This window comes from Brachyhypopomus gauderio, unplaced genomic scaffold (assembly GCF_052324685.1).
Source record: "Brachyhypopomus gauderio isolate BG-103 unplaced genomic scaffold, BGAUD_0.2 sc34, whole genome shotgun sequence".
Classification (NCBI taxonomy): domain Eukaryota; kingdom Metazoa; phylum Chordata; class Actinopteri; order Gymnotiformes; family Hypopomidae; genus Brachyhypopomus; species Brachyhypopomus gauderio.
The window spans coordinates 2,155,783-2,227,871 of NW_027506866.1; the positions used below are offsets into that span (position 1 = coordinate 2,155,783).

Genomic DNA, 72,089 nt, shown 5'->3' on the forward strand with positions numbered 1-72,089 from the left:
ACCGTAAAGTGGCTTGTCTTCCCTATCAAACAGGATACGTGCTTATGCCTTTACTGCACAGCATGGAGAGAAAAGAATAAAAGGGTATTTACTGATTCATTTGTAGTAATAATACTACTACAATCTAAAATGCATTTTTGGTTCATGTACCTATTTGTCATTCAACAACTTAATCGTAAAATATATATTACTTCCCCTGTGATTAACAACATAAGTGTTTGGTTTCCCCAAGGCTCTGCATTGGTGTCTTTATCTGGAACTATACATACCACTTATGGTTTTTAGGGCCATAGCCAAACATGTAGTGGCACGACACAAAATAGGTGGGGAAAAAAAGAATAGGCGGTATTTAGACTGCCGAATTGTGCTGTAAATACGTGAAAACAACACTGTGCTCACTTTAGTTTCTCAGCATCGTCTGTTGAACGGATGTTGGCACTTCTGCATATCAGTATCACTGGTCAGTTTAAGTGTCCTCCATGAATTGCATGGCCACAATTGACTTAACTGGGCATTTTCATCAGATATAATGCGTACACAGAGGTGAAATTGTGATGATGCCATGTTTTGTAACTTCTTTTTTTTGCCAGTGCATCCACTGTGCTCCCACAGACTTTTGGGTGCTGGGTAGTTTGATATATCCCTAGTATTTTTTATGTAAAAAGTTGTTTATATTTTTGTTTTATGGGAAGTGACATAGATTAGCCTGTTTTTGAGAAACTGTAATGGCAGTATTATTTTCTTAGCAACAAAGGATGTTTGCTTTGAGTTATCTATACATTTATTTCTGTTTTTAAATGCATGTTTTAATTTATGCCAGTTTGTGGTGTTTCAGGATGGCTTGGGTTAGGGCAGTGTGGCAAGAGAAGAAAAGGCAAGAAGAAGGAACAGTGCCAGACAGCTGGGTAGACACACAAAACATGTTACTGTACTGGCCAAATGCTGCAAATGCAACAAGGTATCGGAATGACCGTCGCAAACCATCTGATGGTTGGAGAAAGTTTCCCCTTCTAAAAGAGAAGATGAGATCTGGTAGGTACAGTTACATGTTAACAGGGCCTAAGTTTTACAAAAAATAACATTCTTTAGTCAGAGTTACAAGATTTGCCTCTACAGCCCACCTTAAATGATGTGGTAGTTACAAAAAAATCTGAAACAACGAGTGGTGTGAACTGTAAAAAAAAAAAAAAAACACACAGGCACATGGCTAACGAAAACAAGAGAGACTAGAAACAAAACATGGACAGGATTAGGGAACAGGGAGACACGAAGGGAAAACCTGGAATGGAGGCGGGACAGGAGGGCATTCATGACAGGGAAAAAATAATTTCAGCCCCTGTTTATGCCTGTTACATGCTTTGTCACAAGATACACCTGCCATATCAGTGTTATGCATTAACAGACTTGTTGCTTTGCTGTTTGTTCTTATTTGTGACTTATAGATGACTTCAACGAATGTGACAATTGTGACTTCACGAGTAGTGCAGAAGTTGAAGAAAGTCCTGAAGCAAAGCGAAGAAGAAAAACTAAGACGTTTGAGGATTGTTTGACAGGTAGGTTTTTTTTGCATCCATCTATGCATACATGTATCTCTCGCTGTCTTATCTGTCATCCTCTACAACGGTATCTATCAATTTCTAGTAGTTATCAATCAATCAATCAATCAAAGTTTATTTGTATAGCGCTTTTCACAACACATGTTGTCACAAAGCGCCTTACAGGATTTAAAAGGTTAACAATACTACGGGTCCAGAACCCTAATGAGCAAGCCAAGGGCGACAGTGGCGAGGAAAAACTCCCTAAGATAGTGGGGAATAGGAAGAAACCTCGGGAGAACCAAGACTCAAAAGGGAACCCATCCTCCATTGGGCGGCCCGTTAACACACAGATTACACAAAATACAGACAAATACACAAGTCACACACAAATCACACAATCAGACTAAGTAAAGGTAAAAATGAAAGTTCTGGGTTATGATATTGTCACTGTAAATGTCTGTTGATGAACGCCAGGCTTTCATTCCGTGTCGGAGCAGCGATGCTGGTATTGTAGGCTCCGACTGCAATGTTACTCTCCAGGTGAACCTCGGAGAAAAGATACGAGATGTAGTAAATATGTAACAGATTAATCAAAGGCCAAACTAAACAGATGAGTCTTTAATCGAGTTTTAAACATTGAGACTGTGTCTGAGTCCCGAATAGAGGCAGGAAGATTATTCCACAATTGTGGAGCTTTAAAAGAAAAGGCTCTTCCACCTGCTGTGATCTTTTTGATCCTAGGAACAGTTAATAACCCTGCGTCCTGCGAGCGAAGTGAACGCGCTGGGTTATATTGTTCAATAAGTTCACTAAGATAGTCTGGAGCTAAGCCATGCAGCGTTTTATATGTTAATAAAAGTATTTTATAGTCAATACGGAATCTAATTGGCAGCCAGTGTAATGACGATAGTACGGGACTAATGTGATCAAACTTTTTAGTTTTTGTTAAAACTCGTGCTGCTGCGTTCTGAACCAGCTGGAGTTTGTTTATCGATTTACCAGAACATCCAGCTAGGAGACTGTTGCAATAATCTAAACGAGAGGATATGAATGCATGGATTAGTTTTTCTGCATCACTAATATTTAATATGTTTCTAATTTTGGCAATGTTGCGCAAGTGAAAGAACGCTACCCTAGTTATATTATTAATATGTGTATCGAACGAGAGATCTGGGTCTATTGTGACGCCCAAGTTCTTTACCTCTGCGCTGGGGGTTATAGTAAAAGAATGTAGATTCAATGCTGCATTATGTATCTTGTCTCTCGCAGCCCTAGACCCAACTATTATCAATTCTGTTTTATCGGCATTTAGTGCTAGAAAGTTACATGCCATCCAATGTTTTATCTCTTCTACACATTTCTCAATCTTACTGTTTGCGCCTAAATCATCGGGTTTTGCCGATAAATATAGCTGAGTGTCGTCTGCGTAGGAATGGAAACTGATGTCATGCTTATGCATAATTTCGCCTAAGGGTAACATGTACAGTGTGAATAGAAGTGGTCCTAGGACTGTCCCTTGTGGGACACCATATTTAACCTGCACAGATTTAGAGGTTTTATTATTAACACTTACACATTGGAAGCGGTCAGTTAAATATGATCTAAACCAGGAGAGTGCGACTCCTTTAATACCTACTGTGTTTTCTAGTCTATCCAGCAAAATGTTGTGGTCTACAGTATCAAAAGCTGCACTAAGATCCAACAGTATAAGGAACGAGACGAGCCCATTATCGGCCGATATTAGTAGATCATTCACTACCCTGAGTAAAGCTGTTTCAGTGCTGTGGTTTGGTCTAAATCCTGATTGGAACTTTTCATGGATACTATTTGATTGGAGATAGTGGTTTAACTGATTGGAAACTGCTTTTTCTAAAATTTTAGAGATAAATGGGAGATTAGAAATGGGTCTATAGTTGGCTAAAATCTGCGGATCGAGATTCTGTTTTTTAATCAAGGGTCTAATTACGGCGCATTTTAATTGTTTGGGCATGTAACCTAGGTTAAGGGAGGAGTTAATCATATTAAGTAAGGGCCCTGCAGTGGCTGGGAGTAGGTCTTTAAATAGACGGGTTGGAACTGGGTCAAATATACATGATGTAGGCTTAGACGAATTAATCAATGTTGTGAGCTCTTTTTGCGATATAGGATTGAAGATATTTAGCTCAGTAATATTTTTGGATGCATTGTTACTAATAGCTGAACTACTGGGGTTGGATTGGAGGTTAGGCTGCGATGTATTATGACTCTGTAGTCGGATATTATCTATTTTATTATTGAAAAAGTTTAAAAATTCATCGCTAGTGTGTGTAAGTGCTGTGTTAGAACTAGTGTCGTTGATATTTCTTGTTAGTTTAGATACCGTCGCGAAGAGAAATCTAGGGTTATTCTTGTTGTTTTCTATTAGTGTCGAATAGTATGCGGCTCTAGCTTTTATTAGGGCATGTTTATATTTGACTATGGCGTCTTTCCATGTGATTCTAAACACTTCTAGTGAGGTGGATTTCCATTTTCGCTCCGCTGCTCGAGCTGCCTGTTTTAGAAGACGAGTGTGTTCGTCATACCATGGTGATAGCTTTTTCTCCCTAATTAATTTTGTTTTAATTGGAGCTACACTGTCTAAGGTATTGCTGAGTTATCTTCCTGATCTTTAACTTTGCCTTATTTATTTGACATCTTACATTTTTTTGCGTTGTGAGCAGTGGTATTTCCTTCATAAATTGCATATAATCTTTTCCGTAATTTGTCTATTGAATTAGATGATGCTTCTGACAGTGAGGTAGAATTTGATGATGTTTATCAAGGAAATGGTCAACATCCCAAGAGTAATAAAGGTTAGTTATTTTTAGGTGTCATAAGAGCATATAAATGAAAACAACAAAAAATGTGACAGTTACAATTACATACATATTGCCTTTGTTTTTGTTTGACAATACATCAATTGAGAAATAAGATTTTTTGTTAACAGAGCTAGAACTTCCTGCTCCTCCAAGGAAACTGGAACCTCTTCAAGAGAGAAAATCTACACTATACTCCAAAAAGGCAAACTCGTCGTCATCATCATCAAGTTCTGGCTCTCCATTTACACCCATTAGGAGGAAACAGACTTCAAGTGAACAGGGTTCTCCTTCTTCCTCACCTCACCTTAGATCAAGGGATTCTTCAGGTCTGTATCTTAAATTGAATTTTAGAAATATTTGGTCTTAAAGTGATTATCTGGGTTCATATACATAGAGTTGTATATGCAAGTGAGATGCACAAACACAACAACACATTAATTTGAGATTCAGTGTTTGATTCTAGCCTCAGTTTGCTAATATGTGTAACAGTTTTGTTACTGTCACTACACAGTAGTTCCCCTCAGAGCTGTGTGTTTGCATTTAGTGGGTAAATACTGAAATTAATGACCAGTAAGCAAAAGAGCATTGGGTTGCTGCTCAGAGTACAGCATATACTTCATTTTGGAGAATGAGTATTGCTCTTACTACAAGGAAAAAGAAAATTGACTTTTATTTACCTGCAATGGTATTTTGTGTTAGAGAAATAAGTTATCCATAAATGAGTCCTAAAATGAAAAAGTATTTGTCTGTTATTAAATTTCCTCTATGATTCTATTAGCTCCTCTGCAAATTCAGGAGCCCACCTCAGAAATGGAGACTAGATCATCTTGCCATGGAGGCCAGTCTCAGAAAAAAGAACAAAGAAGATCAAAATCACCTTTTGTTCAGCAGTCTACAGAAGCAACATGCTCTGTACAGCAGACTCCATCAACACAGAAAAAACACGTCCCATACCCAATGCCAGAAGCAAGTAAGTGGATAGCTGACTTTGCATTTTTGTAAAATGCAAAAAATGTTAAATTAAGTACTATTTTAAAAATAAAATGTAAAAATAATACTCCAGTAAAGTACAGATACAGCATTTTAGTACTTAAGTACAGTAGCAAAGTAGTTCTACTTTGTTACTATACATCTCTGCTGAGCACTGAATGGCAGCACAAGACTGTGCCTTGATAATATTTCTAATTTTGATCAATTTTTTTTCAATGCATTAGAATTTCAGAGAAAAGTCATGGAGCTGCTTGTTGATATCCGTGAGGAAGTCCGCAATTTGAAGACACAGTCTGGAGTTGCACAAAGGTGCGAAGACTCAAAGATTCCTGCACAGGCTTCAACACTTGAGGCCCTAAACCTCCTTGAGAAATCTCTTGAATCCCTTGAGGAAAAGCAGAAACTGGTAAGACCATACTTACTGTAGTGTAAATAAATAAATGTAAATAAATATTATAATCAGTGGCGGACTTAGCAATTTGGGGGCCCATCAACATTAATATGCGAGAAATAAGTTAGCTAATCAGGGGGCCCCTACAGTGGGCTGCAGTGGGAGGGGCCCAAGGCAATTGCCTAGCCACGCCTCTATGCAAAGACCGCCTCTGATTATAATGATTATTTCTATTGTTCATTGTTTGTCACTGTGTGTTAATGGGGATATACTATTTTTGATTTTTATTCCTCTAATTTCAGATTAATGGCTTGTCCAAGGTGGGAGGAGTACACTTGAAAGACAATGTGAAGAGGGTTATGGAGAAGTAAGCTTTTATTTCATTGTCAATTAAATGTCAGTTACAGTACATAACAAAACCTGTTGACTTTTGATGACATTCACCATTTTGATTGTTAAATGCTGCCTTTTTCTGTCCATAGGTTGATGACAAATGAGGTCATGGCCAATTTCAACATGAAGGGGGGGAAAGGCAAACATGCCTTTACCAAGCTTCGTCTCTTCACTGTTGTCACAGGTGAAAAGCATATATCCTTTTCTTAGTATAAACATGCGGATACTAGAAAAACCCGATTACATTCTTTGTTATCTTGAAAAAAGGAAGCTGCTGGCATTCACATAATTATGCCTAAATTTAGCCAGCTGGACTAAGAATTAGTTTTAATTAATACATTAGGGGGGGCGCTAGTGAGCAAGCGATGGAGTAGGTCGCGTCGTGCAGAGCTCTTCAAACTTTTAATCATTTAAGTGATATATCGACGTAATATAGTCCAGAAGTCTCTTAATTTACATCCAATTTGTATATCCAACGGAAGGGGAAGGCAAGTCATGGCCAGTAAAACCGCTAAAGGACGAGCTGCTACTATGTCTAAATCTGGGCCTGCTAAGGCTGATGCGCCATCATCCCCCCGGGATTCGGGTGATCCAGCCGACCCTGTTCAAACACCTGGGGAGACGGTAAGCCCCTCCCAAATCATGGCCTTCAAGGACGAACTTGTGGCGGCGCTACGAGAAGATTTTGCGAGTATCTTCAAAGATGAGATTCGAGCGGTGTTTGAAGGCGAAATGTCCGCTCTTAAACAAGAGATGCAAGCGGCAAAAACGGACATTTCTAATTTTAAGACCGCGGTAAGGAAGGAGGTAGCGGCGATGGAAAACACTATGGAACAGATGGAAAAGGGGCTTTCTGGGTGCTCGGATGATGTTGTGGCATTGCAGCATACAGTTCAACAACTTTCAACCCAGGTGGTGGCTTTGGAGAACAAATGTGAAGATTTGGAAGGTAGATCCAGGCGTAACAATATCCGGATAATAGGTGTGCCGGAGAGCACGGGCAGCTGCAGCGTTGCGGCAGTCTCCGTGCTCCTGAAGGATGCCTTCCAGCTAGAAAAGGCCCCTCTACTGGATAGAGCGCACCGCACTCTACAGCCACCACCGAAGCAAGGGGCAACTCCTAGAGCTATAGTTGCGCGTCTACATTATTTTCATGACTGCTCTAATATCCTGCGCCTGGCCAGAGAGAGGAAACGTGTGACAGTGAATAACTTGACCATCTCTGTGTACCCGGACTACACGACCAAGGTAGCTCGTGCACGAGCAGCCTTCAATGGCATCAGACAGCAGCTGCGTGGCATTGAGGGGCTTCGCTTTGGCATACTTCACCCGGCAAAGCTTCGAATCACCTACAACGGAGTGGAGAAGATTTTTACTTCGCCGGATGAAGCTCAGAAGTACATCGCACAAGACATTACAAAATAACCATACGCCGTCGGGTCGTACTTTCCTAACCTAAAGGAGAGACTGTCTTTGACTGTGTTTACTTGAGCGGACGGGACCCAGCAGGACATTGTTTTACTTCTCATGAGAGGTATGAGAATAGGTCTTGGGCAAAAAATGCATAAGTAAGGTCAAAGTATGGATCTTCCTGAGGTGAGTTCATTTGTAAAGAGTATAAGGTTGGAGTAAGTTTATTAATATACTGTGAAAACAAGGGATGTTATGTTTGACTTGATATTGTACGTCTAAAAGTTCATATGTTTTGGAGAGCTTAGTTTCGAGCTTAATAGTTTCCCAATATAAGCACATTGTGTGGATACAATTATAGTGGGGAGGGGGTTCAATCGGTTATTGTGGGTAAGAAGGAAGTGGGAATGAGGGATTTGAAAATGTCTCAATGTTTATTTGTATTTTTTTATATGATTTCTATTATAGTTTATCTAATATATTTTTTAGTCTCATACAATGATAGGGGGTTAATAAGGGATGTGTGTAATCTTGAATTATGGCTCAGAGTGTGAGAATAGGAGGGAAGATGGCAAGCCCAATTTCATTTGTAAGCTGGAACGTTAAAGGCATAAATCATCCTGTAAAGCGAAAGAGAATTCTTACACATTTACATCAGTTAAAGGTGGACATTGCTTTCCTTCAGGAAACTCACTTAGATACATCTAGACAAGCTCATTTATATAGTAGATGGGTGGGTGAAGTTTATCATTCAAGGTTTCAATTTAGATCAAGAGGGGTGGCAATTCTAATTAGTAAACATGTGCCTTTTGTTCCTTCCCAGATTGACAGAGATCCAAAGGGCCGATATGTCATTGTTACTGGCAAAATATATGACATGCCAGTTGTTCTGGTCAGCGTGTATGCCCCTAACTGGGATGATGCTGCATTTTTCACAAATTTATTCTCTCGATTACCAGATTTAAATGAACATCGTCTGATTATGGCTGGAGACATGAACTGTGTGTTGTCACCTAGATTGGACCGTAGTTCTGCTAGAGATATGGTAATTTCTAAATCGGCCCACACAGTTAAACTATTTCTCGATACCTATGGTGTTGCTGATGTTTGGCGTTTTCTTAATCCCATGGCTCGCAAGTATTCCTTTTATTCAGCTGTTCATAAAACATATTCACGTATTGATTATATTTTTATGGATAAGGGTCTACTCCCTCTAGTTCAGGAATGTGATTATCATCCAATTGTAATATCTGATCATGCTCCTCATAGATTGAAGCTTAATTTTCCAGCCATGAAACCAGTTTATAGACCATGGCGGCTTAACTCACTTTTACTTTCAGATAAACATTTTTTAGATTTTGTTTCCTCACAGATAGATTTTTTTCTAGAAATTAATCAAACACCTAATATGTCACCGTCAGTAGTTTGGGAAACACTTAAAGCATATTTAAGAGGTCAGATTATTTCCTATAATGCACAGTCACGAAAAATTAGGAATAACCGTATTAATGAACTGATTAGACAAATTGGCGATCTTGATGCTCAGTTGGCAACATTACACTCTGACGAGGGCTTTAAGGAACGTTTAGTACTTCAAAAGGAATTCAATTTGTTGACTACACAAAAAGTGGAGAATCTTTTGGTAAGAGCCCGCCATACATACTATGAACATGGTGAGAAATCAGGGAAACTTCTAGCCCACCAGCTGCGTAGGAAAGCAGCGAGACACACAATTTCAGAAGTCAGGGACGAATCCGGTGCAGTCTGTATCGATCATGCTGCAATTAACTCGCGATTTATGAGGTACTACTGTAACCTATACACGTCAGAGTCACAAAAGAACGAATGCCTAATTAAGTCATTTTTTCAAAATTTAGAGATTCCCCGTATAGATCCATTAAAAAAGGCTGAATTGGAGTCTCCATTTTCGATTAGAGAAATCGAGGAAGCCATTAGAAGTATGCAAGGGGGTAAATCGCCTGGCCCAGATGGGTATTCAGCCGATTTCTTTAAAAAATTCTCAAATCAATTGGCCCCTCTTTTAACTTCTGTATATAATGACTCTTTGTTGACTGGATTAATGCCTGAAACAATGCGACAAGCTACTATATCTCTTATTCAGAAAAAAGGTAAAAATAAACAGGAGTGTGGCTCTTATCGTCCTATTTCTCTACTTAATGTGGACAATAAAATATTTGCAAAAATGATTGCACGTCGTCTCGAACCTGTTCTCCCAACTATAATCTCACCAGATCAAACAGGTTTTGTAAAAAATCGATATTCCACCTTCAACATTAGACGATTGTATAACATAATATATAGTCCCTCTCCACCTGACAGACCAGAAGTGGTTATATCCTTAGATGCCGAGAAGGCATTTGATCGGGTGGAGTGGGACTTTCTATTCTACACGCTTGAAGCATTTGGTTTTGGGCCAAGTATTATATCATGGATAAAGATTCTTTACAAACTGCCAATGGCAGCAGTCCAGACTAATAACAACATATCACCATATTTTACACTTACACGAGGGACAAGACAGGGATCACCACTGTCTCCCCTTCTTTTTGCGATAGTAATGGAACCGTTAGCCATAGCACTACGTAGTAATAAGGACATTAAAGGTATCAATAGGGCAGATGGGGAGCATAAAGTCTCACTGTACGCAGACGACATGTTGCTTTATTTGTCTGATGCGTTTACGTCTCTTCCTTATGTTCTTAATCTCCTTTCTGAATTTGGCAAGATTTCTGGGTATAAAGTGAATACACAAAAAAGCGAGTTGATGCCCATAAATCTGGTAGCAAGAGAGTCCTCGCTCGTCCACACGTTGCCATTTAAAATCTGCATGGAAAAAATCAAATACCTTGGTGTTTGGGTCACTCACAGGTTTAAAGATCTTTTCTCTGCAAATTTTCCTCCTCTATTGTCCTCTATACAGGCAGATCTTGATCGCTGGGATTTAATACCCATGTCTTTGGCAGGCAGAATAAATACAATAAAAATGAGTGTATTGCCTAAATTTCTCTATGTGTTTCAGTGTATACCAGTATTCTTAACAAAAACATTTTTTATTTCCTTAGATAAAAGGTTCTCTTCTTTTATTTGGAATAAAAAGAAACCACGCATACGTAATTCTATATTACAGAGACCTTGTGAGCAGGGAGGAATGGGACTGCCGAATTTTCAATTTTACTATTGGGCAGCGAATATCAAAATGATTTCCTACTGGATGGAACAGAATGAAACATCTCTTGCATCTGATTGGCTGAATGTGGAAAGAGGTTCCTGTGAAAACACTTCATTATGTGCGTTGTTATATTCTGGCAGGCCATATTCAGAGCCTATGAAAAAGTATACCTCAAACCCAGTTGTAATTCATTCATTAAAAATTTGGAATCAATTTAGACAGTCTTTCAAAGTTAGTAAGTTCTCAATACTCGCCCCCATAGTAAAAAATCATGTTTTTCTGCCATCCCTGCTGGATAATGCATATAGTGTTTGGTTTAGGCATGGGATACGTTCATTCAAAGATATGTTCATAAATGATTCATTTGCATCTTTTGATCAGATTGTGGAGACATTCAATATTCCCAGGACGCATTTCTACAGATATTTACAGGTTCGTAGCTTTGTATCATCTAATATAAGTCAGTTCCCTTCACAACCTCCAGATACATGCCTAGATTTAGTTATCGATTGCATTCTATCCAAAAAATGCAAGATAGGGGACATATATTTTTTATTAATGACAGAGAATATGACAAATCTCGAACCTCTCAAGGATCAGTGGGAAAAAGATCTGAATACAGAAATCACAGAAACAATTTGGTCAAGGATGATGAAGGGTATACATTCATCCTCGATATGTACGAGACATAAAGTTATGCAGTTTAAAATATTTCATCGACTGCACTGGACCAAAGTTAAGTTGTCCCGTATTTATCCCGACACTGATACAACATGTGATCGTTGCAAGCAGAACCAAGCCACCCTAATACATATGTTTTGGGACTGCCCTAAAATTCAAGATTTTTGGCAATCAATATTTGATACGCTTTCCAACACTATTGACAAACAATTGGATTTATCGGCCCCCCTTGCTTTATTTGGTGTGGTAACACAAAATCTTATTTTAAACAATAATAAATTGAATCTTTTATCCTTTGCCACGCTAGTAGCTAGGAGACAAATTCTGGTCAAATGGAAAGACCTGAATCCCCCAACATTCGCACAGTGGATTAAGGATATGGTGTATTTTATCAATATGGAGAAGATTAGGTACACTCTTAAGGGATCAACAGATAGATTTTCATTAATTTGGCAGCCCTTTCTTACTCAAGTTGAGTCTTTGAGTTCTGTCAGTTTAATACTTCAGTAGAATGAGCAAGCCAAGTAATTGAGAAAATTGTTTAGCTATGCCTTGGTACTGTCTTCCCTCTAATGCTTATAGTAGTTTATACTGAAATACTCTGATTATACCCCCTATCAGTGATTCCAAATTTATCATTGTTTAATATGGTTTATATATTTTTATTTGTTGGTATTATTATTATTGTATGTATGTCAAAATGTGCACATATTTGCATAGGCAGGTATGTGCGTATGTATATTATGTAATTATTTATTTACTTAACCATGATTATTATTATTTATTTAGTTATTGAGTTATATTTCCTTTTTGGTTATATTCTTTCATTGTCAGGGTCGGGAGTGGGTGGGGGAAATCTTTGTAGCAAGTGTTAAAGTTGTGATGCCACATTTAAAATTGAAAAACTAATAAATAAACTTTGTTTAAAAAAAAATAATTAATACATTAGAATGTATTAAATGTGAATGGCCACCAACAACGTCTACAACTTGGTGATTTACTGCTTACTGTATTCTGTATTACTCAAAGATTTACAAATGCAATTCATTCTTACAGAAAGTGTCCAGAGGACCACGGATGCAACGGAGGCAAACATTGCAGCGGCTGTGTCCTTTTGTTTAAAGTATGCCCCAGATAGAGTGGGTGGAGGCGGCAGAAAAAAAAAAACTTAAAGGACTATTTTGAAAGACTGCTGTGGAGTTTGTGTAATTTCTGTTGGTGGTGGAGTTCTGATAGTTATTTTGAATACTGTTTTTGAATACTAAACTTTGTTTTGGGAATATACTGCTTAAAAACAAGGTAAGCATATCATTTCAATAAAAGGGTTTTGATATCCTGTTGTATATGCCATTTAATCCACACATTAGTAAAGGTTAACTTCTCTGCTTAAAATTAATAACTCAGGTTTATATTGTTAATTAAATTAACATCCAGTTTTCATTTCCAACCATTATTCAACATCTGTCTAACATTGGAGCTTGATGAAAACCTGACATCGGTTTTCGACAAATATCTGACTTTGATTTCCAACTGAAATTCAATGTCTATCTATTCTTAGAGTTTAATGTCAAGATAACTTTGGGGTGTAACGTTAGCTTGACTTATTTCCAACTTAAGTCAAATGTCTAAATAACATTAAAAACATTGATGGTTTTTGACTGATAATCCAACTTTTGTTTCTAACTAAAAATGAACATCTGTCCAGTAGTGAAGTTTGAGGTCAACCTAACTGACTGATAACCAACCCTAATTTTATGTCTCCATAACGTTAGATCTTGATGTCAACCTGACGTTGGGTTTTGACGTCAACCCGATTTTCATTTTCAACTAAAATGTAACGTTTATATAACGTTGGAGCTTGTCGTCAACCTGACGTTACTTTTTGAGCAATAACTGACTGATAACCAACCCGAATTCAACGTCTCCTCAACGTTGGATGTTGATGTTAATATGACGTCGGGTTTTGACGTCAACCCGATTTTCATTTTCAACTAAATTTAAACGTCTGACCAACGTTGGAGGCCAACGTCTGGCTGACATCGAAGTGACGTCCTGTGCCTGCTGGGTATACATGTGCTAGCAATGTATTAATTTGGATAGATTGCTGATAATGCTAGCTTGCTGCTAACGTTAGCAAGCATTTTATTGCTCAAAAATAACTTTATTATAGAAACTCTGTTCATGTCACGTTATAGCCTATGTCTTGTCATTCACTTGATCTTTTGTATGAAGCACACTGTTTTGCTTTTGACTGAAAGCAGTAATGGTTTAAAATGTTATTTGATGCCAAATGATAATAAACAAGTTCATATCTATGAAACCAGTGTTGTCAGTGAAGTTCATTTACAATAATTATAACAATTAAGTATTAATAATAAAAAATCTCATAAGTAAAAGTATTAAAAACTTGATGTATTAACTGTAAGCAGTTCTTTCTTAATAGTTTAAGGTATTTGTAATTGTGTAGTTAAATTAACAAGTAAAAGCAACTGAGTAATTTTAAATTGAGTAATTTCAACTTTTAATTAGTTCACTCTATTTAAATCATATAAGTATGAATTGTATCCATACAACTCAATACCTCTGTTTTTTAATGTAGATTGAACTTATTAGGGTTAACAGTGTGTGATAATGCAGACACGAAATAAAGACGACTATTGTATTCTTCATCACAGCTGTGGCGTTATGGTGAAATATCTGATCGGTTAGAGCAGTTCTTAACCAATTAGATTGTGTGGCAGGAATGAACTGTTTTATACATGTGTTAGCAATGTATTAATTTGGATAGATTGCTGATAATGCTAGCTTGCTGCTAACGTTAGCATTCAGTAAATGTGTTGCTGTGTTTAGAGTTTTAAAAATGTATCTTAAGTATTGGGAAACGCATGTTAGCAGTCGTAAAAAAACTAAAGGATTTCTTAGACTTTAGCAGAAATTTTAGTTAGAAATACACTCACTACCAGCAGGATGTAAAGTTGGTGTTTATTTTAGCTTGTTTGAAGTAAATAAATGAAAATGCTTCCTCTCTCTCTCTCTCTCTAATTTTATGTTGTGCAAGGCAAGCATTTTATTGCTCAAAAATAACTTTATTGCTTAAAAGCACTGATTTGAGGAATCTCTGTTCATGTCACGTTATAGCCTATGTCTTGTCATTCACTTGATCTTTTGTATGAAGCACATTGTTTTGCTTTTGACTGAAAGCAGTAATGGTTTAAAATGTTATTTGATGCCAAATGATAATAAACAAGTTCATATCTATGAAACCAGTGTTGTCAGTGAAGTTCATTTACAATAATTATAACAATTAAGTATTAATAATAAAAAATCTCAGAAGTATCTCTTAAGTTATTTGTAACTGTGTAGTGATTAATACTGTAGCAGGAACCACATACCAACATTATAGCAATAGCAAAAATGCCTTTATTAAAACTCACATTCTAACATCAGAGAGACCCAACAAGTGTTTGTACATGCCGTCTTTATATACGATTTCTCCACGCCCCAAACTCACAGATCTGCTTCTATGCCTTACATGGTATTGTTGTTCGAACAAACAAGACTTCTCTCTTTGTCTCCAAACCTAACATCTCTTATACATATGGTTCCTGTCTCTGGACTGTCTGCTTGACCCGAGGTCACCATACATCAGGATGTCATACATTCATGTTTCACCCATGTCAGCATTATTAGTTCACCACTTCTGCTTGAGCAATCACCTTCTCGTTTATACTCCTTACGCATCATGATTTCCTAAGGCCCTCTCTCGGGTTCACAGCTCGGACACATTTAAAACAATAGTTACATTTAATTCCTATATTATGTTTAAAGGGTAAGCAAAATATATTGTTGCTAATGCTAGTGCTAAGCAAAAAACCCAAAATCACAACAAAAGTTAAATTAACAAGTAAAAGCAACTGAGTAATTTTAAATTGAGTAAATTGAGTAATTTCAACTTTTGATTAGTTCACTCTATTTAAATCATATAAGTATGAATTGTATCCATCAGAGGTGGGGACTCGAGTCACATGACTTGGACTCGAGTCAGACTCGAGTCATTAATATTAAGACTTTTGACTTGACTTGAAAAAATATTCAGACTTAGACTTGACTTGGACTTTTACACCAATAACTTGGGACTTGAATTGGACTTGAACCTGTTTACTTGCAAAGACTTGATTTTTTTTTACCCCAAATCTAAATTTTAAAACGCATATTAATATTTATAAAGTGCGCCCCATTAATTTCATTTCCGTCCTTCTGACGCAGACCGGCGTTACACCAGATTCTGTGACCATCGAGTTTTGTGACCACAAGGGGCGCTATTTCACAGTTTCTGTTCAGAGGCACAAACGCTTTACGAATGCTACGTAAACTACGCTGATGCACTTTCTTTACTCGTTTTGTTGGTGTCCATGAGCCAAAATATGACAGATGTTTATATTTACATTTATCGTCTCTTAATTACATAAATGTACTTAAACAAGAGTGTACCTCACCATTGCAGCCAACAAAGAAATCATGAATGGGATGTACAGGTGAGCCTTTTTAACTGGGGTCACCAATTCTGACGGCAGCCATCAGAATATGTGACCCCACTGAATCTCCAGGTAACAATAGTAGCCTACACCGTGACCCCACAATAACAGAAAACAATGAAAAAATAACCCTAACCTTTTATTAGTCTATATTTAAACATTTTATCCAAATGTTTAGAATAACCATTCGTAATGACAGCATCTTGCTTACGATGAAGCTTGCTATTTTCTTGTAAAATGATGTAACGAAACATTCTTGTTTAAGTACATTTATGTAATTAACACTGGAACTCCTGAGATTTCAAGGTTCTGAGGACATCACCCCTCCTTCTCCTGCCCAATTAGCAGGACCATACATATGTTAATTTCAGAGCAAGACAGGAGCAGAACGACAGGCAGGAGCTCTGTGGCAGGAGCTCTGTGGTGCACCAGGTCTAGTCTGTGTGCAGTCTGTGTGCACCAGGTCTAGTTTGTAGTCTAAAATAAATAAATAAAGTTTAGCCCTGTTTCGGCGTTATGTGTGAAGCGCTACATATTGACATAAGTATTATTTAGAGCGGTGAACCATTATCATTAGCGTGGTATTGGCGTTATGTATGAAGCAAGCGTCTCAGATTTTCTTGTGCATGCACTTCAATAGCGCCACACATTTACATGGCTGAACCAACCATTATCACGGGTCCATATTGTTCCCGTGAAACACATTATCATTAGCGTGGTATTGGCGTTATGTATGAAGCAAACGTCCCAGATTTTCTTGTGTATGCACTTCAATAGCGCCACACATTTACATGGCTGAACCAACCATTATCACGGGTTCATATTGTTCCCGTGAAACACATTATCATTAGCGTGGTATTGGCGTTATGTATGAAGCAAGCGTCCCAGATTTTCTTGTGTATGCACTTCAATAGCAGCAACAAAGTAATAAAGGTATAGTAAAGTAATATTTATTTTTACATTTACTTATTTTTACTCATACAGCATAGTAACATAATATTTTTTTGCAGTGTTTATGCTTGTGTTTGACTGATATTTCGTTTGTGTAAATAAGATATTTCGTTCATGTAAATAACTTAGCGTCATTTATTTATTTTTACTCATACAGCATAGTAATATAATATTTTTTGCAGTGTTTATGCTTGTGTTTGACTGATATTTCGTTCGTGTAAATAAGATATTTCGTTTGTGTAAATAACTTAGCGTCATTTATTTATTTTTACTCATACAGCATAGTAATATAATATTTTTTGTGTTTTCTTGTGTTTGACTGATATTTCGTTCGTGTAAATAAGATATTTCGTTTGTGTAAATAACTTAGCGTCATTTATTTATTTTTACTCATACAGCATAGTAATATAATATTTTTTGCAGTGTTTATGCTTGTGTTTGACTGATATTTCGTTTGTGTAAATAAGATATTTCGTTTGTGTAAATAACTTAGCGTCATTTATTTATTTTTACTCATACAGCATAGTAATATAATATTTTTTGCAGTGTTTATGCTTGTGTTTGATTGATATTCACGGATTGCCGTGAACCATTATCACGGGTCCAATCAACTTTTATTGTTCCCGTGTATGCAGGGGATTAGCCCGGTTTCGGTTTCGGCGTTATGTGTGAAGCGCCACCTATTATAATAAAGTATAATTAGTATGCGCTGTTGTGGGTGTGTTCTTCAGAGTCATGATAAAAGCTGAAACCCAAAGGCAGGCGACTTACATTTTCACTACTATCCTGTGTGGAGACGACGCAAAACACCATGGCAAGACAGAGGACGTTCACCGGTCAAGAAGTTGCGGCTTTGCTGACCAACGAGGACTGCTGTGAGTCCGATGCGGGAGAAGGACCCTCCTGTTTTTTGACCAGCGATTCATCCGATGAAGAAAGAAGCAGTACATCGGATGAGGTACAACAGAGCCCTCCAAGGAAGAGACGGACACAGGCTGACACCACACCTGCACCAACCGTACGGGCAAAAGATGGAACTGTTTGGGAGAAGGTTGGCATCGCACGCTCTCGTGTCAGCAGCTGTTCGCCTAATTCAACATTTGTTGAGCCGTCCGGGCCTACAGAGCATGCAAAGGTATAGTAACTTCATATTTCTTTCCAGTGTTTCTGCTTGTGTTTGAATGATATTTAGTACGTGTAATTTACCTAGCGTCATTTGTTTACTTTTACTAATACAGCGTAGGATCACAAGCAGACTGCAGAGTTTTCTGTGTTTGCTCGACATGGAGATGCTGCGAATCATCACAGACTGCACTGTCCATGAAGCCCGCAGAACAGACAGCAGCTGGAGTTTGTCGGTCAGCGAGTTTATGGCATTCGTAGCAATCCTATTTCTACGAGCAGTCCTCTGTCCAGTTGGAGCGATGTCGGACTGTTGGTCGGCAAAATATAACATGTACTTCTTTGTATTTGTTCTTTGCAGTGCGCCGTTGACATCATGGACCAGAAGGCGCGTGCATACACAGTGCGCGCAGGAACACGCCGGTGGCCCGTTGCAGTGTTTTATAACATACTTGACCTGGCAGCGATGAACGCGCATGTTTTGTACACGGCATGTACGGGGTCCACAGAGAGTAGGAGAGTTTTTATGTGTACTCTTGCTGAGGAACTCCGTCTTCGTTTCCTACAGGAAAAGGAGTTGAAGAGAACGCCACGTCCTTCGCCTGCTCCTGGAAAGAATAAATACCCAAGGCGCTTTACAATTGTTAACACAGCTACGTTACAGACAACCAATCACACACACATATATATACACACACACTATTATTTGAACATAACCAAAAATCTCTTCTCTTTCTGTTCCACAGTCGCACATCATGAAACCCGGTGTCACGGTCTGCCCCGCATCTCCTGCCATTTCATGTCTGTTTCCGTGTTAGTCCTCTGTTTATTTCTCGTCGTGGTTGCTGGTTATTTTTCTCATGGTTGCTGGAATTGGATTCCCGTTCTGTTATGACCCATGCCTGTGATATTTTCACAGAATCAATTTATACATGAATGAATTCGTTCTAAATATAACATGTACTTCTGTGCGTGCATACACAGTGCGCGCAGGAACACGCCGGTGGCCCGTTGACCTTGGCAGCGATGAACGATGAACCTGCCGCAAATGTAAGAAAGAGGGTCCCTGGCTGGTACACATGAATAAATTCGTTCAAAATATAACATGTACTTTGTTCTTTGCAGTGCGCCGTTGACAGACATCATGAAGGTGCGTGCATACACAGTGCGCGCAGGAACACGCCGGTGGCCCGTTGCATGCAGCGAGTACACCCTGGCTGTGTAGCAACTGTTGGCTACAACTACATGAAGGTACGTTGATAAGTAGGCCTACATACGTAACACCACATATGTTACGTATTTTTGTCTTCTGAAAGATTTTATTCAAAATGTAAGGTGTACCTTGAATTGTTCTCCACAGCATCAACGCGTGTGTTGCATGCGGCAAGTGCATCTGGCGAGTACACCCTCAACTTCAAGACACCCTCAACTTTCTTGACATTCCACTTCAAGAAACCCGGAATAGACATCCATGTTTGATCAAAATAAAGTTGTTTTACAGCACATGAATTTGTTCTTCCTGTCTTTTCCTCTCCTTTTCCAGTCTGCTGTTTAGATCACAACATTTATCAGCCATATATATAATTGCGCCATATAATTTCTTAGCTTTTCAAACGCGAATTCAAACGCAGAAACAGAAAGTGTAACAAATATTATATAGTGTAGTAAATATACAAAGAGCTTCAAACAATATACAAAGAGGTTCAGACAATTTTATTTATTTTTATTGTTTGACGGGACTCATTTGAGAAACTCTCTACGTGCGCTTGAATTGTATTTTTTGAAACACGAGTCTACAAAATTTCCGCTGTTTGTTGTAGGATCGGTAACATATACAGTCTGCTTGTTTGTAACCAAGTTTTTCGTGAAGTATCACGTTTGGTGCCTTGTATGAGCTTGGAGGTGAGCCGCTTGTGCTTTGGCAGGCGTATGAGCTGGGGGTGAGACGCTTCCACCGCATTACCAAGACAATGGGCGTTAATCTCTTCACAGCAGGGGAGTGGGCTACATGGACCTTACTAAGCCTTGCGAAAATTTTCGCGGCCGTCGGGTTCCTAGTGTTAAGAGAAGATAAAATGTAAATGATCTGTCATCTTTTGGCTGGCGGACACCAACAAAACGAGTTAAGAAACGCATCAGCGTAGCATTCGTAAAGCGCTGGTGCCTGTAAAAAAAAAAAGACTCGAAAGGACTTGAAATTCCAAGTTTCAGACTTGGGACTTGACGGTTGCTTGTCTTGACTCGAGGCTTGACTTGAGTTGACTGTCTTTGCTTAGTGTTACGCCCCTCCCACTAGTTAGGCTCCGTCTAGGCTACAGGGGAGGAAGAGCAACTACGGTTTGGCCTAGGCGGCGAGATACTAGGCATGACACCAGAGAGATCCTTTTCAAACCTGGTTTATTTACAATACTACACAATGCTCAACCACTCACCCACTAAACACAACCCACAACAACTCTCACTATATACAACTTGTACACATATATTTATATATATACATACATACGCTGGTGCCCCACAGGTATGAGAACGAAGGAGGCCACCCAAGAAAAGAAATAAAAAAAAACTACTAAATCCCTAACCACTCCCACACATAGACACATACCGCTTTCTTACTCTTCCTACTGAAAATTACAGGGGATGGCGACCTCCGCTTACCTGATGTTTCTATACAGAGGTAAGCCTACGTGTTGCACGATGTAAATGCGCGCACGTACTACCCTGTTTCTCAAACCTAGCGGCACCGCTCTCAGAGTGGGAAAAGGCGTTAAATGCGCCCGACGTAACCGGTTCACATGGGACTGAACGCCACAATATAGGTAGAAAAACTGTACAAACGGGCCAATATCAACAACGCCCAAACACAGTGTCCTGCACTTCCTCCTTTGTGAAAGTTCTCTCTCTCTCTCTCTCGGTTCTCTCTCATCCGCGCTGCGCGAGCAGCGCGCAGCCCGCAGAAGTACACGAAGCACCGCCCCGTGCTCCCGCGGCGCAGCGGACGTCGTCCAACGGGAACCTGAGGAACACACGAGAAAACACACCCACACGCAGACACACACAGAACGCGGAAAAAACCAGGACGGGCACGTAACATGCCCACCCCTAAAGAGCAAACCCGATTTGCGAACTTACAACACATACCGCCCCCGTGACTCACATATATACCCGAGAAAGGGCGTCCGCAATTACATTCTCGGAACCCTTTTTGTGGCGGATCTCCAGGTTGTAGTCCTGTAACAAAAGAGACCACCTCATCAACCTCTGGTTGTGATTGTACATTCGATGTAAAAATACCAAAGGATTATGGTCCGTGTATACTACCACGGGCAGGGAACTCGATCCAACATAAACGTCGAAATGGTTTAAGGCCAACAACAAAGCTAACGCCTCTTGTTCAATTGTCGAATAGTTCACCTGTTGTTTATTGTATTTCTTCGAATAATAACAGACAGGATGATCAATGCCCGCGCTATCCACCTGTAGCAAAACAGCACCCGCGCCTACCTTACTCGCGTCTACTTCCAGCTTAAAGGGTTTTGTGAAATCCGGCGCTACCAGCACCGGCGAAGCACACAACAAACCCTTAGCGTTCTCAAAAGACGCCTGGCACTCAGGAGACCAAACAAACTCTCTTGATGGGCTCAACAGGGAGCTTAACGGTGCCACGACAGCCGAAAAGTTCTTACAGAACCCGCGGTAGTAGCCTGCCATACCCAGGAATCTGCGTAACTCGCGGCGAGTGGTGGGCACGGGAAAAGCCTGTATAGCAGCGACTTTCTCTTTTACTGGGCGCACCTGACCTTGACCCACTTTCTTTCCTAGATAGGTCACTGTGCCTTGTGCGAACTCACACTTAGCGAGGTTAAGCGTTAAGGACGCGTCCTGCAGTTTGCTAAACACCGTGCGTAAAGTCACCATGTGCAAAGGCCAATCCGTGGAATAAATCACTAGATCATCCAAATAAGCCGAACAATCAGGGACTCCAGCGAGCACCTTATTAACAAGCCTCTGAAACGTCGCTGGTGCGTTTCTGAACCCAAAAGGCATTACCGTGTATTGAAACAACGCGTCAGGGGTAATAAAGGCGGAGATCTCTGAAGCCCGAGGAGTAAGTGGCACTTGCCAATAACCCTTGAGGAGATCCAACTTGGAAACGAACTTGGCTGGGCCAAGTTGGTCTATGCAATCCTCCATTCTGGGAAGGGGGTATGAGTCTGGTACCGTTACTGCGTTAACCTTTCTGAAATCCGTACAAAGTCTCAGACTGCCATCCGGCTTCGGCACAAGCAGACATGGAGAGCTCCACGCACTGTGGCTGTGTTTAGCGAGGCCGTGCTCAAGTAGGTAATCCACCTCACGGCGCAAAGCAGCCCTTTTCTCCGTGTTCACCCTATAGGCGTGTTGCCGAATAGGCCGAGACGTGGTGATCTCTATGTCGTGCTCCAAAACCGTGGTTTGCGTTGGTACGTCACCAAAGATTAAAGGGAACTCAGCAATGAGGCGTACTATGTCAGCTCTCTGTGTCTCAGATAAGTGAGACAGTGTATCGGGCAACTGGCGGATCATTTCCGAGTTGGACAATCTACATGCTACGGCCGGTGAGAATACCTTCAGAGACGTCTCGCCCTCTGTCGATGGAGAACAGGAAACCAGAACAGGTGTCTGTACTACATGTGGCTCCTCAGACACGGTCGGGGTGTCCAAGCACGGATGATACGCCTTCAACATGTTAATGTGGCAGACCCTGCTTTTACGCCTCCTCTCAGGGGTGTCAATAACATAGTCCGTTTCACTCAGCTTTCTTTTGACGTTGTATGGACCGGAGAATCGAGCCGTTAACGACGAACCAGGCATGGGCAAGAGTACTAACACCTTGTCACCTGCCTTCAGCTCCCGGTATACAGCCTTCTTGTCATAAGTCTGTTTCATTCGACTCTGAGACCGGTTGAACGTCGTTCGGGCCGTTTCATACGCCTTGTGTATTCTTTCCCGAAATGCGCTGACATAGTCCAAAACGCTTTTCTGTGTACTTTCCGACAATAACACATCTTTAAGCAATTTCAGTGGGCCACGGACTGAATGGGCAAATACTAGCTGTGCGGGGCTAAAACCTAGGGATTCTTGCACAGCCTCCCGTACAGCAAATAACACAAAGGGAACACCATCGTCCCACTCACGCTCAGTTTCTAAACAATACTTACGTAGCATTGATTTCAGCGTTTGGTGAAACCGTTCCAGGGCTCCCTGCGATTCCGGATGATACGGACTGGCAGTCTGTGGACGTATGCCTAGTGTGTACATCACCTGTTTGAACAACGTGGACGTGAAGTTCGTCCCTTGGTCCGACTGTACCACCCTCGGCAAACCGAACGTGGTAAAGAACTTTATCATCGCTTTTACCACAGCGGAGGCAGTTATTTTTCGCAGGGGAATGGCCTCAGGGAATCTGGTGGCAGCACACATCAAAGTGAGCAGGTACTGATTGCCTGTCCTTGTTTTTGGTAGTGGTCCGACACAATCGATGATTACGTGTTCAAAAGGCTCTCCAATAACAGGGATCGGCCTCAACGGAGCAGGAGGGATGACCTGGTTCGGGTTTCCCGCACGCTGGCACGTATGACACGTTCGACAATAACGCGTGACGTCTGCTCTGAGCGCTGGCCAAAAGAAGTGCCTTAAAACACGCATATAGGTTTTAGTCACACCCAAATGGCCAGACCATGGACTGTCGTGTGCGGCCTCAAGAACCAGCGGTCGGTAACGCGTAGGAACAACTATCTGGGACACTCCAGCATGGTCGTCCGTGCTATGCACGGGGAACCACTTACGCATTAGCACACCGTTTCGTAGTTCATAACGTACCTGTTTTTTCCGTGTGTCATTTGGCAACGCAGCCTCAGACACAGCGAAACATCTTGCTAGGGTAGAGTCGCGTTGTTGTTCCTTAATCAGCTCAGCCCGCGTTAGCGACAGCTTTCCCGCTATATGCATGGAATAAGACTGCCCGGCAGCTTTTCCTGACCCGTCCAACGACGGCGACCGATCACTTAAGTCAGGGTTTGCTAGAAACGTATCGGTGAGATCCAGCACATCATCCGTTTTCTGTGCCCTAGCGCGTGCACGCGTTACCACGCAAGACGGATAAACAGCTGAGGACTCGATTTTGTTCAGGGGCTGGTTTATAACTTCAGGTATGGGAAGGACTGTGCCCCCGGCAATATCGTTGCCTAGTATGAAAGAGACGCCGGCAACTGGCAGCTCGTCACACACTCCCACACGATAAGTTCCCCTGATCAGGTCAGACCCGAACGTCACGTAATGCAAAGTCACTTTGACGTAATGCAGCGAAATACCTCTGCATACCACATAAGACCCACAAAAAGACCTATCGGAGAACGGAAGGATAGCGGCCAAAACAAGGGACTGCGCCGCTCCCGTGTCTCTCAATACATTCACTGTCACTGGCTCAGAACCAACGACAGACAAAACACCCTTGTGCAGAAAGGGCCGATAACAGGTCTCCATAACGTCCAATTCTTGAGTCCTGGTAGTTTCCAAAAGCGCCACCCCGGACGAAGTCGCTGCCCCCCTAACGTGTCTCTCGCTCTTTCTTTTCAGGGTTAGGCAGTCAGCTATTTTGTGGCCAGACTTGTGGCAATAAAAACAAGTCAACTGAGAGTTTCCCTTGCTAACCTGTGAGGACTGCTGTGGATGACGGTCCAAAGCAGACGGTTCTACCTTTGTCGGTCGGTGAGGTGTCTTATGCATAAGGACGTATTCGTCCGCGAGAACAGCGGCCTCCGCGACACTAGATGTCTTTTGTTCACTTAGATACACCACTACTCTATCCGGTAAACAATTTTTGAACTCCTCCAATAGTATCAGTTCACGTAGAGAATCGTAATCCGTCACTTTACTGGCTGTACACCATTTATCCATCAACACCTCTTTCTCCCTAGCAAACTCTACATAAGTGTGTGATGTGATTTTCTTGAGGTTTCGGAATCTTTGTCTATACGCCTCAGGAACCAGCTCATACGCACGCAACACTGTACTTTTCACGATCTCATACTGCAAGCTATCCTCTAATGATAAGGACGCGCAGACCTCTTGTGCCTTACCGGTCAACTTACATTGTAAGAGGAGAGACCACACCTCCTTGGGCCATTGTAAGGTGACAGCGATGCGCTCAAATGCGCTGAAATAAACATCAACCTCCGACTCCCTGAACGGCGGGACCATTATCACGTGCTTACTGACGTTAAAAGTACCTGCAGAAGCGGCCACTGCCGTACCGGCAGGGCATCCCTCAGGACTGGGCTTTTGCTGAGGTATAGGAGCTGGCCCAGCAGTGGAAACCGGAGCATTGTCAACGGAAACTGATGAGGGTCTAGCCAGGGCGGAGGCCTGAGAACTGAGCCTTGCCTCCTCCATGGCCAGCTCCCTCAACCGTATTTCTCGGTCCACCTCAAGCTCCATTCTCCTTATAGCTATTCTTGTCTCGATCTCTGCTTGGCGCTCGCGTGCTTTTTCCTTTTCCTGAGCCTCCAATTGGAGACGTGCGATACGTACTCGGGCACGTGCGGCGTCTCTCGACCCTGACGAGATGGTAGGCGACAGAGGATCAAACCGGGGTAGCGTCACTTTTTCCTCTACACCGACAGCACCCTGCCCATTTCCCTCCTGGTGAGCAGGAGTGCTTTTAGACGTTGGCGGGGCGGCGACCCCACACAATACCCCCAAAGCAACCAGCCCGTCATACACGGCTGTTTTTATATGCCTTTTAAGCATGCCCTTTGTAACTTGAAGGTTATAGTGCGTGGCAATGGCTAGAAGATCGTCCTTCCTGCAACTGTCCAACACATCCACGCTAGGAGAGGAAACAAACAAAGCCAAATCGAACGACGCCATTGTACAGTCAACAAGCTGCAACAAACCAACACCAAGACCTTAATACCACACCACCCGAGACCAGACCAACAGGGCAGACCAATCCCGGACGAGCCCCCACTTGTTACGCCCCTCCCACTAGTTAGGCTCCGTCTAGGCTACAGGGGAGGAAGAGCAACTACGGTTTGGCCTAGGCGGCGAGATACTAGGCATGACACCAGAGAGATCCTTTTCAAACCTGGTTTATTTACAATACTACACAATGCTCAACCACTCACCCACTAAACACAACCCACAACAACTCTCACTATATACAACTTGTACACATATATTTATATATATACATACATACGCTGGTGCCACACAGGTATGAGAACGAAGGAGGCCACCCAAGAAAAGAAATAAAAAAAAACTACTAAATCCCTAACCACTCCCACACATAGACACATACCGCTTTCTTACTCTTCCTACTGAAAATTACAGGGGATGGCGACCTCCGCTTACCTGATGTTTCTATACAGAGGTAAGCCTACGTGTTGCACGATGTAAATGCGCGCACGTACTACCCTGTTTCTCAAACCTAGCGGCACCGCTCTCAGAGTGGGAAAAGGCGTTAAATGCGCCCGACGTAACCGGTTCACATGGGACTGAACGCCACAATATAGGTAGAAAAACTGTACAAACGGGCCAATATCAACAACGCCCAAACACAGTGTCCTGCACTTCCTCCTTTGTGAAAGTTCTCTCTCTCTCTCTCTCTCTCTCTCTCTCGGTTCTCTCTCATCCGCGCTGCGCGAGCAGCGTGCAGCCCGCAGAAGTACACGAAGCACCGCCCCGTGCTCCCGCGGCGCAGCGGACGTCGTCCAACGGGAACCTGAGGAACACACGAGAAAACACACCCACACGCAGACACACACAGAACGCGGAAAAAACCAGGACGGGCACGTAACACTTAGACTTGACTCGGGACATGAGGATAAAGACTTGGACTTACTTGAGACTTGCAAAACACTGACTTGGTCCCACCTCTGGTATCCATACAACTCAATTATATTAGTTTTGACAGAAGCCATTACTTAATTTTTTTGAGGCAACGAGTTACCTTTGTTTTTTAAGTAGATTGAACTTATTAGGGTTAATTGGTTGCCTTGAAGTTTGCGGTGGGGAGCAAAGACACGCGGGACACGCCTACTTTTTTGGTAGCCTATCAGTATAGTTAATTATATTTCCTCTTATGTGACTGGATTATCCTGGATGATTTGCGTTAGCATTTGTATAGCTCGTTAGCTGACCAGGGGGCTATTCCACGAAGCGAGCTTATGAAAGCGGCGCTTATTAGAGTGAGCCTCGCTTGAGTTAGCCAAACAGTTCACTTCCGTCTAGTTCCGTTCCACTAACGAAATCCAGACGCAACCTATTCCCGCTAATTCAAGCCAGGCTTTTGTAATCGGCGATCATGCGCGTGCACACAGTATTTACACAGCCTCACTAATCGATATTCGAAAAGGCAAGAAAATGTCGAAAGAGCTGAAGAAACGAGCAGCTTTTTTTTTCTTCTGCTGAACAGGAGCTACTCATACAGTTGTGATCAAATTTATTCAACCCCCAATGCTGCGAAGGGTTTTATGGAATTCAGTGCACATTTGTAATTGTGTTCATAATGAAATCTTACAAGGACTTGTTAAAGAACTAAATGCAACTAAGATAGCATCAATTTTTTTTGTCATAAAGTATTAAATGGCCTTTTTGTGATTTCTTCATTGACACAATTATTCAACCCCTTTACGACTACCACTCCTAAGAACAGAGGTTCATTCCAGTGTTTTCCATCAGGTATTGAAAACATCTGTGGATGTCAACGAGCAGCAATCAAGCATGATAAGCACCAATTAGGCAGATTTAAAAGGACTGTGATACTCAGCTCCTTCTAGACATCTACTGGTGTGTTTCCAAGCATGGTGAAGGCAAGAGAATGGTCCCAGAAGACAAGAGAAGAGGTTATTGCTCTTCAAAAGAATGGCAATGGATATAAAAAGATTGCGAAGTTGTTAAATATTCCAAGAGACACTATCGGAAGTATCATTCGCAAGTTCAAGTTAAAGGGCACAGTGGAAACGTTACCTGGTCGTGGCAGAAAGAAGATCCTGACCGCGACTGCTGTGCGCTACCTGAAGCGTAATGTGGAGAAAAATCCCCGCGTGACTGCTAAGGAACTGAAAAAAGACCTGTCAGATGTGGGCACTGAAGTTTCAGCTCAGACAATAAGGCGCGCACTGCATAACGAAGACCTCCATGCCAGAACGCCCAGACGCACCCCCTTGCTGACTCCAAAGAACAAGAAAAGTCGACTGCAGTATGCCAAAAGTCATGTGGACAAGCCACAAAGGTTTTGGGACAGTGTACTGTGGTCAGATGAAACTAAATTAGAACTGTTTGGGACAATGGACCAGCGCTATGTTTGGAGAAGGAAGAACCAGGCTTATGAACAAAAGAACACCTTGCCTACTGTGAAGCATGGCGGGGGGTCAATTATGCTTTGGGGCTGTTTTGCTTCTAATGATACAGGAAAGCTTCAACGTGTGCAGGGTACCATGAATTCCCTTCAGTACCAGGAGATCTTGGAGGAAAATGTGATGGAGTCAGTCACAAACCTGCGGCTTGGGAGACGTTGGACCTTCCAACAGGACAATGATCCGAAGCACACATCCAAGTCCACTAGAGCATGGTTGAACATGAAAGGCTGGAACATTCTAGAGTGGCCATCGCAATCACCAGACTTAAATCCAATTGAGAACCTCTGGTGGGACCTAAAGAAGGCAGTTGCAGTGCGCAAGCCTAAGAATGTGACTGAACTGGAGGCTTTTGCCCATGAAGAATGGGCTAAGATACCCATAGGTCGCTGCAAGACACTTGTGTCAAGCTATGCTTCACGCTTGAAAGCTGTCATAACTGGAAAAGGATGTTGTACTAAGTACTAAAAAATAATGTCACTAGGGGGTTGAATAAAACTGATAATGATGTGAGCACAGTAAAGACATTTGTGGTTATTCCATCATAAATATTATGTTATGTTTGTCTAATTTATAAGTGCCTCTTTGATATAATTGTAAATAAGATGACTGAAATGATCAAAATCAATGTCAAACTGGCCAAAACACTTTATTTCAGTGGGGGTTGAATAAATTTGATCACAACTGTACGTCTTTATGAGGAATATAAACACGTTATTATGAAGAAAGGCAACACATCCTGTATTAATAAAGCCAGAGAAGCTGCTTGGCATAATATTGCAGACAGATTAAATGCGTGAGCATATACACTACCGTTCAAAAGTTTGGGGTCACCTAGACAATTTTGTGTTTTCCCTGAAATCTCATACTTTTATTTATCAAATGAGTTGCAAAATGAATAGAAATATAGTCCAGACATTGACAAGGTAGAAATAATGTTTTTTTTTTTTTTTTTTTAATAATTTTCTACTTTAAACTTTGCTTTCGTCAAAGAATGCTCCCTTAGCAGCAATTACAGCATTGCAGACCTTTGGCATTTTAGCTGTTAATTTGCTGAGGTAATCTGGAGAAATTTCACCCCATGCTTCCAGAAGCCGCTCCCACAAGTTTGATTGAGTTAATGGGCACTTTTTTCGTACCATACGGTCAAGCTGCTCCCACAACAGCTCAATGGGGTTGAGATCTGGTGACTGCGCTGGCCACTCCATTACCGATAAAACACCAGCTGCCTGCTTCTTCTCTAAATAGTTTGTGCATAATTTGGAGGAGTGCTTTGGGTCATTGTCCTGTTGCAGGATGAAGTTGGCTCCAATCAAGCGCTGTCCACAGGGTATGGCATGGTGTTGCAAAATGGAGTGATAGCCTTCCTTATTCAAAATTCCTTTTACCTTGTTCAAATCTGCCACTTTACCAGCACCAAAGCAACCCCAGACCATCACATTACCTCCACCATGTTTGACAGATGGTGTCAGGCACTCTTCCAGCATCTTTTGAGTTGTTCTGCGTCTCACAAATGTTCGTTTGTGTGATCCAAACACCTCAAACTTTGATTCATCTGTCCATAACACTTTTTTCCAATCTTCCTCTGTCCAATGTCTGTGTTCTTTTGCCCATATTAATCTTTTTCTTTTATTAGCCAGATAGGGCTTTTTCTTTGCCACTCTGCCCTGAAGGCCAGCATCCCGGAATCGCCTCTTCATTGTAGACGTTGACACTGGCATTTTGCGGGTACTATTTAATGAAGCTGCCAGTTGAGGACCTGTGAGGCGTCGATTTCTCAAACTGGAGACTCTAATGTACTTGTCTTCTTGCTCAGTTGTGCTGCGGGGCCTTCCACTTCTCCTTCTACTCTGGTTAGAGCCTGTCTGTGCTCTCCTCTGAAGGGAGTAGTACACACCATTGTAGGAAATCTTCAGTTTCTTGGCAATGTCTCGCATGGAATAGACTTCATTTCTCAGAACAAGAATAGACTGTCGAGTTTCAATTGAAAGTTGTTTTTTTCTGGCCATTTTGTGATTTTAATCGAACCAACAATTGTAATGCTCCAGATTCTCAACTAGCTCAAAGGAAGGTCAGTTTTATAGCTTCTCTAATCAGCAAAACTGTTTTCAGCTGTGCTAACCTACTTGCACAAGGGTTTTCAAGGGTTTTCTAAATATCCAATAGCCTCCTTACAGAGTTAGCAAACAATGTACCATTAGAACACTGGAGTGATGGTTGTTGGAAATGGGTCTCCATACATCTATGTAGATATTGCATTAAAAACCAGATGTTTACAGCTAGAATAGTCATTTACCACATTAATAATGTATAGAGTGTATTTTTGATGCATTTAATGTTAGCTAAATTGAAAAAAAAAACTGCTTTTCTTTCAAAAATAAGAACATTTCTAAGTGACCCCAAACTTTTGAACGGTAGTGTAATTTAATCCATTCATTGGCATTTTAAAAGTGTTATAGTAAATTAATAATGTTAATAATAATTTCCTGATTTAAAAGTAACATGAGCAGGGTTAAGAGAACGTGGCAGCAGGTCAAGGTGAAATATAAAAATATACTCCAGAATGGTAAGTACAGTTGATTAGTCCAATGTGCAGGAAAAGGTAAAACACCATATTAAATAACTATATAAAATATTTTAGCAACCAGAAAGAAAACTGCTACTGCTGCTGGTGGTGGTGGGCCTCCTGTAGCAGCCCTCACTCCTGCAGAAGACCTTGCTTTAGAGCAAAACAGCGGACACCCCATCATTGTGGGAATTGAAGGAGGAACATCATCTGATCCTGTCTGTCCTCATGATACACAGCCTTATGTTAAAGGTAGGTTCAGTTGTTTCTCAGATTTTACATGTTTGTTCTTACAGGCTACATCATAGTATTATTGTATTCTTGATGACTACAGTGGTGGGGGGTGTGCGGACTCTTTTAGACCCTCCTGTATTTGACAATGATGTGAGTACCATAAGCCAGCCTATTTCTTATGACTGAACCCTGAGGATTGTTAACATTTATGTGTCTTAATTTGTTGTTTGCAGGGGGAGATTGCCGGACCATCCAGGATGGTACAGGAGAATGAGGACACAGTGTCTGCCTGTTCTGTAAGGCGTGTGTGTCTATGTATCTGTCTGTTAATGTGCTGTGTGATCTCATGATTTGTGTTGTATTTAAAGGAAATGGAAGAACAGAGAGAAGACCCTCAGGCCTCCATGTCCAGAGCTCACACCTCTGCAAGAGAACACGTGAGTAGTAGTTATGCAGTTCAACATGAATAAATACTTCTCAATCTTGACTATACTTCAGTCTTAAAGGAATCTGAGATTAGTGAGATCTACAAAAGGTTCTTGCTCCAAGATATAGAATGTAAAAAAGCAGATCTGCAATACAAAAAACTAAAAATATGGAAGTTGGAGCTTGAAATAAAGAAAATGGAGAAAAATGTGAGTATTTGCAAAAAGGTCTCACTTTAATATGCTTGTTTTTGCAAGATAAGTAAATCAAAGTTTCTTCTGTCCACAGGCTCAGCAAGACAATTAATAAATTTCTCTTTCCAAAAAAAAAGCCGTCTTGTTTTATGTTAATAGTGTTAATGAACAAATGCAAACAAAATATTCCCTTAACCAAAGTAAGTGTTTGCATACATGTCCCTCACAGCTCTACCATCCATGTGGTCTGCAATTAAAATGCCATCTTTCCATTGCTCCAACTGCACTCTTGGCATTTCTTCTTTTTGCAGTATTGCCACATTGTGCAAAACTGCACAGGGTGCTACGATATCACAGGCTCTCTCAGGGGTGACTCTGAGATGGCGCAGTTAAATCTGCTGTTTAACTGTCCAAATGCCATCTCACTGCATGCCCTTGTCTTAGAATGTGCACGATTGAACCTCCTCTCTGCATCTGTTGTAGGGTCTGCATATGGGGTAAGGAGAAAAGGTTGGCAGGGGTAACCCCTATCCCTAAGCAATAAGCCAGGAAAAGCACCTACAATTATAAGGAGAAGAGTTAAACACTGAGGCCAAATCTGCACTATTTTGTGTGGTTGGAGTGTTCTTACCTTGGGCAAACCTCTGTGCCAGTGAGGAGGCACGAAATATTGTGCACCGAGCCGGGCCATTTTACCTCAATGTTGGAGAATAGAAATTGGCTGGTGCAAACCATTTAGAACAATGGCAAAAGTGACAAAGGGTGAAAGTTGTTCAAACCCATGAACTGACATGCTTTACATTTTCTGTTGGGTAGGCAAAACTTGCATGTACCTGTACATTGATGCTGTGAAATAATTTTTTGGTTCACATAGTCTGCCTCCATGGGTACAGATGGAGCCTTTATCCAGATGTGAGTACAGTCTATAGCACCAATGACATTTGAAAATCCTAGAGAATTCAATGCGTTTTGAATTGAATGAATTTTAGCATGAAATAGTTGATTAAGATGAATACAAAGCACTTTGGTAAGTGCTCTGGATAAGAGCATCTGTTAAAGTCATATACATTTAACTCCAGTGCCAGCCCCCTACTGCCTGACCGGATAAACCTACACCATGATGGACATTACTACATATTTTCCTTTTCTTTATTTTCTTTCTGTCTAAATTGTTGTTGTTGTCATGGTGACCGGTGTCGGCCAGAGGAGGATGGGTTCCCCCCCCTGAGTCTTGGTTCCTCTCAAGGTTTCTTCCTCATGCAAAAAAACTAGGGAGTTTTTCCTTGCCACTGTCGCCCTTGGCTTGCTCTCTGGGGGCTAGGACTCGGCACTTGTAAAGCTGCTTTGTGACAACAACTGTTGTAAAAAGCGCTATATAAATAAAATTTGATTGATTGATTGATTGACTCCAAGTTACTGATCAAACTAACACTACTTCTCATGAATACATGCCAGCTGTTCTGAAAAGGATGGGAAGGATGCCTCTGTGACCAGGGAATTTGATGAATATATTAAGGAAACGCTTAAGCGCAAGGTAAACCTTTCGAATTTCACGGCAGACCGTTGCCTTACTAAGATGTTATGCATCCCCAACACTGTACAGAAATGCATGACTGGCAAAGAAGCGCAAAGCGATACAGACCGTTTGGGGTTTGGTAAGAGCTTTGCTACGTCTAGTGGTCTTCTCAATATATGGCCCCAGTAATTTACAAAGATATATAATACTGTGTCTTCTGAACAAATAAGTAGTCATCTGGAAAGCCCAGTGGATCTGTCCTGTCCTGGAATGACCTTGGAGCTGGTAGCATGAATGCTCTGCGCACTATACACGCTCCCTCTACTGGATTCTCTACAAATGGGCATGCCATGGTCAATCAGCCTTCAGCCTTCACTGTTAGCTGCTCTTTTATAGCCTACATTTTGGATTATTTGTATCACCTGTATGAAAATCTTGGTAAGGTAGTTGTCTGTGTCCATTTCCTTTTTGCACCATTAAGTTAACCACACATTTACATTATTTATACTGAACATATGTAAATTGCAGAGTGATATGATTTGCTTGTAATTTGAACACAAAAGAGGAAGTATGGGGATAAATATATACCTAAAAGTATCTTCACCTAAATTACTCAGTATTAATAATTATTAATACTCAGGTCAGGTACAAAGAATTGTATTTTTTGTGATATAGAGTTTATACTAATGTATGTTTCTGCACCATAACTGCGATTAGACACTGTATTCCATTTTACACTGACCTGAATTTGTGAAGATTAAACCAATACATTAAAATGTGCAGAAACCTCACTGATTAACAATGAATATGTACTCTTAAGATCGAAATATATATATTGCATTTGGAAATATAATTATTAAATTTTGATAATAATAACCTGCAATCATTCCAAAGTAATAATTACAGTACTCAATTAAATGTATAAAGATATGATATTATATGCTACATCCACAGCAATTTAATGGATAGAACTGCAGTGGAACCTTGTTCCTCAATTCAGTTTCCCGGATGGCGAGACTGACATCACGCTGCTCAGCCAATAGAAGCGGTCCCGCTAAGCTAAGCCTCAACTCTAGCCTGGTACAGAGCAGGTTAGTTCAAACGTATATGTTGCTGTAGTAACTGAGTGAGGCTCAAGTCTAGCCTCTTTCGTGGAACCGAATTTGAGCAAAATGAGCCAGGCTTGTCTTAAAAAGCCCGGCTTACTGAGTTAGCTCGCTTCGTGGAATACCCCCCAGATCCTTGTTTCTTGTGTATGTGATAAATTACATTCTGCACAGTTACCTCAGGATATGTCAACAGAAAATAACAATCATAGAACAATATATATCTATAGTCACCATGACAACAGTTATCATAAGTGTTAGTATTTCAAAGTGCAAAAAGAGCAGAGCTCCTAGGTGTGTTAAACCTGATGTGATTCACTAAAATCTGTGCTCCTTATTTAAAAGGACTTCTGAGTTTAAGGATTTAGCTTTCTGCTAATTCAAAATGTTAAAAACGTTTGACTTTCTTCCTCTCTCTTTCATTTAGAGTGCAGGCACAGTAAGAAATGCACAAACATCTCCATCCTCAAGTAGAATCCATGTTGGGCTTTATTTTTGTCTGGAGGTCTGGCTGGCAGCTCTCATGTGGTCGGGAGGTTCTTCACAATCTCTCTTAGGCTCTTGCGGATATTGGAAGGTTGGGAACCAGCGCAGTCCAGCAGCGCGGGGCCCATGTGGGCATGAAGGGCTTGGCATAGGTGGACAGTGGCCCCGTCACGCTTCCACCCCTCCCGTGGACCGTACCACTGTTGCTGGAGGTCCCCAGGAGCTACCAGAGCAGAGGGAGCACCTTCTGCTCAACCAGTTGTGGCTTGCAGGGGTAAAGTTCCCTAACCAGCTCTATAAAAAGAACATTTAAAAGGAACAATGATCAATAAATCAACCCTGGACAGCACTGGGTTATTACAGAAGCATTTTCTTAACCTAGAAAGATTTCATTCAATTAAAGTGACAGTATTTGGTAACTATGGTAACTCTCTGGAATGATTATTATCAATATTATAAATATTATTAATGAATATAGGAATTATAGTATTTCTGGTAAATCTTTTATCTTTTTTATATCTGGCATCTCTTAGCATATCAGTGGAATGACTTTCTGAAAGAATAGTTTTTTGATGTCTACACATACATTTGTTTAATGAGTTAACATGGGGCATAGTGGATGGGATAAAAAATCCTCATCATGTATCCAATCATGAATCGCTACCTTGGATTTCAGAGTGAGGACAGTGTCCCTGATGGTTGCCAGGTCTTTGGCAGGGATGCACTTTTCCACCATCTTATCAAAGTCGTGGTGGGAGGACAGGAACAGCAGCATACGCCGGCCCAAGCGCCTGAGACGAGGAACAGACGCCAAAACAGGAGAGAACCGTGAGGGACCCGTAACTCACAGCACACTGACCATTTATCTTACCAGGGCGCAATTTTACAAGGCTGTCTGTGTCTAGAAAACACGATAGTGCTTCTATTACTCTACAATTTAGCAGCATTTGCTGACTTCAGAGTATCAGACTAGGAGACTAAAAGAATCAGCAAAATATTACTATCTGGGAAACTGAATAAGCTTTGTAGAATTCTCGTTCTGATCCCAGTACTAACTTGGTTTCTTGTGAAGAGTCCTGTGCCAACTTGGGGACTGCAGGAATAATTCGCGGTGTGATGTCTTTCGCCCCAGACAATAAGCGGCCAGCACCAATCTTCTCTACCAAAGTAGCCAAGTGCCGAGCAGTACACTTTCTTACTGCAGCATTCAGATGACTTTTGAGGAAAACAGAAGGAAAAAAATAACTATTATAATAATAGTAATAACTATTAATCCATCCAATGTATACAGTACAACTTTTAACTTCTATAAAGAAACTTAAAACCCTTATGTATGATCTAAGTGCACAATCAAATGATCATATTCTATTCGATTGCTTAGCTTGCACCAGTTAGTGTACATGTGTATTTTTAAACAGAAAATGTTTGTATGTCCTCTGTGAGCTAGCTAACTAGCCTATTTTTTAAGCATTGTGAAGGGCAGTTTGGATCAGCAGAGCGGAGATGGAACGCAATAAAAATAACATATAAGAGGATAAATAACTAAAAATATTGATATAGGCCAGGGCAATATTTTGAAAGAACATTGGAGAGGTAAAAACAGCAGCCAAAATTAGTGCTGTGTTAGCTTCTTGTGACTGTTGTTGCTATCTGAAAGCCACAGTTTAAAGCTCACTGCATGCTAACTGACCAGAGTCCTCCAGCGAGAAGGGCGTTCATGCTCCGAATGGGGGTGCAGTTCTGCACCATGCTGTCCAGAGCTGTGTCCATGTCCTGCCTGATGAAGCCATTGGACTCCGCTGCTTTGTGGAGGAGGACCTTAGCTGTAGCCTCCATTTCCTGGTCCATCCCTTTCTGCAGGCTGGAGTACAACTCCCTCAAGGACACCACCGCCGTGCGGGACACGCCAGAGCGCAGGTTCAGCACCTGCAGGAAAGACGACGGTCCAGCTCGTTTTAGCCACATCCAACACTGCCACCGCCATCTTAATAAGTATAATCCACCACTGCAATGTGTTATGTAGGCGGAAATACCTTAATCACTAATTACAGTTAGATATGCCATCTGAATTTCAATTAGATGAGAAATGTTTTTATCAAAAAAGAATTTCAAAGTACTATGCAAAATCTGCCTTGACTGTCAGCAACATCACCTGTAATGTGTACATGCTGATGGCATGTTTGTATTCTGTCTATCCACTGATGTTTGCACTGGACATACACGGACATCAGTGGGTTGTGCCTCTTCGGTAATGGTAGACCTTGATCTGATTGTTCTCGTCCAGGCCGAGCTGGACCAGCCCATTGGTGGGTGGGGCAGCTGGGTAGCGTGTGAAGAGAGGCCTGGGCAGAGGTTCAGGAGAGTACAAGGGTGCAAGAGAGTGTGTGTGAAAATATGATGCATTCTGTTCCCGTACTGGTTTGTGTGTGATACGTACATGTGTATAAGCTGAGGGGGAGAGAGAGATTGTGAAAGGATACACATTTGGGTCTTTGCGTTGTGATTCCAGCCACCTTTTGTTGTCTTCAATCAGTCTCTGCAGCCTCTGGCTATCTAGCTCAGAGGAGAGACTACACACACACACACACACACACACACACACATAATGGAAAAGCACTGTATGAGTTCATCAATTTTCCTTTCAAAATCAACAGCAGCACTGACCCTGTGAGTGAGAGTGAGAGATTGTGAGCGAGCCTGCACAGGTGTGCAAGTGTGTGTAGTCACCTTGCTGGAGTGTATCCACTATATGCTCTGGTAGCCCTCATGGGATAGCGGGCACTGGTATCCATGGAAACTCCTAAAATCAGAGCAGTCTTAATACAGGTAGTGCGGTTTAGATTTAAGCTAATCTGAAGCAGGTCTCTACACTGCACCACACTTGCACTGGAAAAGATCGGCATTATCCAAGCACAGAAAATCAATGGAGGTCATCAACTATGCAAAAAAGGCTATAAATCCAGCAGTGACTGGTTTGTGCTTGAGGGAGAGGCAGAAGTTTTCTATTTGTATTTTAAGGGTTTTACGAGTGATGAAGAAATGAAGCATTAGTGAAAGTTACTGCAGCCCACTGAGGTGACCACTGCTCATCACTGCTAATGTTTGGGGTGTGTCTGTCTCTACGTACCAGGGAAGAGTTTGCTCCAGTGGGAGTTCAAATGAAGGTCAGACCCGTGTGTTTTTGGGACAGAACAGTGTAAGAAACTGTTCTGATTGGCCAATGAAGAGGAGGCGGGGCTTGGTGTCCATGCCCAGGACGGGGCAGGAGGGAAGGAGGAGGACGGAGGTGGCTGAGGGAGGGGCTGGACGGTCCTCCCAGTGAGAGATCCCAGTGCACCCAGCACTGTGTTCAGCTGGCCAGAGATCTGCTGCAGGTACTCTGCTAACTGCTGCACTTTCACTGGCACTGCATGTGCTGAAACAGAGAGGAAGACCAGGGTTTGGGTGTATTACTGCTAGAGAGATAAAAACATCAGACAACTATGAACCATCAAGACCAGAGTGGACTCTAGAGCTGCTTACAGTTGTGGGCAAATTTTTAGTTTTCACAGTTTGCTTCCTCAGTTTATTTTTTTAAGAACCTTTTGTCAAATGTTTATGTGATATAATGAAGTACAATTATTAACAGTCCATAATTGTTTGTTGCTAAACTGCTCCTGAATCGTTGGGAGAAGTTGTTCTGGAAGGATGTTTTGATATCTTCTCTTATTCATGGCTGTGCTTTGCTTAGGCAACATTGGGAGTTTGATGGTGTGAGGAGGCTCATAGCTGCCTCCTCTGTAGGAGACACTCCTGTAGGAGACGCTCCCTGAAGCCTCCTTCATGCAACTTGAAGCACTCTCCCCAAAGTCCTTAGTGACTGGATAAATGGTTGATTGGGGTGCATCGTACAAGCCGTACTGTCCTTGCCTGTGAAACCCTTTTGATGCAATGATGACTGAACGTGTTTCCTTGGAGGTGACCATGGTTAACAGGAGAAAACGTAAACGCACCACTACCCTTTTAAAGCAACCAGTCTTCTCTTCTAATCAGCATGACGGATTGATGTCAGCTGTCTTATCCTCATCAACTTTTTATCTCCTGAGCTAACGAGATCATCACTGAAATGATCTCCATTAACTGAAATGGAGGAGCCATAATGCAATAATTTTGTATTGTAATTTTGTATTGTAAAATGTCATTTTCATCACAGGGAATGACTTTGCAATTAATTGCAATTCATCTAATCACTCTTCACAATCTAGAATCAATACAAATTGCCACCATAAAAAAAACTATGGCAGTAAACTTTGTGAAAACCAAAATTGGTGCCTTCTCAAAATGTCTGCCCGTGTGTGCGTGTTGTGCATTCAGAGTTTGTCTCTCACTCGTCTCCTCTTGGCCATACTCGTCTCTGCTCGTCTCTGAGTCTCTGACATCAAATGAGACTCTCCGATCTCCCACCAGCCGCTCGCCTTCATCACATGACAGCTGAGAAAAACATTGTAAAGCCCAGGTAGGTATTAATGTGGGTTTGTACGTAAGTGTGTGGGTGCAGGCATACGCGTGCGTGTGTGTGTGTGTGTGTGTGTGTGTGTGTGTGTGTGTGTTACCTCCTCTGTCAGTGACGTCTCCAGCTGGCTGAGTCTCTCCTCTTTCTTTCTCAGGAGCGTGTGGTCCTTCTGGACCGTCTCCCTCAGCTTCTCCTGCTCACTCACCTCCTACAGCACAGGGGAGCAGAACATCTAAGAGGAACTACACTCATGCTTCCTACTGTCTCCTATCTGACCTGGCTACATGGCTGTAGGCCCTGCAAGACCTAACGTGCTTAGACCCACCACGGCACTGAAACCGTCTAAAGTAGTCTTAAAATCTCTTAATATTCTCAGATAAAGGTCAATCACTCTCCTGGTTCAAATCCTACCTGAACGATTGTTACCAATTTGTACTTGAAAATAATGAATACTCATAAGGATCTGTATTGGGTCCCATGTTATTCTCATTATATAGGCTAGCAAGCATTTGTAGGCATGGTATTAGCTTCCATTGCTATGCAGATGATACTCAGTTATATATATCTTCTCATTTGGATGATGTCAATACTACTACCAAAACTGACAACTGCAAGAAATAAAGAACTGGATGGCGTCTAATTTTCTTCTTCTAAATTCTGATAAAACTGAGGTGTTACTTCTTGGATCCAAGACTGCAAGAAGCAATTGGTCGAATCTTCTTATTACACTAGATGGCTTTTCAGTAACACCTGAATCTCCTGCTAAAAGTTTAGGTGTCTCTAGTGATTTGGATCTTTCATTTTTCACACACATGTCACTATGTCAATGTCACTAATGCTGCCTTTGCAACTTCATGTAATATTGCCAAGCTGAGACATGTACGTTCGGTATCAGATGCAGAGAAACTGGTCCACAATCTCATCAAGATTGGACTACTGTAACTGTCTTTTAACTGGATGCTCTAAACAGTCCCTGAAGAAAGTCCAACTTGCTGCATTTGAATCCAAGAGCCAGAGTCCTAACTAGGCCTTGAGAAGTCCATCACATTAGTCCTACTCTCTCAGCGTTGCACTGGCTCCTGGTTAAATATCAAACTGATTTTTAAATTCTTCTGTTGGCCTATAAAGCATGAAATAGTCCTCCACAATATCCGAGTGAACTCACTGCATACCATAATCCATCTCACCTGCTGCTCTCTCAAAGCGCAGAAATGCGCTCAGCTCCGAAAACTACAAGATTACAGCTGAAGGCAGAGTAATGTCTCAGTACCCTCATGCCTGTGGTCACCTCCAGGCCCCTCCCTTTAGTTATGCTGCTAGGGATAAGCCTGCTGGAGCCACATGCTAAATCACTGGCACGTCTACTATATATATGGAAGTTTAATTTGATTTTACATATTTAACCTGCATTCTGTATCTTGACTACATGTTTCTACAAAGACAATTCCATAAAGCAGCTAGAAGATGCTCTGGGTTGCCAGTGGATGTGCTGATGCTGTGGATGCATGTGCCAATACGGCCAGCATCCTACCTGAGGCCCAGCATCCATATTGGAGAGACTGTGACTGCTCAGATAGACACAGGACTATAAATATGAACTTAAAGTTGCTGGGCCAATGGAGCATGGCTTCCCTTTTGGGTCTTGGTCCTCCCAAGGTTTCTTCCTAATCCACCTAGGGAGTTTGTCTCTGCCACACTCGCCCCCGTCTTGCTCATTAGGGATCTGGACCCATGCGCTCGTGAAGCTGCTTTGTGACACCATGTTTTGTAAAAAGCGCTTTATAAATAAAACTGACTAGACTTGACGGACCTGGCAGAGAGGCTGAGCAGAACCTCCTGCAGCGGACCTCTGCGGGCTGGGGTGGACCGTCCTTAGTGCCGCTTGTCTCGCTCTCAGACAGCTGGTCTCTTTCTCTAAGAACTGTCTTGCTCTCTGCAGAGAAACACCTTCACACGAGATATACTCCTGCAAGCTAGAGAGAGAGAGAGAGAGAGAGAGAGAGAGAGAGAGAGAGAGAGAGAGAGGAGATTACAAACGAGTATATAAACATATGATAAATACATACAATCGGACAGCCTCCCTCCCCACCCACACACACTCCCCACATACTCGTCTATGCTGCTGTGGTTGTTGTGGGAGGTGGGCACAGGGGAGAGAGGAGGTTCCATTTCCTCCACTCCGAGGGAGCCCTCCTTCTCTCTGCTCTTCTCCTTGCTCTCCTCCTGTTTCTTCCTCTCCAGGTTATCGTCTCCATGCTCTCTCTGCTCCACCTCGCTGACAGACACAAACCACACCAACACAGATCTGTACATGTACACACTCTGTGTACCGTGTATTTGTGTCACCAGAGACCAGTACTGACTCGGTCAAAGCTAGTGTGTCTGTGTTTGTGTGTGTGTGTGTGTGTGTGTGTGTGTGTGTGTGTGTGTGTGTGTGTGTGAGTGAGTGTGTGTGCCTGCACATGTGTATGCGTGTGTATACTATCTAAACTTCCAGCGCATCGACAGAAGTTGGTATACGTATACATTACCCAAGTCTTCAGGATGTGTATTATAGCATGTTTGTGTGTATATGGGGGTGTGGGTGTGTGTGTGTGTGTGTGTGTATATGGGTGTTTGTGTGTGTGTGTGTGTTACCTGAGCCTTCTGTGGAGTTCATCACATCTATCCTGTAGAAGCACTGTATTGCTCAGTAGCTTCTCTCTCTCCTCCATCATCCTTCTGCTCTCCTCCCTCTCCCTCCTCCTTCCCTCTCTCTCTTTTTCCAGCTCCTCCCTTTCTCTCTTCCTCTCATCTCTTAGTCTGTCCAGCTCCGCACGCAGACTGTCCCGTTCTCTGAGGACACGTGAGAGAGCCTGGGGGACACACAGACACACAACCTAGCATAATAGTTCACAATGACACACACACACACACACACACACACACACCTGGCCATACACTCTCAGAGATACACACACACACAAACACCTGGCCACACACTCTCAGATACACACGCACACACACACACACACACACACACACACACACAACCTAGCATAATAGTTCACAATGACAAACACACACACACACACACACACACCTGGCCATACACTCTCAGAGATACACACACACACAAACACCTGGCGACACACTCTCAGATACACACGCACACACACACACACACACACACACACACACACACACACACACACTCACACGCACCTCTATCCCCTTCTCAACATCATCTTCTTCCTCACTCAGCTGTTGTCTCCTCTTCTTCAAATCTGCAGCCTACAGACCAACAGTACGAACACACAGATCATTTTATCAGGCAGCTGAGTGACTGGACTGAAGATACACACACATGCATGCACGCACACACACACACACTCCACACATGACCTATTCATTATTTTTCTTCAAAACAGGTCAATGACTACTTCTCAGCACAAAGAACTGACTGACGAATGATTAGTAACTTATAAGTACAGCTATAAGGGCACCTAATACAATGGAGCTCAGTGTACCCGTTGCACATACACACTCAAAGTAGCTAAAGTACCTGAGTTTGGAGTAGCACACACACACCTACACACACTCAAATAAAGCAGGTAAAGTACCTGAGCATGGAGTAGCACACACACGCCCACACACACACACTCAAATAAAGCAGGTAAAGTACCTGAGTTTGGAGTAGCACACACACGCCCACACACACACACTCACACTCAAATAAAGCAGGTAAATTGTAGCAATGATGCATTTATAGGTTACATGGTATTATACTCCCCCTTGTGGTTAGGTGGGGGATATAGTTTACAGGGGACTTGAATAAAGTGGAGCTTCATGCGTGCATCCAAATATGACTCTCCGTGTCTATCATTTAGTTAGAAGTAACTAACACTACATAAAGTACCTGAGTTTGGAGTAGCACACCCACATACACACACACACACACACACACACACACACACACACACACACACACACACACACACTCAAATAACGCAGGTAAAGTACCTGAGTTTGGAGTAGCAGTTCCTGACTTTTGAGCTCTTTGGATTTCATGTCCAGTTGCTCCATCATCTTCTGCACTTCTAACTCCTAAACACACACACAAGAAAAACAAACAAATACAAACAACTCTCACCGTCTTTATACACATAAACACCCGACTGGGTCCGGCAGAAGAGGCGTTTTTGCGCGTGCGTATCGTGTGGGTGTGGGATCTTACTTTCTGCATGTGTGTTTTGTGGGTGTGTTGGAGCTGAGAGTCGAGCTGTAGTCTGAGCTGCTCCAGCTGGGATGTGTGTGAATCCTGCATCCTCTCTCTCTCCTCCAGATGAGCCCTCAACAAGCGCTCCCTCTCCACGCTCTCCTGCACACACACCGTGTGATGAACACACATTGGCTCGGCCTCTCAGGTGATCACTGAGCTGTGAGTAAATAAATTCTCCCTACTGCACCTCCTCCAGGTGCTCGTGTCTGAGGGTGAGGAGCTGCTCCTGGTGCTCCTGCGACAGCTGCTCCAGCTTCCTGCTGTGCTCCCTCTGCACCTCCTCCCTCACCTCCTGCAACAGACCAGACAGCTGACCACACTCACACACACACACACACTCCTCCTCTCTCTTTGTCTTTTCTTCCTCCACGTCCAGCTCAGTCTCCTCTGCCACGCTGCTCCTGCTCGCTGTCCCCCGAACCGTCTCCGGCCTCAGCCAGCAGAGGGCGCTATTGTTCTTCAGTGGCTCTTGCAGTCCACCAGAGGGTTTGGAGAGTGAGGAAGAGGATGGAGGGGAGGAAGGCTCCAACATCATCCTGTAACACCCAACAGTGTAATGTTACCAATCATGACACACACACTACTCACAAAGTTATAGACATGTTTGGCTTTCAGGTGAAATTTATGGAAAACGTTCACACCTCAGTGATATTATACAGTATCTTGAAAGTAGAAACATGCAATTGTGATTTCCTCACTTAAAACAATTTATCGAAACAAAGTCAAATTCTCCGAGTCAATTTGCTGAACTTGTGAGCATTTGTGCATTCTGACTTGGAAGTCACACAATCTGACTGCACAACAGAAGTAGATTTAAGATTAAATATGAAAATGTTCATGGACGATGTCCAAATTTTGAACTGAATTAAAGTTGAATTATCAAAAGCTGTGTGTGTCTATGCATGTGTGTGCGTGTGTTGACCACATTCTGGTATCAACAGCATTAATGAGACCAACCTCTCTGCCACTTGTGGTCTCATCTTCTCATCTTCCTCTCTCTCTCCATCTTTCTCATCCTGAGACTAACAGACGAATGGATAAATGGATGGATGGATGGACGGAAAGGAAGAAGACAAAAAGAAACACTGAAAGAAAGAAAAACTCTGGTGCATGACCTCAAATAAAACCCTAACCTCAAATAAACTTTGAGGTCCCCTCACTTATACCACTGCTATAGTGTTTGTAGAGAAAGACAGACAGACAGACAGACAGAGAGAGGGAGGGAGGGAGGGAGAGACATATAGGAAGAGAGGCAGTGTGAGTGTTAATGAGTACCTGCAAGGGTGGGTCAGGGCTGTGGTCTCTTAACGGAGTGAGATCTTGGCGTTCTGGTTCGGATCTCTCCTCCACAGGAGCACTGCCACTGACTTCACTGTCCTGCTCATACACAGACAAACACACCAACACATGCAAACACATATGCATGAACATGCATGTACAGACATTCACAAGATCATTGTGTGTGTGTGTGTGTGTGTGTGTGTGTGTGTGTGTGTGTGTGTTTGTGAAAGGTAGAGCAAGGTGCTACAGTAACACCAAGATTACGTGAGCACACACAGTGATGTTAGTGGCACTGTATAAATGTGTGTGAAAAGCTGGGAACATAATGTGTGTGTGAGGGAGAGTGAAGAACATCGTGGCCACCTCATACTGCAGTCCCCCTTTCAGGATGTCCAGGTCCAAGTGTATGTTCTGCAACAGGTCTGATGACCCTAGCAGACTCTACATACACACAAACGCACACCGCAACACGGATACAGAAAATCATTCCTCATACTTTACGGCACTGTAAAGACTACAAAGGTGACAGTGAGCTAAAAATCAGAGCATTATATTCTAGCAGGTGTTTTCACCTCATGGACAGACGCCGCCTTCTGCTCTTCATCCTCCTCCTCTTCATCCACCTCCAGATCTGAATTAAATATGGGCGGAGCCAGACTCTCCAGCTGTCGTCCTCTTAGCGAATGCAAATTTGCTCCGGATACATCCTAAGATACACACCATCATACGCTCTACACCTCTGCCATGAACTCAGACCTCCATCACTTGTCAAAGTCAATTTGGTAAAAGCTAAACTTTGCAGAGGAGTGACGTGTTCTTTTACTTCCAGTGACGTATGTAGGGTTTGTTCTTACGCCACCTTATAAAAGTATACAATGAGGTTTCATTCCCCTACTAGAGGATATAGACTGTACATGTTCACCCCTACTAGAGGATATAGACTGTACATTTACCCCTACTAGAGGATATAGACCGTACATTTACCCCTAGTGAGGACTTTAAAGGATGAAGGTCTGTGGAGTTGCCCAGGGAACCTCGCAGTCCTGGAACTGAAAGGTCACACATCCCTCTCAGTGGAGCCAGAGGAGCCAGCAGCTGAGAGACAGTGATAGAGTGAGTGAGTGTGTGTGTGAGAGAGAGAGAGAGAGAGAGAGAGAGAGAGAGAGAGAGAGAGAGAGAGAGAGAGAGAGCTTTAGCAGAATGGCACACACAATTTAGCTTTCTTTCTCCTTTCTGCTCAACTTTAGGCGACTGCTGTCCTAAATCTTTTGATATACTTCGATGAGCAAATAATTGTTCAATTCATTTCAGTGTTATTAGAAACACAGCAGTCAAGAATGTGTAGAATGGAAGAGAAAGTGTGACAAATATAACTGCTGTGTAACAAAATACATTTTAGGGTACACAGATCCAAACTCACTCTTGGGGCCTTCAGTCCCTCTGGTTCCTTCTTTTTTTTCTCCTTCTTCTTCTTCTTCTTCTTCTTCTCCTTGTTCTTTCTGGTGCCTGTGGAGGCGGAGCCTGAGATGGCAGAGGCAGTCCGGCCGTGGTGAGCACGCTCCCGCTCCTGGGCCACTAGTTGGCGGTAGTGCTCATCACAGGGGTGGTCCCAGGTGGACTGGCCCGTGGAGAAGTTGAAGTAGTAAACTTCTCCAGTCACATCCTGACTGGAGTAGGAAAGGGAGACAAGCTCATCACATAGATAAACACACACATAAAAACACCTGACATGTAGACAAGCCTAGGTTCTCCAGCACAGGACTGTCCACAAAGGTGTCAACAGGACAACATCTGAAACACTGAGTGGTGCTCTGGGTCTCATTGCTCAGATTAATAGTGCCAGAAGGCCAAGTCTACAAGCAAATCTGCTGCATAGAGTGATGAAATATTCATTTTATACTTTGCAATTGTTAGTTTCGGGGACAACTAACATTAAATATCTCCTGGATCTTGTGTGTTTTATCTATGAAGGTACTGACACCACTGTCACACCTGACAATAAGGTCATACTTTCCCCCAAACCATTTGAATACAGAATCCAAAAATGATTTCAGATGTTAAAATGTGTCTGATCTTTCATGTCACATCAAACTCCCCAACTTCAAAAATCCTCTTCTGCCTGTTATATTTTCTCTTGCCCAATCTTATTTCCCAGTCAAATTATTCAGTATTCTCCAGACTTGCAGTTCCATGGTCTTTAAAAAAAAGTTGGGCTGTCTAATTTGCTCATCTAATCACCTAGGTCATAAGTGATTTAATGCCCACTTCTTGCAAGCTTCCAGAGAGTCCATGTGACATTATGACACTCACAATAAAGTCCTGATGCATCCTACTTATATAAATGGTATTTAAAATTATAACTGAGTTACAGGGGACAAAGGGCCTTGGTACGTCAGGTAATCGAGAACCTGAATGAACGAGCCAGCATGAATGAGACGTAGAGTTCTTGGAATGGAAGCCATTCCTCAATTAAGGGCACATTAGAGTATGCTTGGATTTTTCTAAAAGGAACCAACGCTCACACCAACGCTCACTGCTCTGTGTGTAAGGATAAGAAAACTGTTTCATTATGGGTGACTGTATGAGAATGAGCTTGTCCTACCAGGGTTTCCATTCAGGAGGTAGTGGGGCTACAGCCACCTCTCTGGCCAGCCATAGGAGCTCTGGCTCCCTCTCAGGGTCAATGCCAATTTGTCTGGCAAAATCATGGATATCTGAGGAGCAATACAGATAAGAAGAATATACCCACAATCAGTATGATATTTTCAAATCAAGACAAAATCCCACAAATTCAAATATTTAAGTCCATAATGCATGGAGATTGATTCTATGTTATAAAGTGTAGCTATAGCTTGGACGAACATACAGGAGTCCCAACTGGAACTGTGTTGTTAATATTATTATTATAATATTATTATATATTATTAAGTTATTATGTCAATGTTATAATTTAGTTTTTAAATGGTGGAACTGTTGTAGCTTGTAGACTTTATCAGTGGTGGATATTAAATTATACCATTTCAGTAACATATATTAAAGTTCAGGGCCGGAGTTCAGGGCCACTTTTTCAGCCCGGGAGTTTCATGCCCAAATCCGGCCCAAAATTATTTTTCCATCCCAATCGGCCCAAACTAGAGATTGACATGAGCCGGCCCATCGAGAATCCTCCCGAATCTCCCGATTAGCCACTCCGGCTCTGTTAAAAGTTTTATCCAGGGTCCTAAACTGTAACAGGTAGTATGCGAAAGCTAATGTACCTTGTTCAGATGGGATATAATTCTCATCATAATCCTCTTCCAGGATCAACTGGTCTCCAACTGGTCTCTGAAGGGCATCTGCTGTCATGTTGATTGAACATTAAGAAAAAGATTATGAATAACAGTGCAGTAGACAGATCACCTCGCCATATTGTCTCTAAACTCTCCGTGGTACCGTTCGCTAGGCTAACCTAACTAACTAGCCAATAATAGAATTCCATAGCAATAATAGCGTCCATAGCAACCGTAGCATTCCACACAAAGCAACGTTATACCCAAAATACCCAAATACCCACCATCAGGCTGGAGGTTGACTGGATCCATCTGTCTCAGGACCTCGCCTTGAACATGGGGCTGAGCAAGGTGTCTCTGCCTCTCCATGTCAGGGCCTAAATGCAAAACACCAACCCAGGGCACAGAGGAATGTATACTGTTAAGATCATCAAGTCTATAAGAAGGGCTACAGTGCCATTTGAATTCATTACAATGTTGAAGAATATGTCATGTCATATTTTCTGATAAAACTGATGTTTTACTGGTCAGGTCATGTGCAGAAAGCTGATGGTTCTGCACCTCTGCCAGACCTTACAAACAAATGTAATAAATGTTTTTTTCTACTTCATCATGCATGATTATTTGGTTTGTTGAATACGCATGTAATCTTCAGTGTTACACAGTACCAGTGTGGAGTGGTCCTTCTACAGGGGTGTTAACATGGCCGACATCTGGGGGTCCCACCGTCCTTCTGTGAGGGAAGGGTGCTGGTCCACAGGGATCCGTGTGGATCACTGTCTCTTGGGGGTTGTAGGGCACACCTGAAAATCCCACAGCAGGTAAAGTGAAACCCAGCACGCCTCACAGTGAGGCTCAAAAACCTTGTAAGTGTTTCCCAATGAACAAGTGATTATAAGAAGGGCTATGGTGCCATGTGATGTCATTAGAATGCTTAAGAATTTGTGATGTCATGTTAGAAATCTGTTTCTTTTTAAAAATGTTTATTTTTATTTGCTTTTTCCATGGTCAAAGAAATCAAAGAAATAACCCATGGTCTATTAATTATATTATCCTGTACCATGTGTAAATGTAAAATAAAGATCTTGACAGTTGACAGTAGAATAAATATACATGTTATTTTTCTGAACCTTAGAAACCTACTACATAAATGTGTATATTTAATTTTTAATTATTATGAATAAGCCTATGGAAATCCATACTCATAAGAACTAAATATACTGTCTTACATAGAAGTATAAAATTATGTATAGTATATGAAAATGTATTTTTCTCACCATGAGTGGTAAAACCTGGTGTGTCTATGAAGTTCTTCTGTTCCTGTCCAGGCCTTGGCTGGTCGGTTCTCCTGTGGAAAAAACTCATTCTCAAGATAAAAAATTAGAAAGAATAGAAAGATAGAAAGATATACAACAAATAGAAAGATCTGCGATTGTAAATTAGATATTATTTGTAAGATTTGTAATGTTTGTAAGTATTGTAAATCACAGCAAAATGTCATGCGACTACTTCTCAGCTTTTCAGCATCGAAATTGAAATCCAAACATTCCACCTTCCCAACCAAACATTCTAATCCAAACATTCCAAAGTTGAGTAGCACGTCATATCACAATTTCCTATTTTTTTTAACCAAAACACCAAATCAGCCAGGCTGCTACAATAACCTGATGCAGCCTGGCTTGTACCCAAAGGGTTCATACCAGAGACCGTATATATATCGGTAGCGAACCGTGACCATTAAAAGTGGGCCCCCCTTTCCTAATTAACTGCAATAAAAAAAAAAAACTGAGACGAAAGTACAGCTTTAAAAACGCAATAAACAATAATATCTGTACTAGATAACTTTTTAAGCAAAATAAGGTTCCAACAAAATGGTCCACAGCTCCGTGATCCTCTTTGTAAACAACGCGCACGTCAGCTAGCGTCGCCACAGCGGGCGGAAATTATCATACAGTTAAGCCCGCCCACTAAGAGGGAAGATATGATTGGTCAATTTTACTGTCATTTGAAACTAGGTGCACGCGCGACTTCGTCGTTTGGTGTAAGGATGTAACCATATTTCCGGTTGGTATGCGGAAGTGCAGATGTTTATGGCCGAGTCTATGAAATTCACAAGGTGCCTCTTGGAGTTACCGAAGTTTACCGTCAACGATGTGCGTCGTATTGTCAGAGCATCAAGTACAACGCCACAGAGTACACTTGAAAAGGGTTTCAAGTTCTACGTTTCATCCTACCTCTGCAATTTTGAAGGTAAGTGGCTGACGCTAGTTAGCTAGCTAGCCTGAGGTGGCAGTCTAATGAAGTGATGTTGTTTTTAGTAACGAACCGACCTGTCCTAGTACTAGAAATGCCTTTTAAAAACATGTTTGTATTTCTGATGGAAGTATCAGGCAAAAGTAAGGCTAACGAGATAACAGTGAGGGCTCACTGCTACAGATCTATGAAGAAAACAGATACGCCACACCAGCTGAGAGTTGGACTGGTTAAAATGACACGAGTTCTGTTCAGTGTCACGTTCAAAGTTCTGTTGAACAAGTTCAAAAGTTAGTTCAACACAAGTTCAATCTTTTATCCTTGCTCTTACTTCACGTAAGCTGTGATAGCCATAGGCATTGGTTTTCAAAGCTTACAATGGTAGCCAAATGCAGAGTAGCTGAGTGGGAATCATTAGCAGTCTGTTTTGCCTATAGTAAACAAATGGGAGTTTATTTTACAGTTCGAGCTATTGTTATCTACCTCTATGACTCAAAAGCAGAATATAGTCCACCTCAGCTATTCTTCAAACTGCATTTTCTAAAATCTGTCAATCTGTCTTCCATATCTTTTATCTTCTTTATTAACATATGGCTTCAACACTTACACCTATTAACATATTCTGATAACACTCTTCAAGAAGCAGTTGAAGTAAAACCTGCACTGTTCTGTTGTTGGTGGTGGAAACAACAAAATAATATAAATATAAGTAGGCCTGTTTCACTCCTATGTGTAAGCATTTCATCTGGAGTGAAAATGAAGTTTAAATCTAAAATATATTTTATAGTTTATAGTTGCTCAGTGAACTAGTAGATTGAACCATGCACAACACTGTAGAATAGAACGACAGTATAGCCAAGTGTTTTAAGAGTGATGCAAAACAGCACAAACGTTACATGAGACAATAGACAAGTGACATTCACCACTAACAACATGATGGGACAGAAATTGCGCCTATTGACATTGCTCAAGTCTTCTTTTCAAGATATTACATTTTGCCTCTTGTGTATTTCAGATGACATTACGTGATTCAATGCCAGTTGTGCTCATTAACAGCAACTGCTCTTGTGTTGCTGGTTGCGGAATCTGCAACCACTTGGTTGCATTGCTTTTCCAGACTGCTCATTATTCTGAATCTGGCATGTCTGTCGTGCCTCCTGTCCTTTCATGCACACAGACAGAACAGAAGTGGCATAAACCACCAACAATGGTTTGTCTTATTTCATTATTTAATGTTAGTTAATGTATCACAGTCACTTTACTAACACCATCTTTTAAATTAATAGGGGGTGAAGCCTGGACCCGTGGATGCCATGGTTGTCCTAAAGCCAAAACCAGGTGCTACTACAGCCAGTGGAGTTAGGTATGTAGTACCAAATTTAATAGGCAGATTACAGTGTGTGGTAAAAAAATAAATGCTTTTGATCATCTGATAAGACCCTGTTCTCTTCAAAATTTAATTTAGCCTCGTTGTACTTCAGATGACATGTGATATGTGATTCACAATCAGTTGTGCTGGTGAACAGATTACAATGTGTAAAAATAAATGTTATTCACTCTTCTTTTAGTACACTTTTCAAGGGCTACAGCGGTGAGCTCCCACACCGGGCCACCCTCAATCCTGGACCAGTCTACGCTGGAATGAAAGCAGATTCTCTTCCACTCATCTGCACAATGAACATCTCTGCATTCTGCAGAAAGCCTGGCAGAAAGGATAATCCGAGGGACACGACAAACAGCACACATGAAGAGGGGACTTGAAATGGAAACGGGGGCCTTAAAGGACTATGCAGTTCTGAAAAACTTGAACTTGACCCACTTGAGCGTCCATCATTTGGGCTTGTTGAAATTAAGTGCCCAAATGCACAAAGCTATGTAGACTGCAAATTCCTCAAAGTGGCACAAGGCCTACACAGATTGAAGGAGAGCCATTGTTATTATTGGCAAATCCAGGGCCAGTTATTGATTACTGGTATGCAGTGGTGTGATTTAGTTATCTGTGCCCATGATGATATTTTTGTGCAGCGAGTTTACAGAGATAGCAGTGTATTAGAAGAGGTGAAAAGGAGGTGTCACATGTTTTTCTTTAACACTTACATGCCAAAATACCTCTCTATGCCCAAGCAATAGAAAATCATAATGAACTCATGAACAATTAAAACAATTTCAAATTATTCTGTCAATTGTATTACTATTGTATTCATTTCATTTTTACAAATACAGTAAAAGTTAAGAAATACATAATGTTGTATTGTGTTGTCAATTTTACATATAAAAGTGAAAGCATTTTATACTATTTATCATATTGCACTGTACCTTAACATTGCAGCCAATATTTACAGACTAGCATGACCTAAAGCAGGGGTCGGCAAGCTTTTTGACTCGGAGCCACAAAAGCAAAATAATTGGAAATTTATTTCAGTGACGATGACATGTCACTCAAGCGAACCGAAACTAAATACTGGACATTTGTGAAATTCCACCCGAACATTTTTTAAGTCTCAAAAATAATATACGTTAATTAAATACTCATTAATTCTATTCAAAAGCTTAGCTGCATGCGGCTCTGGAGCCGCGGCTTGCCAACCCCTGACCTTAAAGGGATCATTTTAAGGTTGGAGAAAATATAAAATAATAATAAATCACCATCATTCACATTACATCATCTGTCTAATTCTGGATTGAGATTAGCCATTGTTTGCCCAGGCTTTTACCAAGGGGCCATTTTGATAATTCACCAAAAGACAGGCAACAGTAAAAAATTTGGTTTATGCTCCCTGTGATTGAAAGGGGGATCACTGTGCTGAATATTTTATGTTCTTTGACTCTGCGAATCACACGCTCAACATGGACTCTCAGTCTTGCAATGGACTGTGACGTTCTGATCTCTGACCTAGACAGTTGAGCTCTCTTTGACAGAAACGTGGGTATGTGGACTTTGCATGGAACGCAGTCTTCAACAAGGAAACCCTTGTCCACCATGATGGCCATAGATGGGTCAAGGAGGGCCACAATGCCAGACTGCTTTAAGATCTCTTTATCACTGATAGCACCTTGATAAAGAGAAGACACAAAGGTCACTGCGCCATGAGGGGCTATCCCAATCAACCCTTTGAATGTACAGTGTGATTTATAAGTGGAAAACACTTCACTCTGGAGGAGAAGGGAATTTGGAGTTTGACATCTCAGTTCTGTGCAATCTAAAATTATTTGAGTGTCAGCATAGTCCTGAAACACATCTGGGAGGTGAGTTTTCACAGTGTCCACATCTAACCAAATAGAAACAGCTCCCAATACAGTATAAAGGAAGTTGGCCCAGGTGTTAATAATACGACTAACAGTTGACCGATGTATTCTAAATCTGTGGGCCAAATCCTTTTGCATCAGTCCCAATGACAGGTAGTTCATGAAGAGAAAAAACTCATCAATTGGTTGAAGAACCTGGGGAAAAAATACATTATCCTATTGTCATATTACATTATGACTATCAAAACTTCTTTTGATGTAAAGATTAATTTGAAAATGATGACATAACATGCTTTGTATGGACAAGACGAAAACATTTACCGTTGCACTGGCAGAGTGAGGGACCTGATCAGTCTTCTCAACAGTCTGTGCTCTTGTAACCCGTATGATGTGGGTGGCTGGCTCTATTTGCTTCCAAAAGCCCATGAGGTGGGCATGGCTTGCAAATCTGTGGAATATAAAAGTTATATATAAAGTTATATAATGGCTAATTCATTCACAATGTATTTCAGACACCAGAGAAGGCCCATCCGTGTACTGTGTCCTGCCATATTTTTTATTTACCTGGTAAAGAATCGTATGTCATCATCAGAGGCAGAAAACCGCTCCAAACAGAACTTGCTGCTGAGAGTTAAGTCTTCGATTTGTTTTCGGAGCCTTGGTATCTCCTTGCGTAGCTCTTCATTTTCATTGAGGGAGAGATCAAGAGCAGCAGGCTCATTACTGACGCAGTAGTCATGTTCATGACACGGTAAGGGGTCATCATCATCATGGTCAGTCTGCATCTCTGTTAGATCAGTGTTGGGTGGACGCTCTGTTCTTTCCCATACTCCAGGTCGTGGAGTTGGAATAGTATAGTTATTCCATTGAAATAGCACAGGAAAAGCTCCAGGTCGCAGTCGTCGTCGTCCAGTAGGATTGGGAGGTTCGAGCAGCGATAAAATATCGCAAACACACACGGGAAGTACTCGTGATAATAAAATGATCTCTCCTGATCTTAACCACCCATTGTTTCTGCAGTTCTGAGTCCTTTGGAAAGGTGTGGAAGTTCAGGTAGGAATTACACCTTGTCGATGCTGTGCACAATGGTACACAGCAGTGGTGGTTGGACCTGCTGTCTGTACGTTGTTGAAACGATACTTTTTTTTGTTTAACTGTCATGTTTAGGACACGTAAACGGACAGGAGATGAAGGAAACTTCCAAGTAAATAACGGTAAATATGCTCGTTACAAGACTGGTGAAGTGAATAGCTAGCACAGTGTACGCTTTCAATGGCTACCGGATGTCAACAACCATCCTAACCTTTTAGCGGAAATTACGTCATTTAACAGCGTGCACATATTCCATTGTCCCCTGATTGTCCTCATGTATTATTGTTTGTGTGTATTTGTAACTTTCCATATTCCCCAGTAATTGTTCTAGGTAAAGACACTCTTGAACAGTAGAAGCAAGTGCCATATACTCTGCTTCGCATGTGGAAAGTGCAACAGTAGGTTGCTTCTTCGTCTTCCATGAAATAAGTGCGCTGTTCTCACTTAGGTTCACACAGTATCCTGTTGTACTGCGGCGATCACTAGTATCAGCCACCCAGTCTGCATCGCTGTAGGCTTGTATACCAAGATTCTCAGTGTTGTTTCTCCTAAAGGTTAAACCTTTGTTTGATGTACCTTTAAGGTATCGCAGGACAAGTTTCACAGTGACCCATTGCTCCTGTGTAGGCTCAGCTAGGTACTGTGACAGCCTGCTCACCACAAAACTCAGATCAGGCCTAGTGCAGGTTGTCAGGTATATCAGACTGCCCACGGCCTCTCTGTACATTCTGATGTCTGTCATTTTAACTGCATCATCACTGTATTCAAGCTTTTGCTCACAAGGAGTTTGTGACACTTGGTTTTGTGTGAATCCATTTTCTGTTAAACAATTATGTAAAACCCTATTCCAATTTCGTCCCGACTGTTTGAGTCCATAAAGTGATTTCTCCAGCTTATATACTACACCCTCTTTTTCTTAACCCTCTGGTGTATTTATGTAGACCTCATAGTCGATGGGGGCGTGTAAGAACGCCGTTTTCACATCCATCTGGTGGACCAGTAAATTTTCCTGTACTGCCTTTTGTAACACAACTCTTATACTCGTTAGGTCTGCTGTTGGTGAAAACGTTTCCCCATAGTCTACTCCCATTTTCTGGCTGTAGCCCTTAGCGGTAAATCGAGCCTTGTATTGGTCATTTCCATCTACACCAGACTTGATTGCGTAAACCCACCTACCCCCCACGGGTTTCTTGCCCACTGCTAGTGTTGTCGGGGTGAAGGTTTTGTTCTCATTTAGAGATTGGATTTCTTCATCCATTGCTTTTCTCCATTCTTTTGAATTGTCTGATTGCATTGCTTCATCATAAGTCTGTGGAATGCCACACACTGCTCTACAGCAGTAGTCTACTGTGATATGCATTCCATCACTATCCTCGTCTTCAGTTACGTAGTCACCTAGGTAATTTGGTGCCCTTCTATCTCTAGTTGGATTTTTTGTGCTCGAATGGCTGTTTCCTAATCTCCTTGCTGCTTATAGCCACTAACCGTTAGATGGCGCGATTTAAACAAAAACAGGAGCACAAATGTAGCAAGGCTGCCCCCTTGTGGCGCAAAAGAGAATTAAAATGTTCACCAACTGGGATTAAACAAACTAACAAATCCCGCTGCAAGTGTGCGGGACAGAACAAATACATTATTGCTTATGTCATGTTTATCAAAATGTGTTGTACGTATTGTCTGTTGAATTGTCTTACTCTCCAAAACATTTTGACCCAACGCCTGGGTCATTAGATGCAAAAGTGCTGAACATGTCGTCATAATCTCTAAGGCATCATTTTACTTCTTTTTTTTTTGTCGTTACATTTTGGTAATTTTTTCCTAACTTGATTAAATTATTCGCAGGTGAACATTCAGATACAGTAAAAAAGGGAATTTGTGAAGGTTTAGATCAACCAATGGTCTCAACTACAGGTCAGAGGTGCGTCTCATGAACCCTAACTGTAATTGGCAAACATTATTGCAGAGGCTAAACACTGCAGTATCACAAAGTCTCATAATGGAAACACAAGGCCATGTGCAGGGTGAACAGCCAAGAAGAGGAGTAAGACTGTGTGGTGTAAGGCTGAGGGGACAAAACAGTGAAATAAGGGCAACAATTGTGGACCATGTTGTACATGTAAGTCATGGTTTTACAATGGCTGAAGCTGGTCACTGGGTGCAGCTGAATATTGGAAGAACAACTGTGTCTGTGTTCAATTGTTCAAACATTTCATAGAGAAAATGTATGTAAATTCAGAAATGTGTATATTCTCTGGAGGCTGTATGTGCTCAGGTTGTTTTGAATGTGTAGAATAAGTTTCTTCTAATTTTGCAGTTTTTCCAGTCAGCTGTCTGTCTTTTCTGAATTTCAATCAGATTTGTTTTTGTCAACAAATTGCAGTGCAAACAATACAGTCAAACAATATTGCTGTACAAAATTGATTCCAGCCCAATTTCTTTCTATCAGTCTCCCACATGCAGTCATGTGTAACTTTGTGTTCTGTGTAACTTTGTATTTTGTGTGTAAAATGTATTGTTTCATTTGATATACCACAGCATGTGCAGCATTCTTGAAATCAAAAGCTTAGCTAGTTTCCATCAGAATGTACTTACAGTCTGCACTGACTGTGACTTGTGACTGTAACGGGCCGCCCAATGGATGGGTTCCCTTTTGAGTCTTGGTTCTCCCGAGGTTTCTTCCTATTCCCCACCATCATAGGGAGTTTTTCCTCACCACTGTCGCCTTTGGCTTGCTCATTAGGGATATGGACCCATAGTATTGTTAACCATGTAAATCCTGTAAAGCTGCTTTGTGACAACATGTGTTGTGAAAAGCGTTATATAAATAAATTTGACTTTGACTTATAGTTGCACTGACAACATGACTAATTATTTTGACTGCCTTGTTCATAGGCAGTGGCACACAGACTAGATACTCTGATGGCACTGACAAATTGACTGACCTAAATATTTGCTTTTGAAGCAAAAACAAAGAATTTTGAGTGAATTATGTGCTTTGCAACTGTTTTGAAAATCATGATGAAAGAAATGTACCAAATCGACTGAGAAAAACTGTAAATCAAATCTAGCTACCACCAACTCTCTATCTCCACAAATATGGACTTGTGCTAAAGGGCCGCCCAGTGGAGGATGGGTTTGTTCGTTTGTTCGTTCGATCGATCGATCGATCGATCGATCTATCTATCTATCTATCTATCTATCTATCTATCTATCTATCTATCTATCTATCTATCTATCTATCTATCTATCTATCTATCTATCTATCTATCTATCTATCTATCTATCTATCTATCTATCCCTCCATCCCTCCATCCCTCCAGAGATGGGTAGAGGTTCACCAATCTGTCAATATTGCATCTAAATATTTTCTAAAAAGAAGTGCAAATATTTTAGCCAAGACTGTATACAGTTTTATATTATTAGTCAAAAACGTTCTAATCACTTACTTTAAGTCAATACAATGAATAAGATATTAACTGATTTTAAATAAGAACCCTGATTACAAAATGCAAAACAATGTACATTTCCTAGGACATATGAAGGTGCAGTTGGTGCAGTGAGATTGCTGTTTATCCATTTATATTCTTATTGTGCTTTATTTCAGACCAACATGCTGTCACTAAGTGGAGGCCACACAATAAAGAGAACGATATGGTGGATCTCCAGCAAGGTCTTCACCCCAAACCTGGCAAAAAGCCTTAACTGGTGTGGCAGGGGACACAAGCGAGGATTAAAACAGACAGCCTGTGGACAGCTTGTTATTGGTGAGTATATTGGAACGACTTACATGTTACATTTTTAGCTTTAACATGAAGCGCATAGCATTTACGGACTCTTATAGGTCATGTGGTTTTTAAAGTTTTACGGCAAAATGACCGGTAAATAACAACACCTTTGTATATTTTGGAAAATACTACTCCTCCTCCAATTACTTACTATGCTTGTAACCTAATACCTTAAGCCTAGCCTAATAACAGATACATTAGATGATTTATTTCTTACATGCAGTTTAATTAATGTATTCAGGGTAATATAGCTGATAAATGTGTAGCCCTTATGCCTCTTTAACAAGAATAGTAATAATATTTTGACACAGCTGCCGCAGTGAAGAACCCAGCGCTACCCGCTCCCATGAAAGCAGAGGCTGAAAAATGCCTAAAAGACTACCTCCACCTGGCACCAGCAAGACGCTCATCTTTAATTTGTTAATTACACGTTTGTTGCATATTGTTGATTTTCTGTTAAATAAACATGTTAAATGAAAATCCCTTTCACTTAATTTTGTTTTGTGGTAATAATAATAATATTAATTAATTACATAAAATAATATAGCATAATTTTCCAGTGTATATTTCTGTTTGAGTCTTTAGGCTTCTTAGTGGCTAATACGATCTCGCTGCTTGTGTATTTCATAGCTTTAACTTAGGGAGGAAGAAGAATATAAAATCTAGCTTTAAATGTAATTCAATCTGGTTTGATTTTAAATGCCACATTCAGGTACGTTCAGATGCTGCATTTTAGCTATACTGTACATATAAGTCTGGAATGCAGCGTATGAACGTCATTTTGGCATCCAAGCCTGCCGTTTAAAAGACGTACTACAGATGAAAAAACGCCGTATTAAATAGTCTAGGAGAGATCTCATAAGCGTCTCCGAGACGCAGGCGCGATCATGACGCAGCCAGGTAGGTCTGTAATGCAGCTGCTGGAGGTCTTTCACGATCCACCACAGACTATCAGAGACGTGTTGGCGATGAGCACGCGCTCTTAAATACGTATTCCAGACGAACTGTGTTACATCCAGCAGAGTCTCTGAGATGTACATGTGCTATCAGTTTATCCTTCTATACAACCCCCTTCACCAAGCGTTCGGCTGAAGAATTAAAAGCATAAAGGAGTTTGTAGTGGACAGACCCAATTTTAGGGTTCGTACGACTGCTTGAAATACTTGGAAATACTTTCATTTTAATGTTGCTTTTTCAGATTTAAAAAAAAGTGTTGGATATTGGCTAAAGCATTTGAAGATGCTTGAAATGAACTGTGTTTCGTTTCGCAACAAATAGCTATTTGACTGAATGGTTCGCTTATATAACGTTACAAATATATAAGTTACAAATACATAAGAAATGTATCAACCTCTTGTAATTCCAGCGGTAAACTCGAGAGTGCATTAAGACGTTAAGATTGTGTGCTTTGAAAATAAACTACCATTAAATAAAATATTGCTAGTTTGTTAGGTAAGGTAGAGCTACTGGATTAAATCCTACCCAAACGAGCATATATCTTAACTACATATTAATACGCCAACGTGATCGTTTGGGGGGGGGGGGGGGGGGGGTGGTTAGGTAATAGCTAGCGAGCGAATTAGAGAAAAAGCAAAACTGTAGCTGGCTACCCAAACACGCACATTTAAAACAGTGCTGTTGTTTTGTGTATTGTTTTGAAATTAATCGACCTTATATTTGATCTTATATGCTAATAAAGCAGCGCTGCGTAGCGCGTTGTGGTGCCTGTTACCACGTCACAATCGTAGAATTCGAATTGAGCTTCCATGGAAACCGCTAGTTTACATTACGCGTTGTCATAGTGATGTGCAAACAGAACAACATTTACGGTCGACTACGAATGAATTCCGTGTCGTTTTCTTCTGCTTTTTATTCAAAAAGTTTGTTCTGAGGTTAGTTAACCCAGATAACTAAATAAGATATTCAGATTGGTTAAATCTCTACCACCTGGTCCATGGCGTACTTTGACTCCATGGCTACAAGCAGCAGTTTCCTCAGCATGGACGACTACCGTCTAGTGCAGCACGAGGTCCTCTGCTCTGCCTCCAACAGATACGAGGTGCTGGAGTTCCTTGGCCGCGGGACTTTTGGCCAGGTGGCCAAGTGCTGGAAGCGCGGCACCAGTCAATCTGTCGCCATCAAGATCCTGAAAAATCACCCTGCCTATGCCCGCCAGGGCCTGATCGAGGTGGGGAAATTATGGTAGATTTAAAAGAGGTTTTGAGAATCAATGTGTCAGGGCTGGCTCGGCTGCCACTCCCTCTACCACCAGGAGTTGCGGGACGTAATCAGCAATGATCCGTTTCAGCTGTCTGAAGTTTTGTTTATTGTTTTACCATGCTCTCACGGCTTATATTGTTTCTCTTTTCACACGTCAAGTACCTCCCTGTACTCCCGCGTTACACAATTGTAGCCCTGATTGTGATGTTGCTTTGTTCCTGCTCTAATAAGATGTAATAGGCTGATATTGGCTAACACTGCAATTTGTAATCAGGGGCAGTGGCGGCTGGTCAATATGGGGCGCTGGGGCGCCGCCCCCTTAATATTGTTCCGATATTAAAATGAGTTCATTATAAACTGCGATAGTGAGGAAATTATTTAGTGACACTGTGTGTCTAATTGCCATGTTTGAATTTATTAAAAGTGTAAACACATAATTGTATTTAATTGCTTACATTGTGCACACTTCCTGTGTGCGGGGCACCGGTCTAATGAGAGTGCATGGAGAGGCATAAACTTTTGCCAAGCACTGATCTGAGGCTGCAGTTTAATTGGTCGGTTTCAGACACACCCACTCTTGTTGGACACACCCACTCTTGTTGGTAGTGTCAGTCAGCTGCGGTTCGTTAAAGCTGGTTTATACTTTCGCGAGTGATCGTAGGGCGAGACTCCGCCCACCTCGCGTGAACCTCCAACGTAAATCGGTTCATGTTGAATATCAGCAGGCTGGAGCAGCAGCTCATACAAAATGAGAGAAAATTCAGTTTTATCTTTACAAAATAATCTTCTCACAAAGCATTCACTTGAAGAACGTTAGGGCAAAATTCATGTTCAAATAAATAAAGGGCAATAAGACTGCTTTATTTGTTTTTAATTTGTTTACACCCCCCTCAATTATTTGTGCACCAGCCGCCACTGATCAGGGGTCATTTCCCTCTGGAAAAGAGCATCTGCCAAATATAGCAAAAGTAAATGTCTGAAGGGAGCCATGCAGTAACTGGGCTGATGCTATTGAAGTTACGTAGCATATTAGCCCTTGAATGCTGTGCCCACATAACTTAACGCCTGTCCCATCTTCCCCCATCTGCTCAGATGAGCATCCTGAGCCGTCTCAACAAGGAGAACGTAGACGAGTTCAACATTGTTCGCTCGTACGAGTGCTTCCAGCACAGGAACCACTTATGCCTGGTGTTTGAGATGCTGGGGCAGAGCCTGCAGGACTTCGTCAAGCACAGCCCGCTGCCGCTAAAGTGCATCCGGCCCATAGTGCAGCAGTTGGCCATGGCGCTCCTGAAGCTGAAGAGTCTGGGCCTGATCCACACCGACCTCAAGCCTGACAACATCATGCTGGTGGACCCCGTCAGGCAGCCGTACCGGGTCAAGGTCATCGACTTCGGCTCCGCCACCCGCGTCTCCAAGGCCGTGTGCTCCTCCTACCTGCAGACCAGATACTACCGGTGAGTGGCGCGGCCTAAGGCATATTGGAAACAGATGCATGGTTGCGGGAATCGCTTCCGCTCGAGTGTGCTTGAGAGGTGAACTGCCCGTTGTGGATGGCTATGGTGACACGGCTGCACATTAAGATTGTGATAAGCATTACGATGAACTGCAACGCGTTTGATTGCCATTTGATTTATAAGTGATGTATTTTTAACTGGATCATGTAAGTGTTGTCATTTATCCAAACACCAAAGAATATCTTAATATCTTCAGTGCCTGAGAAGTTAAGATGCTCTCAGCACACATAAAAATATTTTTTTGGTTGGTTTTATGGTTTTATGCTTCAGGCTTTGGTAATATCAGTACAGGGTACCCGCACTGCTCCATTGTAGTTACACCATGGCAGTGTTGTTCTGTATTTACGTAGTGGAGAACAGCACATCAGTATGTAGTGTCAGTGTGTCAGTGTAGTGTCAGTGTCAGGTTACACTACAGTAGTAGATGGGTAATGCACAGGCCAGTATTGTGCTACCAATTTACCAAAAGAATATTTCAGGTAGTAAAAAAAATACTTCTTAAAGCTTTTACATTTTCACACATTAATTCATCACTCTGTGTTAAAGTGAGTACCTTTGAATCACCACAAACCACAGTATCATGCTAAACGTGATGATGGACGTTTTTGTCTTTTTGGTCCAGATCGCCCGAGATCATCCTGGGTCTCCCGTTCTGCGAGGCCATCGATATGTGGTCCCTGGGCTGTGTCATCGCCGAGCTCTTCCTGGGCTGTCCCCTGTATCCTGGAGCATCTGAATACGATCAGGTCAGCCCACGGGCCTCGGACCCGAACCTCGCCTTTCTCACGCTTCTGTCTTTATTCACGAAGCATCGAAGAACAGTGCTGATTTAGAGTCTGCTTTCCCACCTCCTTTCCAGAACTTCCTCGCTGTGTAATAAAGATGTAAATCTTGTTTGGGAGAAGAGTGGAGTTGCTAACAGTGATGGCCACCTTTATTCTAACTATGCAGCTTGCTAGCTGTCTGTAATGACTGGCAAAGAACAGACTATGAATGATTTTTGGGGAACCAACAAAACAATTAACTCAAATGTGTTGAGAGTGTGATCTGTGGGCCATTTAGGCCTGAGATGTGTTTGCTGGCTATAATTGGTAATCTAATAAGAGCTCTTTACAGTAGTGCTAGGAATACTGTCTTGCAGTGGGAAAAAATCTCAGGTTTGCATGACAGTGGAATTCTAAGATGGGTCCAGGTGAAGCTCCCAGTACAACAGGGTTGACTGGTGCAAGGTGTTTTAGGAAAGCGAAGCCCTTACTGTGTTAGAGGTGCAGACCCATGGTGGCTTTGTGGCTGTAGGGACATGTAGGGTTTGGATAGAGTAGTTGTCTTTGCTAGCTCGTCTTCAGGATCAATATATGAACATAAAATAAAGTCATCCCATCATACCATAAAATCATCCCTCCTGTACGCTGTCGCCGCAGATCCGGTACATCTCCCAGACGCAGGGCCTTCCAGCAGAGAACCTCCTGAGTGCGGGAACCAAGACCAGATGCTTCTTCCACAGGGGCTCTGGCTCCAGCTACCATCTGTGGAGACTCAAGGTCCCCCATCCTTCTTGTGCCATGTGTTCGGTTCATAAGAGATCTGTAATGGCACCTGACAGTACACCTGAACGTTTTTTCTCCTTCTATGTTCCCCAGACGCCTTTAGAGCATGAGGTGGAGCTTGGCGTCAAGTCCCAAGAGACCAGGAGATACATTTTCGACCGTCTCGATGACATGAAGCAGGTTATTTGTGCTCTTGTACACCTTATTGCACGCTTAGCATCACTGCTGTGACATGCAAATGAAGAACAAAGCGCACCAGCTGCTGGTGGAGCATGTAGAGCAAGGTCTTGGTTTTGAGTTCAAGGGTTCGAGGGTTCATGCTGTCATAATAAGAAGTGTATGTAAGTCACAACAGCGCCTGTGAAATGCAGAGGAACACACGGCAATGTTGCTGCTGAAACAGCGTCTTAGGCACATCGCCGCCCTCTGCTGGCACATAATATGACCTACCCGTTCGTCTCCCATGCAGGTCAACATGCCCATTCTGGAAGGCACAGACGTTCAGGTGGAGAAGGCTGACCGGTGGGAGTTCATCAACCTGCTTAAAAAGATGCTGACGCTGGACGCAGGGAAACGGATCACGCCATTGGAGACTCTCAAACACCCATTCGTCACCATGGCTCACCTCTCTCACTACCCTCACAGTGCACAGTGAGTGTGTACAGGGCCGTCCCTCCGTCTCACACAGTCCAGCCTGTGTTCCAGCTCCGACGCGGGCAGGATGGTTTGCGTGTCGATCATTATGCAGGGCTGGGCGCTCCATAATTTGCTTCTTTCGTGTAAAATGTATTCAGACAAGGAGCTAAGAATTCCAACTGGAAGCACACTAAAGTTGCATGCAAATGGAAGAAAACCCCAAAGAGCTCTTTTTAAGGAACGCCATCTTATTGTAACTTGCTGTAGCACAGTGCTGTAACTCACCTCTTTCTGTCTCACTGACTCTGTGTGTCACTCTCGTTGTCTGTCTCACTCTCTGTCTCTCTCACTTTGCAGTGTAAAGTCTTGCTTCCAGAACATGGAGATCTGTAAGCGGAGGTGCACGGGCTTCGACGGCAGCAGAGGCCTGTTCGGCAGTGGGGGCGTGGCTGGGGGCGGGGCTGGGGGCGGGTGCCAGCACCAACTCCAACCTTCCAGTCACCTTCAGCAGCCAGCCCGACCAACACAGCCAGGTGGGCCTGCCAGCACAAGCTTGTCGTGTGTTGCACCAGTATCCCCAAACCTACAGCTCACATTAAACACTGCAGGTGTTCAGATAAGGAATTACTCACCGGAAATGTGCTTTTCAGCTATGTTTGAAGGGTCTTGCCATTAAGTACATGTGACCTGTTTGTTGGTTGTGTGTATGTCCTCTGCCACGCACCCATCTCAGCCCATCGTCATCTCGGACACACTCCACCCCGCTGTCAGAATAATCACCATCTCCAGCGAGACCGAGGGCAAGGACAATCCCACCAGGTGCCCTCCCCACGAACTCCTTTGCTCCGCCTCCTGTGCCTCTGAGCTCTGTGTTTGCTCTGTGTTGAAACGGTCACCCTTCTGTTTGCTCACTTTGTGGATTTAAACACTCCTCCCTAGCTGCGGCGTGAACAAGCGGGTGGACGTCAACAGCTGTGTGACCGTGCGGGACTCGGACACCTGCAGCCCGCTCAGCCCCAGGCGCCTGCCCACCTTTGTGGAAAACGCCGCCACCCTGCCCAAGTCGCTGGCCATGGTCATCCCACCGGGTGAGTCCCATGCGCTCTGCCTCTCCCTCCCCTCCGGCTCTGTCGACAGGTCGCAGTCGTTGATCACTGTCTCGCATCTCCTTATAGAATCGAGCGCCGCGACCTCCGGGATGGTCCAAAAAGACCTCGGTTGTGCCTTCTGCCAGAGCAGCCCTGCCCGGCGCCGAGAGACACAGAGCCGCGTCCTCCAAGTTTCAGCCTCTCTGAGCCAGGTAGAGCGTCTGTAGAGCAGTTTGCCTTCTCACGCTGCAGCTGCCGTCACACTTCACACTGCCCCATAGAAAATCTTATCTTCGCCCTGTTGTCTTATCCACATGCTGCAACCAGGTGTAGTCCAGAGAGTAGTTCAGCTGGGAGTATTGATATCTCACTGCCATTTTGTGTCTTGGCTCCTCCTACAGGTCCAGGATCTGTTGTGATCTCATGACAGTTCAGGAGGCAGATCCCCCTGGCACCAGTCCACCAGTCAGGAGGATCAACTCACTCCCTGCTCTTTCTTCAATTTGCACTCCTGTTACATTTGCACATTATATTTCTAATTCATTGCATACGTTCACTTTAATCGTAATTACACCAGATTCCTCATACATTCACTTTGCACATACAGTATGTTTACTTACTGCTGCATACGCCACTTACTTGAATGTAAATTTCAGAGACCTCTATTTATTTTATTATATATATAAACAACTCAGCTATATTTTTATCTTTACTATTGTACTTACCGTTACTATTGTACTATTCCTTTTTTTACTGTTTTAGTTAATGTTAATTTTAAGTAAATGTTTACCGCTGCACTATGGAGTCTGAGAGTAACGTAATTTCAATCCTGTGTATGTCCTGCACGTATCACAGATTTGACAATAAAGTTGACTTTGACTTTGAACTACCCCTCAGCAGGCTCTTCTTACCTGAAAAAAAAATGACTTTATTACAGAATTTCAATACTGCAGTGTCTGGGCTTTTTTGTTTGTTTGTTTGTTAGTCCATTTTTGTTTGTTTTAGCCTATTTTAGTATTTTGTTTTTAAATTATGTTTATTTCAGATGCATCATCTGTTTTATATATTTATTTTTATTTAACATTTATTCAACCAGGAGGAATCTCACTGAGTTACAATAACTCTTCTCCCAGGGAGTCCTGGCCAATATTTGCAGAACAAAACAATTATACACAATGACATACAATACTTCTATACACAACACAATTTCAGAGAGGGTAAGAAGCCTAGGTTTAAGACAGCTTGACGCTCATTCCAAACATAAGGCGCATACAATGAAAAAGCCATTTTCCCCAACTCAATCAATCAATCAAATTTTATTTATATAGCACTTTTTACAACAGTTGTTGTCACAAAGCAGCTTTACAAGTGCCGAGTCCTAGCCCCCAGTGAGCAAGCCAAGGGCAACAGTGGCAAGGAAAAACTCCATAGTTTTTTGCATGAGGAAGAAACCTTGAGAGGAACCAAGACTCAGGGGGGGAACCCATCCTCCTCTGGCCGACACCGCTCACCATGACCAACTCTGTTCTTTCTAATGGGCTATCTAAGAGCAACTTATTTTGTGATTTTGTATTATATAAATAAGATAAATTAGATTGAAATGGAAGTAGATTAGAAATATATAAAGGTATTTTCCCCATTAGGGCCTTTGCAATAAAAAATCAATACATGATACTTCCTACTAATAATTCTATCCACTGAATTTCTGTGACATTACATGTACACCGTATACGTCCTGTGTGTGGGGCGCCGAACTAATTCGTGTCTATTAAACTTTTGGCAAACACGTGACTTGGAGAAGCTTTTTAACATTGTGTGATAATGCAGACACAAAATAAAGACAATTGTATTCTTCATCACAGCTGTGGCGTTATGGTGAAATATCTGATCGGTTGGAGCAGTTCTTAACCAATTAGATTGTGTGGCAGGAACTAACTCTTTTATACATGTGCTAGCAATGTATTAATTTGGATAGATTGCTGATAATGCTAGCTTGCTGCTAACGTTAGCAAGCATTTTATTGCTCAAAAATAACTTTATTATAGAAACTCTGTTCATGTCACGTTATAGCCTATGTCTTGTCATTCACTTGATCTTTTGTATGAAGCACACTGTTTTGCTTTTGACTGAAAGCAGTAATGGTTTAAAATGTTATTTGATGCCAAATGATAATAAACAAGTTCATATCTATGAAACCAGTGTTGTCAGTGAAGTTCATTTACAATAATTATAACAATTAAGTATTAATAATAAAAAATCTCATAAGTAAAAGTATTAAAAACTTGATGTATTAACTGTAAGCAGTTCTTTCTTAATAGTTTAAGGTATTTGTAATTGTGTAGTTAAATTAACAAGTAAAAGCAATTGAGTAATTTTAAATTGAGTAATTTCAACTTTTAATTAGTTCACTCTATTTAAATCATATAAGTATGAATTGTATCCATACAACTCAATACCTCTGTTTTTTAATGTAGATTGAACTTATTAGGGTTAACAGTGTGTGATAATGCAGACACGAAATAAAGACGACTATTGTATTCTTCATCACAGCTGTGGCGTTATGGTGAAATATCTGATCGGTTAGAGCAGTTCTTAACCAATTAGATTGTGTGGCAGGAATGAACTGTTTTATACATGTGTTAGTGTATTGTCAGTCTATGTATGGGGTGGGTTTGAGACTTCTATTTTGACGAGGTGTAGTTTGAGGTTCATTTTGATGATGTCACCAACTCTGTGTTAGTTCAGGAAGTGCATTGTCAGTATACGAGAAGAGAGTCTCATGTCTGCATGTTGTAATCAATTGCCATCTGTTACATCTCTCGCCTTTCAGATGTACTGTCGGTATGTTAGTTTCGCAACATAAGTTTGGATCATATTCTGTTTATATTTGTTGCTTGTTGCTTAGATGACATGTATTACGATGGTACAGCTCTAACTCTGCCATATAGCAATTGTTAATATGCTATTTTATTCTTTGCAGTTTTACCCTACTTCCATTCAACCATTAAACAAGAAGAACTGGAATCCTCTTCAGCGTGGTGATTGGGAGAGGAGTTGTTTGTCTGCTGACTTGTGCAGGGCATATAAGGGTGGCAGAACAGTAAAACGACAACCTCTCAACGGGCTGAGATACATCAGAAGAGGTCAGTGTCATCGCTACAGTAAAGAAGTGATACAGGCACGCCGGTCAGGCTCATATCCCATTATGGAAAAACAGAAGTCTGGCTCCCAAAGCAGTCTCGTCACCCAATCTCGTTGGCCAGCAGCTTCAAAATGCTCTCGTGGCTCTTCTTCCAGTTCAGCTGCCGCTATAGCCTTCGCAGAGGCAGAAGAAGCCAAGGCTAAAGCCAAATATGCAGAAAGAGAAATGCAGATTAAGATGCAAAAGGCACATTTAGACGCAGAGAAAACATGCTTAGATGCGCGTCTCGAGGTTCTAAATGCTGAAAAAACTGCCGCCGCTGCGGTTGCAAAAGCCGAAGCATTAGCGACAGCTCTAGTTTGTGACAAAGAGTCCGCCTGTGAATTAAAAGGGGACGCAGGTCGGAGCTCCCATGATTCTGTTCAGCGCACCAAAGATTACATTCAAGAGCAGAACAGACTTCAGGAAGAAATACTGACGGCTCACCAGGTCGCGCTAAATGAAAGTATTTTGCCGCAGCTGCCATACGCACAGGTTTCAGATCCCTTCAGCATGCTCTCCCCCAACGCTGCCTCTGATGTTGAGATACAATTTACAAGTACACACACAGTCAAGACAGAGAAACAATCTACCCATTCAGAGGTGAATGCCATTGAGCCATTGCAACTCATGGGGCATCCAGGCCCCAGTATTCGAAGGCATGATACCTGCTTTAGTTATTCTCGGCCACCAGAGAACGTGAGTCCCCCATCTGGGAACCTGCAATATCCTGGTGTAGGGCCGCCGTCGTGCCCAGCTCCATTATACCCAACTTATCAACAAGTCAAGCCATGCCCGCCATGCCCGCCTTCTCCTATAAAATATTCTCAGACCATCGACAATACTCCGCAGGCTCACTATAGAGACAGTCAGAACATTGCTGACCTCGTTAAGTACATGGCACGCAGAGAAGTAATTGCCACAGGCCTACTGCAGTTTGATGATCGGCCAGAAAATTATAGAGCTTGGAAAGCATCATTCCAAAGCCTCGCCATGAGTCTCAACCTTTCTGCTAAAGAAGAGATAGATCTCTTAGTTAAGTGGCTTGGTACAGAGTCAAGGGAACAAGCTAAGCGAATCAGAGCCGTGCATGTCTACATCCCAGAAAAGGGACTTCAAATGATATGGCAGCGGCTAGACGAATGTTTTGGGGCACCAGAAGTCATTGAGAGCACTCTGTTTAAAAGAGTTGATGGCTTTCCAAGGATTGCAAATAGAGATTGGAACAAGCTGAGAGAATTAGGAGACTTGCTGACAGAACTCCAAGCAGCAAAATCAGAAGGAATGCTTCCAGGCCTAGCATGCTTAGACACTGCACGTGGCGTGTCCAACATTGTTCAGAAACTGCCCTTTAATCTGCAAGAGAGATGGATGATGTTAGGCTACATGTTCAAACAACAACACGGGGTCTCCTTCCCTCCATTCTCTGTGCTTGTAGATTTTATATCAGATCAAGCTAAGATGCGTAACGACCCTAGTTTCTTCCTTCCGCAAGCAGGCTGCAGCAAACCAGACTACCCTAGAACTACAAACAGGGCGCCCATCTCAGTCCACAAGACATACGTCTCTCTAGATAAAACAACAAATAGTGGTATGCAGGACACAAACATCAACCCAGAGAAGCTGTGCCCTATTCATAAGAAGCCACACCCCCTGCAAAAGTGTCGCGCATTCAGAGAGAAGTCTTTAGAGGACAGGAAAGCCTTTCTAAAACAGAATGGTATTTGTTTTAAATGTCTAGCTTCAACAACACATCTAGCGAGGAACTGTGAAAGACTTGTGAAGTGCAGCGAGTGTCACAGCGAAAGGCATCACTCAGCTCTACATGCGGTATCCATTCCTGAATCTGTGAAGGCCCCCACCTTCACTGGAGATCAAGGCGGGGAGATGAGCTGTTCTTCTAGAGAAGAAGCATCAGCCAACTGCACCGAAATCTGCGGAGATAATGTGAGGGGCAAATCATGTTCAAAGATTTCCTTAGTAAACATATTCCCGACCGGCTGCCGAGAAGAAGCGATCAAGGTGTACGCTGTTATTGATGATCAGAGTAATCGTTCTCTCGTAAGATCTGAGTTCTTTGATGTTTTCAATTTAGACAGTCAAAGTTTTCCTTACACCCTAAAAACATGTGCAGGTGTGACAGAGGTGAGCGGCAGGCGAGCCTACGGCTTTCAAGTGAGTTCTATAGATGGAAAAGTCACTCTTCCGCTTCCAACTTTGATTGAATGTAACGAAATCCCTGACAACCGTTCAGAGATCCCCACGCCACAAGCTGCACAACATCACCCACACTTGAAACCTATAGCAAAACAGATACCAGAGCTCGACCATGACGCTCCAATAATGATCCTGCTTGGAAGGGACATGATCAGAATTCATAAGGCCAGAGAACAGATAAATGGACCACACGACGCACCATACGCTGTAAGACTGGACCTTGGTTGGGTCCTGGTTGGCAATGTCTGTCTTGGCAGAGTCCACAAGCCATCTAGTGCTGAGGTCTTCTTCACGAACACTCTAGAGAAGGGAAGATGTTCACTTTTTGAGCCATGTCCTAATACCTACCGGGTGAGAGAGGGTGTCTGTACAGCGAAGACCTCAAGAACCCCTAAAGATGTCCTCGATAAGACCTTATCACAAGGAGAGAGCAAGTGTCATGTCGGAGGTGACATCTTCAAGAGAACAGAGCATGACGAAAAGCCAGGGCATTCGATTGAAGACTTGACCTTCCTTCGCATCATGAAAGAAGGTTTTTACAAAAATGAAGGGAACAGTTGGGTAGCTCCCCTTCCTTTCAAGCTCCAACGACGGCGCCTACCAAACAACAGAGAACAGGCTTTCAACCGCTTTCGTTCTTTACAACGCTCCTTCTTAAAGAGACCGGATATGAAAGAACACTTCTTCGGCTTCATGCAGAAGTTACTGGAGAACAGTCATGCCGAAAGGGCCCCCCCACTCCAAACACAGGAAGAATGTTGGTACCTGCCATTGTTCGGGGTTTACCACCCAAAAAAACCGGGACAGATCAGAGTGGTTTTCGACTCAAGCTGTCAGTGTGAGGGAGTGTCGCTTAACGACGTACTCTTAACTGGACCTGACCTCAATAATAACCTTCTCGGGGTTCTCATGCGTTTTAGGAAAGAGGCAGTGGCTATCACCTCAGATATACAGCAGATGTTCCACTGTTTTATTGTTAGACCACAAGACAGAAATTTTCTCAGGTTCTTCTGGTACGAAGACAACAACGAAAACAAA

The 72,089-nt window shown here is 42.1% G+C and overlaps 1 protein-coding gene and 2 long non-coding RNA genes across 4 annotated transcripts; 2 read left to right on the forward strand and 1 right to left on the reverse strand.

The window, feature by feature from the left end:
- The first annotated feature begins 426 nt into the window (after positions 1-426).
- On the forward strand, positions 427-1,527 carry LOC143485370 (uncharacterized). Its single transcript, XR_013122857.1, has 3 exons — positions 427-460; positions 836-1,032; positions 1,443-1,527. It is a non-coding gene; the product is annotated as an uncharacterized LOC143485370 (long non-coding RNA).
- Positions 1,528-17,457: 15,930 nt separating this feature from the next.
- LOC143485454 (uncharacterized) lies at positions 17,458-19,497 on the forward strand. The gene is made up of 3 exons (XR_013122888.1): positions 17,458-18,051; positions 18,155-19,289; positions 19,399-19,497. It is a non-coding gene; the product is annotated as an uncharacterized LOC143485454 (long non-coding RNA).
- Positions 19,498-34,591: 15,094 nt separating this feature from the next.
- LOC143485458 (TOG array regulator of axonemal microtubules protein 1-like) lies at positions 34,592-37,489 on the reverse strand. Of its 2 annotated transcripts, none has more exons than XM_076984905.1 (6): positions 37,447-37,489; positions 37,187-37,308; positions 36,657-36,892; positions 36,023-36,181; positions 35,631-35,757; positions 34,592-35,260 (listed from the first exon to the last, which is right to left on the reverse strand). In XM_076984905.1, the coding sequence occupies exons 1-6, from the start codon at positions 37,448-37,450 to the stop codon at positions 35,135-35,137; spliced, it is 774 nt and encodes a 257-aa protein (XP_076841020.1). In that variant the 5' UTR covers positions 37,451-37,489; the 3' UTR covers positions 34,592-35,134. The 2 variants fall into 2 exon arrangements, with proteins under 2 accessions (XP_076841020.1, XP_076841021.1); XM_076984906.1 differs by having other exon boundaries at positions 37,119-37,308; positions 37,447-37,461.
- Between the last annotated feature and the right edge of the window lie 34,600 nt (positions 37,490-72,089).

Bases quoted from the DNA above. Each gene is read 5' to 3' on its own strand.
- LOC143485458 (XM_076984905.1), bottom strand. The intron at 36,182-36,656 runs GTCAGTTAGCAT...TTTCCTCAAAAG, and splicing joins CTTCTCGCTGGAGGACTCTG to TCATCTGAATGCTGCAGTAA. The intron at 35,758-36,022 runs GTTAGTACTGGG...TCCTCGTCTCAG, and splicing joins GACTCTTCACAAGAAACCAA to GCGCTTGGGCCGGCGTATGC.